Source organism: Heteronotia binoei, chromosome 3 (genome assembly GCF_032191835.1).
Source record: "Heteronotia binoei isolate CCM8104 ecotype False Entrance Well chromosome 3, APGP_CSIRO_Hbin_v1, whole genome shotgun sequence".
NCBI lineage: Eukaryota > Metazoa > Chordata > Lepidosauria > Squamata > Gekkonidae > Heteronotia > Heteronotia binoei.
Window position 1 is genome coordinate 133,192,934 of NC_083225.1, and position 72,089 is coordinate 133,265,022.

General features: G+C 44.4%; 2 protein-coding genes across 3 annotated transcripts in view; both read right to left on the reverse strand.

Moving 5' to 3' along the window:
* Nucleotides 1–18,313: 18,313 nt before the first annotated feature.
* CD2 (CD2 molecule) lies at nt 18,314–39,109 on the reverse strand. Of its 2 annotated transcripts, XM_060235151.1 has the most exons (5): nt 39,049–39,109; nt 35,267–35,572; nt 24,979–25,236; nt 21,682–21,801; nt 18,314–18,560 (listed from the first exon to the last, which is right to left on the reverse strand). In XM_060235151.1, the coding sequence occupies exons 1-5, from the start codon at nt 39,107–39,109 to the stop codon at nt 18,358–18,360; spliced, it is 948 nt and encodes a 315-aa protein (XP_060091134.1). In that variant the 3' UTR covers nt 18,314–18,357. The 2 variants fall into 2 exon arrangements, 1 of the variants encoding a protein (XP_060091134.1); XR_009555231.1 differs by lacking the exons at nt 24,979–25,236; nt 35,267–35,572; nt 39,049–39,109 and having other exon boundaries at nt 18,472–18,554; nt 21,682–21,770.
* A 22,411-nt stretch (nt 39,110–61,520) lies between these two features.
* The window catches only part of LOC132569103 (uncharacterized), a 13,564-nt gene continuing 2,995 nt past the window's right edge, over nt 61,521–72,089 (reverse strand). Inside the window, exons 3-6 of the mRNA XM_060235284.1 lie at nt 68,971–69,216; nt 66,283–66,420; nt 64,955–65,074; nt 61,521–61,696 (exon numbers count right to left, since the gene is read on the reverse strand). Of these exons, the coding sequence (XP_060091267.1) occupies nt 61,521–61,696; nt 64,955–65,074; nt 66,283–66,420; nt 68,971–69,216 (680 nt within the window). The remainder of the gene's footprint in view (nt 61,697–64,954; nt 65,075–66,282; nt 66,421–68,970; nt 69,217–72,089) is intronic.

Sequence of the window (72,089 nt, forward strand, 5' to 3'; positions counted from 1 at the left end):
TGGAGCTGAGGAACTAGAACTGGAACAGACTTGCAGTTGGTGAACCAATTGATCCAACAAGGCAGTTCTCCCAAGCCTGAGTCCACATTCTGTCCATAAGAGGTCTGGTGACTATTTATGGGGCCAGTGGTGAGGTTCAGGCAGGATGACCTCTGGTGCTTCTGGAACATTGTGCTGGGCCTTCCCTGATCCCCCTGGTCCTCCTCAGCCAACAGTCATGATTCTTCAGGCTCATTCCCTGAAGACCCTAAGTCACTGGACCGGTCATAAGAGATCATGGTGGTCTCTCAGTCTCAATCCTAAAATGTAGTCCAGAAAGATGCCATGATTGATGGTATAGAAAGTTGCTCTCCCCCATCCATCTCCTGGAACATAAGAAGAAGAGTAGATTTTCTATACTAGTCATTCGAATGTCTTGAGCTAGCCTTGTTTATATGTCTGCCTACCCACTCCTGTTCAGCAAAGTATGCAGAGGCTCAAAGGACAGCCAGATTGACTCAGTCATTCAACCTGCTATTTGTTCTATACTTTTACTTATTTTGTTTCTGAACTTCTGTGCTAAGTACATTGAAAATTAAACTTCTGTGACCATATATATGCCAAAAAAATTACCACAATATTTTTAGATGGTAGATAATGGAACAGGATGCTCCCTCCCCATTATTGCTACCTAAAAAGGTAACAGCATAAAAACATAAATTGGTCTGAACAGCAGAACAAAGTTCAAGTCCAGTAGTACCTTTTAAGAAGCCTTAAAATACAGTTTAGAACTGCAGGGCCACATTTAATCCACAAGATGGCAGCACTACTATTATCCTGTGTCCAGAAATGAGCATGAAAAGGATTAAAGTTTGAGTCCAGTGGCACCATTAAGACACACGAAAATTTATTCAAGGTATAAGCTTTTGTGTACACGCACATTTCTTCCGATACAATGAAATGTACCAGTCCATACATATAGGTAGAAAATGAACAGCAAATTAAAGTACAGCATAATGAAGATGTTTAACAGATTCAAGGACCGAACAGGGATAACAAGCTTAGTTTATATGGTTACCATTTGTTTGGGTTTAATTCCAGAACAAAACATAGTGAAGGAAATTAGTATGTCAAAATTGGAGATTGATGGACATATGTATCCTGAATTGCAGAATGCTGTCAGTAGTAAACTGACCTTGCCATTACGCTCCATCTCCTCTCAAGGATGGGCTGACCTTACAGCATCATCTTCTTTGGAGTGGGGCGATTGGCTGTGTAGAGTTATCTCCCCCATCCTCAGACCAGAGAAATAGTTGTATATTTAGCAGAGTAATAAGCCATGCAGCATTCATGTGCAATTAGCTTCAAGAAAAGTTTACTAGAAAATAAGAAAGGGTTACATGCAGTTAAAAATAACAAAGTCCTGACTAGCTTCCTAGTTCTACATCTTGCTTTTTTGCTTGCTAAAACGTTTGTGTGTGTGTGGAAACAGAGGAAGGGAGAGTTTTCCTCAAAGCCCCCACCTTTAAGGGTAATATTTATTTGTTTGTTTTAATACATTACTAACCAGCCCTCCTGCACTAGTGGGCTCTGGGTGGCTCACAACAAGATTCACCAGAGTAGATATTTTAAAACAGTCAAACACTAATCCAATTTAAAGTCCCAATAGCATACCCACAATATGGCCCAAATATTACAGAAGCTCCCAGAGTATCCTCAGATGGAACAATGGATTGGGGGAAGAGTTGTAAGGCACCATTATGATGAAATTAAAAGGATGAGTGGAGCCGGGGAGGCCTGTAGAGTTGGATATCCTCCATCTCACCTAAAGGCCTGGTTGAACAACTCCATCTTGCAGACCCTGTGGAACTTTAGTAAATCCTGATCTCATATGGCAGGGAGTTCCACCAGGCCAAGACCAGAGCCGAAAAAGCCCTGGCCCTGGTAGAGGCTAACTAGATGTCTCTGAGGCCAGGGACCACCATAAGATGCTGGGGAATGTAAAAGGAGAGTCAGTTCTGCAGATATGACGATGATCCCAGACTACAGAGGGCTTTGAAGGTTAACACCATAACCTTGAACCTGATCTGGTACTCAACTGGCAACCAATGCAGCTGGCACAGCACCAGCTGCACGTGTGTTTGCATAGACAACCCAGTCAGCAGGTACACTGCTGCATTCTGAATCAGCTGAAGTTTCCAGAGCAGGGACAAGGGCAGTCCTGCACAAAGCACGTTACAGTAATCCAGCCTGGAGGTGACCACTGCAGGGATCACCATGGCTAAATCACAGGGGGAGAGACAAGGAACCAGTTGCCTGACCAGACAAAGATGATAAAAAGTTGATCTGGGAAATGGAAACAAATCTGACATCAAGAATCACAAGACTGAGAAACCTGTTGGAAAACACTTCAGCCTTCTAAAACATTCAATGGGTGACCTCAAAGTAGCTGTTATTTTGCAAAAGAACTTCAGGAATAGACTTGAAAGGGAAGTTGCTAAGATGCAGGCTATTACAGCACTCAGAACAATGGGATCCCCAGGACTTAACAAGGATTTTCATTTCTGATCTCACTACATATGCTAATCTCATTCAGTCCTTATAGCTGTATTCTCAACAATCCCACAGAAGGGCCACACACCCTCTTAGTATATTGTAATAGGAATAGTAGAATGTAATGTAATTTGGAATTTTATTTATTTATTTATTTGATTTATATCCCGCCCTCTCCACCGGAGCAGGCTAGGAGCAGGAATGGTAGACTGGAATATATTTGGAATCTGAGCCTGCTTCGGCGGGGAGGGTGGGATAAAAATCCAATAAAATAAAATAAATAAATAATAAAAAAAATTTTCTTTGGTCTGGGGACAGGGGAGATAACTCTACACAGCCAATCACCCCACTTCAAAGAAGAAGATGCTGCAAAGTCACCTCCATGATTGAGGGGAGATGGAGCATAATGGGTCTAAGTTAACTACTTTCAGCATTCCACAATTCAGGATGCATCTGCTCTTCAATCTCCAATTTTGACATATTTATTTTTTTCACTATATCCCCCTGGAATTAAATCCAAACAAATGGTAACCTTATAAGAACATAAAAACATAAGAGAAACCATGTTGGATCAGGCCAATGGCTTATCCAGTCCAACACTCTGTCACAAAGTGGCAAAAAAAAAGTGCCATGAGGAGGTCCATCAGTGGGGCCAGGACACTAGAAGCCCTCCCACTGTTGCCCCCCCCCCCCAAAAGCACTAACTAAACTTATAAACTGAACTTGTTATTGCAGTTTGGTCCTTCAATCTGTTCGTTTTTATAATTTTTATTGATTTTAACCATAAAAACAAAAAGCATAAGCATAGATACAGAAACATTAAAGAGGGGGAGGGGTGGATACAAAGTGGGAGACCAGAAACAAAATCCAAATATAACAGTTACATTTCTACCTCCAAATGAAATACCCAATTCTTTCTACCTGCAAGTATTAAATTTTCTCCTTATATTTTACCATCTTTAGTAAAAAGTGTATAATGAAAGATAAAGATGGTAAAATATAAGGAAAATGATTTGTATTTTAATTGGCTGTGGGCTTCATGATGTGAAGAGCCCTGTAACTCAGAGTAGTAAGCTGCAGCATTGCAGTCCAAGCTCTGCTCACGGCCTGAGTTTGATCCTGGCAGAAGATGGGTTCAGGTAGCCAACTCAAGGTTGACTCAGCCGTCTATCCTTCCAAGGTTGGTAAAATGAGTACCCATTTTGCTGGAGTAAAGTGTAGATGACTGGAGAAGGCAATGGCAAACCACCCCATAAAAAGTCTGCCATGAAAACATTGTGATGCGATGTCACCCCAGAGTCAGAAACGACTGATGTCTTAGAAGGGACTACCTTTACCTTTTTCATGAAATGAGTGGTGGGGGAGGGGTGTCTAATTCATGATTTTATGCACTGTTGATCTTTTGGAATCATAACACAGAGATTTGTGGATGGAGTTTGGCCAGGATTTTTGTACATCTGAACAAATTGTACAACTGAACAAATTCAGTAAGTAATTGTTTCAATTTCAAAAATGCAGATATGTTGAGGGCAGCAGAAAGCACCAACAAGTATATCTTGTGGTTTAATATTTTTATTGAAACTTTCAAGTATATACATTTTTAAAAAACAGGAAAAATAGAGGGGGAGATTATAAAAACAGTAAAAACAAAAATAGAAAGAAGAAAGAAGGAAAAGTGAAGTGGAGAAACATATCTGTAATGTACTGTGTTCCAAGATGTTTAGAAGGCAACATGCTTTTTTGGCTAGTACATCACAAAGACAATGTGGCAGGGCTTGGGCCCCGATTATATACATCTCCCGAAACAACCCCCTTACCTGGCCAGGTCCCATCCTGGCCAGTTAAACTTTCTGCCACAGATTTTCATAGGTGGATTGCATTTAGTCCTTATGTCTGGGGACCTGCGGTTTCCCACTGGTCACCTCTGTGCGCGCGCACTCATGCTGTGTTGTAAATTCAGGGACCAAACTGCAAGACACAACACTCCTCCCCCCCCCGCCCTAGTTCAAGAAACATAGTCTTTCAAATAAGCCCGTGGCCTTCGTTCCCTGTTCGACCTCCTAGGTTTGATCTGGGGAACCGGAGCGGCTGCTGTTGCTGCAGGGGCCGCTGATTCCTCATAAGAACATAAGAGAAGCCATGTTGGATCAGGCCAACGGCCCATCCAGTCCAACATTCTGTGTCACACAGTGGCCAAAAATTTTATATACACACATACACTGTGGCTAATAGCCATTGATGGACCTCTGCTCCATATTTTTATCTAAACCCCTCTTGAAGGTGGCTATACTTGTGGCCGCCACCACCTCCTGTGGCAGTGAATTCCACATGTTAATCACCCTTTGGATGAAGAAGTACTTCCTTTTATCCGTTTTAACCTGTCTGCTCAGCAATTTCATCGAATGCCCACGAGTTCTTGTATTGTGAGAAAGGGAGAAAAGTACTTCTTTCTCTACTTTCTCCATTCCATGCATTATCTTGTAAACCTCTATCATGTCACCCCGCAGTCGACGTTTCTCCAAGCTAAAGAGTCCCAAGCGTTTCAACCTTTCTTCATAGGGAAAGTGCTCCAGCCCTTTAATCATTCTAGTTGCCCTTCTCTGGACTTTCTCCAATGCTATAATATCCTTTTTGAGGTGTGGCGACCAGAACTGCACACAGTACTCCAAATGAGACCGCACCATCGATTTATACAGGGGCATTATGATACTGGCTGATTTGTTTTCAATTCCCTTCCTAATAATTCCCAGCATGGCGTTGGCCTTTTTTATTGCAAACGCACACTGTCTTGACATTTTCAGTGAGTTATCTACCACGACCCCAAGATCTCTCTCTTGGTCCGTCTCTGCCAGTTCACACCCCATCAACTTGTATTTGTAGCTTGGATTCTTGGCCCCAATGTGCATTACTTTGCACTTGGCCACATTGAACCGCATCTGCCACGTTGACGCCCACTCACCCAGCCTCAACAGATCCCTTTGGAGTTCCTCACAATCCTCTCTGGTTCTCACCACCCTGAACAATTTAGTGTCATCCGCAAACTTGGCCACTTCACTGCTCACTCCCAATTCTAAATAATTCATTCCTCATTGTGGCGGAAAGCCAGAAGAGCGCTGTCTGGTGCCTGCAGCCACTTCGGGGACTCCCCTTGCACCCCCGCTGGAGAGGGGTCACTCCAGCCACTGCGGGGCTCCTCCGCCAGCAGGGCCGACACAGGCTGGATGGCTTCTGGTGGTGTTACTGCCATCACCCCACTCCCCCAGGCCCTGCCAGTTTTTCTGGCAAGGTGCATCGGCACAGCTGATCTATGTGTCTCTGGAGAAGCTGGCCCCCTTCTGACAAAACCTCGTATGAGTGGGACCCGGTGACCCGCAGCACCCAGGCTGGTAACCACTCCGGCCCACTCGCAAAGTTCTTTGAGTAGACCAGGTCCCCTGGAAAGAACGCCCTAGTGGCTTCTCTTGTCTCAGGGGAGCTGCAGAGATCTGGGGCCCAGTCGGGATGCAACCTATCTAGCCAAGTGGTTAACCTCCTTCCCATGAGCAGCTCTGCAGGGTTTAGGCTGGTGACTGGGTTGGGGTGATTCGGTTCCCGAAAAGAAAGGCTGCCAGGTGGTCCCAATCCCCCTGCACTATGCGACCCAGGGCCTCTCTAGTGGTGCGCACCATGCACTCTGTTTGGCCATTAGTGGCTGGATGAAAGGGAGCAGACCGTATGTGTCAGATGAGGTACCTATTCAGGAACTCCTAGAAGTCCTGGGAGGTAAAAGCGGTACCGTTGTCTGTGACTAAGGTCTCGGGGATCCCATGGGTGCAAAAGACCCTCCGTAGGGCTCTGACCGCCGCGGAGGTTAAAGCTACGGGAATCACTTCCAACCACTTCATGTAGGTGTCCACCAGGATAAAGAATATTTGGCCCTGGTATGGCCCCATGAAGTCTGGGTGTAGCCAGGACCACAGCACGCGATTGGACTCCCAGCGGTGGGCAGGGGTGCTGGGTGGCTTTGGCCAGGACTCTTGGCAGGGTTGGCCCCCTTGGCAGGGTTCTAACCCACCCCTCTATCTCTTCGTCCATCCCTGGCCACCATACATAACTACATGCCAGGGCTTTAATACGCACTATCCCTGGGTGCATCTCATGCCAGGCTTCGAGCACTGGCTTCCAAAGTGGGGGGGGGGGAACCACCACCCTGCTACCCCAGAGAATGCACCCCTTGTGTATGAACAGTTCATGCTGGTGGGATGCAAATGGCCTGAAATCAGTGTCCAGTTTGCCTGTAGGCCAACCCCTCCCCACCCAGTCCAAAACACGTGCAAGGATGCAGTCTCTGCCCATGGCCCGAACTACCTCAGCGGCATGAAGTGGAGACTCCAGAAGAGTCTCCAGTAGCATCATGTAGTGGGCAGGGGCTGGGTTGGGGTCCATCGAGGGCAGCGGAAGGCAGCTGAGGGCATCTGCATGTCCCATTGCTTTGCCGGGGTGGTGAACAAGCTTATACGTTTACGAATTGAGGAACTGGTTCCACCACAGGATGTGCTGTGACAGAATTTGCAGCGTCTGGCGGTCCAGGGCGAGGAGTCCCAGCAACGGCTTGTGGTCCGTGGCAATCGTGAAATGCCTGCCGTACAGGTGGTTGTTGAATTTGTACATGCCCGCCACAATTGCCAATGCTTCTTTGTCGATTTGGGCATAGTTACGCTCCGTCAGGGTCCAAGAGTAATAGGCCATGGGGACCTCCCTCCTGTCCAGAAGTTGGTGACCCAGGATGGTGCCCACCCCATACGGGGAAGCGTTGCAGACTAGAATTACTAATAGGGATTCATCAAAATGGTGGAGCACAGCATTGGAAACCAGATGTTCTTGACTGCCTGAAAAGCAGCGGCCTGTTTTTTTCCCCAGGCCCATGGGGTGTGTTTATCAAGGAGCCTATGTAGGGATTCAGCGAGAGCGGCTTTGTGGGGCAAGAAGGAATGATAAAAGTTTAAGAGTTCCAGAAAACTTTGCAATTCCGCCTTGCACGTGGCAGCCAGGGTGTGGACTATCGCCCTGGTCTTGTCGGTCATCAGGTGGATTCTCCCATGGCATCCACTGCAAACCCAAGAACTCCACCCTCAGCACTCCAAGTGAGCACTTCTCCCGCTTCACCTTAAGTCCCGCAGTCTGGAAGAGCCGGAATACCTCTTGCAAACGGCAGCTGACTTCCTCGGCGTCCAGGACGACAATCAAAACGTCATCAAAAAAGAGTTGTACTCCAGGAATCCCTTTGAGGAGAGAGTCCACTACACTAACCCCAAATTGCAACCGCTGCACCTTGAAAGCTCTCCTGTGCGTCACTATTGTCTTGGCCTCGGCAGTCTCAGCATCCACTGGGAGCTGCTGGTATGCTTGGGCCAGGTCCAGCTTCTCAAAAATCTTAAAACCAACCAAGGATGTGAGGACGTGACTGCCCACTGGAACGGGGTACAGGTTGTCCTGGAGTGCTTTATTGATTGTGCATTTATAGTCTGCAAATATGCACACGTCCCCATTTAGCTTCACCGGAGTGACTATGGAGTCTCCCATACAGCATAGGAGACCAGCCCTAGTACTCTCTGGGCCATGAAGCGGTCCAGCTCCGCTTCGATTTTTGGTTTTAAAGCAAACGGAACTCGCCCGGCCTTCAACCTTATGGGCCTCACGTACGGGTCGAGCTGTAAGGTGATGGGTGGCCCCTTGTAGCACCCCAGGGTCCCATCAAATACCTCTGGGAATTCCCGGCACACATTTTCAAAATTGTGCATTTGTATCTGCTGCACCCCGACTATTTGTATGCCCAGTGGTCTGAACCAGGCCAGACCCAGTAATGTGGTGAGCTGGCGCTTGACCACGAGTATGTCCAGCGCACCCTTACAATTTCTGAACTCTGCCCTTACACTGGCCTACCCCAAAATCCATACAGGGTTTTTCTGGAAGTCCTGCAGTATGAAATCAGCAGGCCGCAACAGTGCCCAGTCGTGGCGGCAGAGTTTTCTTAGGAACTCCTCTGAGATTATGGAGATGGAGGATCCCAAGTTCAGCTCCATTATGCAGGGAGCACGCTCGATTTGGACCGACACCTTGACCTTATCATGGGTGTTCAGGAGCAAATTCATTACCTGGATGCTGGTCGATGCGGTCATGTGAGTGTCAGTCAAGTCGTGGTGCATGGATTGGCACCTACGGTTGGCCTTGGCCCGGCAAGCTCACATGATGTGGCCCAATTTTCCACAGTTCCTGCAATCGGCTTTGCTGTGGGGGCAGTCTCTGCACTCGTGTGGGTCTCCGCAGCTGGCGTACTTTGTGCTGGCTTCCTTCTCTGCAGTTCGCGGCCATGTGGATGATTTTGGCCCATTTCATGGCTGACGGTGGAGCTGGTGTGCCTCTTCCTCCTCATATTCGTCCAATGCCATCTCCTCGTGGTGGACGGCCTCCATCCAAGGACTGGAGTGAGCCTTGGCGCTCTCTCAAATGCAGCAGTTTCGTTGAAGGCAAGTTGGAGGGTCAGCTCTTCCTTTGCGAAAAGCTTTTGCTGTAGCCTTTCATCCCGGAGGCCCCAGACAAATCGATCCCGCAGGGCTTCCTCCAGCTTGTCAAAGCTGCAGTTTCCAGAGATTTGGCGGAGAGCAGCCAGGTAGATGGCAGCCATCTCTCCCCCCGCCCCCAATCTCTCTTGTGGAACAGAAGCCGGCGGGCGATGATGGATGGCTGAAGCGAGAAATGCCCAGTCAGGAGTTTGACTACCTCCTCTTAAGTCTTCGCAGTGACTTTCACAGGGGCAGAGACGCCTTTGGCGATCTCGAATGTGGCATCCCCGCAGATACTCAGGAGCATGTCTCGCTTCCTGCTGTCGTCCGTAATCACGTTCGCCCATAGGTAGCAGTTGATGCACTCCGCGTAAATCTCCCACCTTTCAGGTTTGGTGGGGTCGAACTCAGCGATGTGGCCCGTCATCCCACTCGGGGTTGCCATGGTGGCGGAGAGGCACTCTGACAGGGGCAGGCGGTCCAGCAGCGGTGTGTGCTCCTGCCCCTCTGGGCTGCATGCCTTTTTCATCTCCAGCCAGGTCAGCTGTTTCTCAACAGGGGAAACTTGCTGCCCATGGACCTGACTAGAATCCTACCTTGGTCTCCAGTGTAATGTACTGAGTTCCGAGATGTTTAGAAGGCAACATGCTTTATTGGCTAGTACATCACAAAGACAACATGGCGGGTCCAGGTCCCCAATTATATACATCTCCCGGAACAACCCCCTTACCTGGACAGGTCCAATCCTGGCCAGTTAAACTTCCTGCCACAGATCTTCATAGGCGGATTACATTTAGTCCTTAAGTCCGGCAACCTGCGGTTTCCCACTGGTCACCTCTGTGCGCGCGCACTCACACGGTGTTGTAAATTCAGGGACCGGATTGCAAGACACAACAATATCTTTACAGTTTAATTAAATACAAGAAATATTTTGGCAGCAAAGCAAAATACAATCACATTTCCACAGTCTGACTTATTTTTCTTAATCATAATCTTCCACCCAGACTTTTCCCTCTATACTGTATAAACTTAATTACATATTTTTACTCTTCAAATCCACATATCAAGTCAGTTAGGGGCTTCCAACTAACAATAAGGGTAGATAATGTCTTTTCTTTAATTTCTGCTAATTCCAACATATTCAATCACCACTCTTCTACTGTATGTATTTTAGTAGTTTTCCAATTCTGTGCATGGAGTAACATTGCTGCTGTAATCATATATAAAAACAAAGTTCCATGTCTATATTCAAATTGTCTATTCATCAGCCCAATAAAAACCAGACTAGAAATATATCTCAATAAGAAATTAAAAAGCTCCTAAGGACAGGTTATTCTGTTGAAATACAACATAGAGTATTTTGTTCCACTCCACTCATTGTGGTGGCTGAAATTTCTATGGAAGATAAGAGGATAGCAACAGCTATTAAGCATTAGTGTCTTATTTGCCTACTTTGTATTCGATCATGAAGACAGTACAATCATTACACTGTGGTCACAATAAGCCTCATGATGTCACTTTTATTTTACTTCGCTGAAGCACGGGGTGACTTGACAGTCTACAATAAACTAGGTTGAAAAGTAGTCCCTAGGGCTATACTCCTAGGCAAACTTCTAAGTAATGTTTAGGATTACACTGCATGTGAGGATCCGGAAGACAATACGCACCTCCCTGAGAGAGGAAGTGGTCACTTCAACTTGAAGTGGGCAGTGGTGCTTCCCCTCCTGAAGCAACTTACTCTGGACTCCTGAAAGTTGAATTACTACCACCCAGTATCTAATGTACCATAGAGCCTGTTGATTGAACAAGTGGCCCACTGGGCAACGTCAGGAATTCCTGAATAAAAAATGGGATTATCTGGATCAATTCCAGTCTAGTTTCAGACCTGGCCTTGGTCAGTTGGAAATAGACAGGGGGAGTACAACTTTGTTAGTTCCCCTGGGCCTTGTAGCTAGAGTTGCCAGACTCCAAGTAGGAACTGGAGATCTGAAATTACAACTGATCTCCAAAATACAGAGATTGGTTCCCTTGAAGAAAATCACTGCTTTGGAGGGTGGACTGTATGGTATTATACCCTTGCCTAACTCCGCCCTCCCATGGACTCCACCCCCAAATCTCTAGGTAAATTTCTCCAGTAGGCCAACCCTAATCGCAGCCATTATCAATAGCTTTGATCATGGTATCTTTCTGCCTTTTGGGGTTGTGACTCGGAGGAACTGTTTTGTGGTTAATTTGGTCCTATAGAACAGTTGTAATTCCACAAGATTTCCAGGCCCCAGCTGATGACTGGCAACACTAGCTAGACCTGAGCCTCCTGTTGGATAAACAGGTGGAAGGGGTGGCCAGGGCATCATTCACCAGTTTCAGCTGGTGAGCCATTTTTTCCAAGAGAACTGATCTCTGTAGTCTGGAAATCAGTTGTAATCCCTGGAGATCTCCAGGCCCTCCTTAAAGATTGGTAATGCTATGCTGGTGTTGATATTTAAAACTCTATATTACTTGGGGCCAGCATTCCTGTAGGACCACTGCTCTCATATGAACCTTCCTGGCAAATTCAGTCATCTTTAGAAGTCTTGCCTCAGATGCCCCTGCCATCTGAGTTTACACATGCTTGCCTTTTGAAAAAGTGTGGGCTTTCACTCCCACCTTACTTCAAGGCCAGAATTCCAAAAACAATGCAAACAGTGCAAACTAAAGGGCTTGCAGGAGATTTCCTGCTTTTACAACTAATCTCCAGCTGGTAGAGATCAGCTCTCCTGGAGAAAATGGCTGCTTTGAAATGTGGACTCTATGGCATTGTATCATGCTGAGGCCCCTCCCCAAACCTTGCCATCTCCCAGATCCACCCCCAAAGTCTCCAGGTATTTTCTGACACAGACCTGGCAACCCTATCTACTCTTGTTACTTTCATTTCATACTCCTGTCTGATTTTATTCATTAGATTTGTAATTCCCTATTTTCCCAGAAGATACCGGTAACTATGCTTATCTGTTCAAAGTAGAACACTGACAAAGGAGCAAACATTTGTAATTCTGCATTTATGAGTATACACTCATGAGACAAGCTGATTTCTCACAGGCTTCTGCAACTGCTGTTAGTCACGAGGCATAGCTTCTTAGAAATGCTCAGTAATGTGCTTTTGTTAACACAGGAAATGGGTTAAGTCTCTTGAAGGCTGTGGTTCTATATTTCCACCCACCTGCAGTCAAAGCAAGACAAAGGGGGTCTAGGTTGTAGCCTTAATCTTCACTAGACCAAGCAGAACAAAATCTGAGGGAAACCATTGGCTTTCCTTTCGAAGTACCTTTTAAATAGCAACTGGCCAGGAACAAAATTCAGTGTGAGACAACAGCTCAGTGGTAAAGCACTTGGTTTGCAAGCAGAAGGCCCCAGTTTCTCTCTTTTGCTTATATTCTGCCCATTCCTGTGAGCGGGCTCAGGCTGGAGAACAACATGAGTTAAATAAAAGTTAAAATTTACAGACTAAAACCATACATAACAATATAATAAAACCATGAAAGCAATAATCTACACTATGGGTGGCAGTTTCAGTTGGCGACACTCAACATATCAATACAGTTATAGGTCCAAGGGTTACAACAAGGAGATGGTAACAATAAGGATAATATCACAGCAAGGGAGGCCAAAGCAGATAGAATATGGACACCCGCTGCCTTAACCAAAGGCCTGGTGTTTCCAGTTGGTTGGTTTCTTTACTTCATTATAGGCCACTCCCTTATTGAAACTCAAAGTATATTACAAAATTAAAAATCAACGTAATAAAAATAGGGTTGCCAGGTCTCTGCTGGAAAATACCTGGAGACTTTGGGGGTGGATCCAGGAGAGTGTGGGGTTTGGGAAAGGGAGGAGCCTCAGCATGGTACAATGCCATAGAGTCCACCCTTCAAAACTGCCATTTTCTCCAGGGGAACTGATCTCTGCCAGCAGGAGATCAGCTGCAAAAGTGGGCTGAAAACCCTTGTCTAATAACAAAAATAAAGCAAGAACAAAACTACGTAAAATTTTCACAGGCATTAAAATTAGGACCATGTTAACTTATAAAAATGCCCTGCTGAACAGGTCTGTTTTGCACATTCTGTGGAATGATAACAGCACAGGAGCCTATCTGATCTCTTAAGGCAGGCCATTTTACCATATGGGATGCAATTCTCTATATACATGAATCACAAAGGATTTTTTTAAAAAAGTTAAGGGAGGTAAAAAAAGAGTTAAGGTAGGGCTGCCCACAACCAGAGTGTCATTGGATAGCATTAGGAATTGCCAGAAATGTTATGGTTTTATTGTTATGCCCCAATGTCCCCATGCCAACCCTCTAATGGGTTGAAATGGCCTGGTAACTCTAGATAATAGGTTTTATTCTATGATTGCCAGCCTCCAGGTGGCACCTGGAGATCTCCCTCTATTACAGTTGATTTCCAGACAGCAGAAATCAGTTCCCCTGAAGAAAATGTCTGTTTTGGAGGGTGGACTCTAGAACATGGTACCGTTCTGAGGTCTGTCTCCAAACTCTGTCCTCCTCATGCTCCACCCCCCAGATCTCCAGATATTTTCAATCCAGAGCTGACAACCCCTTTTTAATTCATAAAAACACCTGTAATGATTAGCTTAACCATAGATTCAGGTGTGTAGCCATATTGATCTGAAGCAAAATAACCATAACAGCTTTCCATAAATAACGAATGGTCCCTGCATTTTTGTTGTTTTCATTTTACACCATGACATTTTATCCTGTATTTCCTGCAATTCAAGGATCCTTGACCTGCTTTCTTTTTAATGCCCTTTATAAAATGTCTACACAGCGATGATCCACTTATTGCTTCTGAAGAAGCAAGCCCTACTTCCCAAAAGTTTATGCTAGAATAAAACATCTCATTTTAACTGCAACAGACTGCCATGGTTACCTTCTGGAATTATTGCTCCTCAGCTACTGATTTTTTTCTACTCTTTTCTGAGAAAATAGTTTGAAAGCTGATATAAAGTTATTTTGAATGTAGTGCCTTATTGCTGTACTGGATAAACACTAGTTTTCTACTTTCAGCCACCTGTTTCCTCAACAGTACAAATGCAATGACTTACAGAAAGATCAACATCTATATTTCCACACCAGATTCAGGGTGGAGGGCTGCAGATCTATGAAAATATAGTCCAATGAAACATTACCACAAAGTGAACAAATTGCCTTTTTAGTCTCCCAGATTTCATAGCATGTATTGAATTCAAGGTATCAAACTTCCAAGTCCTCTGTTAACTTTTATTTGTTCTAATATATCAAGCATAGTGCAAAATATTAAATTATACAGAAAAAATAGGAATAAAATATAAAACAAACCCATATAGATTCAGTGATATTTCTATATCTGAAGAAAGAACTAAAAATGTGAATTCGAATCACAATGAGAAGTGCCTTATTTTATTGACAAATTTCCGGGTTTTTTATACAACTAGCCTGCCTGCTAAAAGTCAGAGTGCAGGTGGCAGGATCAGGGCTGTCTGAAAACACCAACAGATTCCTCCTTCAAGGGAACCACCTCAGTTTCCAAAGTGCACTCACCGGTCACACATTCCTAGGAAGTCAATTCATAGACAGTAGGGGCAATCCTAGAGATGGTGGTTTGAAACAATCGGGAAAACCAAAACAAAGTCAGATCCAACAGAGAACAGTTACCATTCAAGGTCCAGAAGGTCATGTGGTAGCCAGCCAAAAATAAAGCAAGAAGCAGTGGAAGAGCTCTTATCAGTGCCGGATTAAACCCTGTGGAGGCTCCTAAACACTCTAAATCTCGTGGGGCCCCTCACAAATTCTGGGGAACCCCAAAAGGAGCAGAAAGGTGTTGCAAGTATGCACTCTGATGCAAGCCAGCTGTATCTGGATTTGCCAAAGGGTAGCACATCCCCCTAAGGCTACTACTGTCTTAAAGGAACAACTGTGTTCCCGGTGATTCATAGCAACCCCAGGACCATGAGTTTTTCAAGGCAAGAGATGAGCAGAGGAGGTTTGTTATTATCCACAAGTTTTCCTTGATGGCCTTTTCATCCAAGTACTTCTCATAAGCCATAACAGTTCCCCTGAGAGCCAAAAGACTGCATCATCATGACTGCTAGATTATTATGATTGCTAGGTAAGGCTGACTCCCCATCCCAGTCTGGGTGTCATGTGAGGCATGGCAGCTTTGCCAGCCTCTGAGACCCTTTCTAAGTGGGTGACAATATTACCTGTAAGCTATGGAGCCCTGTAAGCAAAAATTCTACTTTGTGAGCTACTGGCATTAAAGCTGTGAGCTACTACATTAATTAGTTTGCTCTGGGGCCATTTTTCCTGAGCTAAAACAGAAGTGTGAGCTGGAAGTTAAAAAACTGTGAGCTAGCTCACACTAACTCAGCTTGGAGGGAACACTGATCCACAGTATTCCAATGTACTTAGTGCCTTATGACAGTCTCACCATCATACTCCCATTTTGACATGTTACTGTTTTATTGGTTTCCCACACAAATGCTATCCAGACCAAATGATCTTTCAATTTGTTAATTTCACTTTTTGCCATTGGATTCTAACTTTGTTCCTTGTTGCATTCTTAACCACTGCCCACCAGCTATATGTAGCTCTGTTCACTGTACTCCATTCTATTGTCTGATGAAGTATGCATGCATATGAAAACTTTCATTCTGAATAAAACTCTGTTGGTCTTAACAATGCTGCTGGACTCCTACTTTGTTCTATTGCTTCAGACCAACAGAGCTGCCCACCTGGATCTATCTAAATGGAATATTATGACTGCTAGGTAAGGCTGACACAACCCCCCCCCCCAGTCTTTTCCTCTCCTTCTGCTACAGAGGACTGGGTGCATCTGCCTACCTCTCCACCTGTAAAAATGATAATATTCTTCAGGTGAAACTGCAAAGAGGAGGGAGAGGGCCCTGGGCAGGACAGAGAGCAGAGAGACCCTCTCTAAGCTGGGAGGGTACAACTCCCACTGGAACAGATGATAGACAGCAAAGGGGCTATATCCTCATGCCTATATCCAGTGGAATCCCTTCCCTCCATTCCTCACAGCCATCACACCAAAGCAACAAAAGAGCACAGAAAACAGTCCTTTCTTCCCCATGTTTCATAACTCTGCAAGTCAGTAAAGAGGCACTGTGGGATACCCAACTTCATGTGGACACATCCACTGCCAAGGGACCTCAGCAAGCCAATGGACTGGTAGCTGTTCTGGATCTTTCTCCTCCAACCCAAAGCAAGACCTACATCCAGCCAGACCACTGGTTTCCTCACCCCAAACTGTAGGGTTGCCAAGTCCAAGTCAAGAAATATCTGGGGACTTTGGTGATGGAACCAGGAGACTTTGGGGGTGACAAGCACAACTGAACTCCAAAGGGAGTTCTGTCCATCCCATTTAAAGGGACTGCACACCTTAAAAATGCCTTCCCTCCATAGGAAATAATGATGGATAGGGGCACCTCCCCCTTGTCCAATTCTTTTGAAACTTGGAAGGTATTTTGGGGAGATGCACTAGATGCTATGCTGCAAATTTGGTGCCTCTACCTCAAAAAACAGCTTCCCCAGATACCCAAGGATCCGTCCCAGTTTTGACCCACCCAAACACCTCGACCGCAGCTCTACAAGGGAAGGAGGCTGGGAAGTTGCTCTCTCTTGGGGCCTTGGGCTTAAGGAATGCTTTGCCCCCACCCCCTCCCACTGTGCTTGTGGCTCCATTTTCCCACTTGTCCCTGCCCCTCCCGCACCCTAAATAACAGCATTGCTTTTAAAAAGAAAAGATTTATATGTATACACTCACACTTATCAGAGATGGAATGCAAGTGAGAAGAAACACCGTGATCTGTTCCCTTGTGGAAAGAAATGGAACTCAGTCAACAGCAGGACACCACACGAGGCAGCGAGACCTACTGAGAAGACCTGCAGGGTCACATGGTGCTGCTACTGGTCATGTGAAACAGACAGCCTCCCTTTCAGGGCGGGCAGAAGGATGGAATGGGGAGGAGGAAGCTAATGATCAGAGAAAAGAGCTGCCGATAGAGCAGCTGACCCCAACTCAGGGGAGTGGGGGGGGGGGAGGGCTGTGTTCTACTCACAGGCTGGTTTGAGGCCGTTGATGGGTCGTTTTAGGCTCTTGGGAAGGAGGTTAGAAACAACTCAGTACTATCGTAGCTCTGCTGCACATGACCCTTCCCTTCCTTGAGGCAAGGGCATGGCCTGGGGCCCTTTAAAGGTGTTGGGGCCTCTAGGCCAGTGCCTAGTTGGTCTATTTAGTAATCCGGCACTGGCTCTTATTACTGGCACATGCCTCTGAATTGGAAAATAAGGATTAAACCATAGCAGTCTAATACAGTGGGCCCTCAAAACCATTAATTCCAGAAAAAGCAGCAAAATTGGCTAGGAATCTTGTGACACTTCACAGATTAACTAGGATGCTGTGGCAAAAGTTTTTGTGGAGAAGAGCCCATTCATTCTGTTGCATCTGATTAAGTAGCTTGTGATTAAGTTTGCCATAACAGAATTGTGTCTTAACCATTATCAGTATGCTTGACATAATGCACAGTTAAACTGAGAGTTCTGTTTTCCGTAGGGATGTATAAGGGCTGGCATTAAAATGAATACCTATTAGTGCAATAAACCCTTACCATTCATGGGGGATCCATTTCTAGGATCACCACAAATAACAACATCTACAAATACTGGGATGCAAGATTGTTACTACCTCCTAGTAGTAACAAAGTAATGATTGTGATGGGGTGGTGGAAATAAACCACATGACTAGTCTGGGCTGCAAAGTGTGCATAAGGGAAATTCCTAATCCAAATGGTGAGGGTCTACTGTGCCGTTAAGCCCTGCCCAGTTCCCATTAAAATCAAGACTTCTAATGTAATCCTAACTTTGTTTATTCAGTCTCCTTCTCTTCCCTAAAGCTGTCCAGGTGCAGATGTACCCTAATGCTGCATATTCTGTACACAATATGGCAAACACATGACAATGCACACTGAATTGAACAGCCTGGAAACTGCAAAACTGACACATGTCAAATAAAATAAGTCAGTTCAGAGGTGAAGGGAAGCACAGAGAACATACCCCATCAGAGAATGGCAAAAGGAAAACTAAATGAAGTAGGAGAGGAAATCGGATTCGGAATGTTTCTCCTTATGCCTATGGATACGTTCCATCGCACAGCTGATGTATGGGAAAGCTTGTAAATGGACATCAGGTTTTGCCAGTGGAGGCAATGGGACAGTGTCAATCCCTGAGCATTTATAATTTGTCCTTCATGCGTCGTGGTGGCTTCTGATGAGGGCGAGGCCTGGGCAGAGGGGGTCCGGGCTGTTGCTGCACTTCAGAACCAGGGGGTGGCTGCCTTTGTTGCGGTGGCTGACTTGGGGCAGCATGAACTGGAGGCTGGGGAAGCTTCCGATATTTCAGTGCATCATTTGCAGGCCTCAGTTCTCTTTCTTCAGCTGCAATAAAAATTGCTATCAGCAACCAAGTTATAACAGGATTTCATATTGTACAGCTATGCAAACATGGTGAACTTACAAAAAGGAATAAACAATTTCCAGTGTTCATCATGATAATACTTAGGGCGTTTTCGCACTGACCTTAATCAGCAGCGACACCCCTCTTCACCGCGCAGGATCGGCGCGGATTTCGCACTAATTGCCGCGGAGCACCCGGAAGAGCCGGAAAGTCCCGCAGCTTTTGCGGCGCAAATGGAAACTGGTTTTTGGCGGTTTACGTTTGCGCCGCAAAAGCCGCGGGACTTTCCAGCTCTTCCGGGTGCTCCGCGGCAATTAGTGCGAAATCCGCGCCGATCCTGCGCGGTGAAGAGGGGCATCGCTGCTGATTAAGGTCAGTGCGAAAACGCCCTTAGTATTTATATAGCTCTTTGAACACTCCTAGGGATGTTAGCCTGCAGTTGGGGCTAGGGGATCTCCCAGAATTACAGCTCATCTCCAGGCTATAAAAACCAATTTTCCTGGAGAAAATGGCCAACTTGGAAGGTGTATTCTATGGCATTTATACCCCACTGAAGTTGCCAACTGCCCCAGTGGAGGAAGAGGACCCCTTGCTGCCAGACCCTGCCCCCCACTGCCAATAAGCTGGCCAGCAGCAGGGTCTTACCAAGAGAGGGAGGAAAGCTCAACTTCATCGCTGGTGACATGGCAACATAACTTCCGGCATGCACCAGAAGTGATATCATCACATCGGAGATGTCACAGCAACACTCTGATATTTGGGAAAAAATTCTATGGTAGAAGCCATTTTTACCATAGAGTTTTTGCCCAGATATCAGCGCATTACAGTCATGGTATGATGATGTCACTTCCAACACATGCCAGAAGTGACATAGCCACATCACCAAACATGTTGCTTTTCAGACTTGGCACCTACCTTTAACCTTCAGCATGAATTAGAAGCATGTGACAGGAAGCCATGTGTCAGCAGAGTCACTTAACAGGCAGAGAAGAAGACAGGATTATAACCTGTCTTCATTGAGGGGTGGGATCTATATTGGCAATGTGCATGAAACACTGGAGAACCTCCTGATGAGGATAGTGAGGCCAATCCAGAGGAAAAGCAAGCAAGCAGAGGAGAGCTTTTGCACATGCATGGAACACTGAGGGACTAACTGGCAGGCAACGGCCAGGCCAAGCTGTGCTGGAATTAGCAAGAGACAGCAAGAGACAGCAAGGGATAACTTTTGTTAGGCGGGGGGTGGGCTGGGGGGGAAGATGTCTCTCCACTGCTGAGAGATCTCACTTCACTGTTCTGCAGCTCCTTTCAGCATATGTGCAAAAAGAGGCAGGAGGTATGGCAGCCTTACTCTCTAACACACGCAAGGTAGAAGCAGATCCTTCCCAAAAGCAGCAAAGGCTTTTAACTCATGACTTGTGCCAGGGCTTTTATTGTAGAAAACGCCCAGCAGGAACTTATTTGCATATTAGGCCACACACCCCTCACATCACCATTGTTTCACACAGGGCTTTCTGTAGTAAAAGCAAGAACTCATTTGCATATTAGACCACACCACCTGACACCAAGCCAGCTGGAACTGTGTTCCTGTGCGTTCCTGCTAAAAAAGAAAAAAAAAGCCTTGGCTTGTGCATCACTGAATTAAAACTGACTTTGGTTGCCATTATGTAAAAGTTGCTCATGTTTGCGAACCTAACCTTCCTATAGCCATTCCTGGACATCTGGCAGCATAGGCAATTGCTAGAATTGTGCAATTAAAGTCCTAGCCTTTATCAGTATGCTTAACCTGAAACCATGAACCTTGCTTCTTCACAGCCTAGGCATACTACCAATTACTGGACCCCACAGCCTCAGAGACAGCAACAAATATCTTGCTCCAAATTTTCAACACAAGCAGACAGTTGCACCAAATATGCAACAAGGTACCAACTGCAACCATTTGTTAGACCAGGGGTGGCCAAACTTGCTTCATGTAAGAGCCTGCTTCGGCGGGGAGGCGGGATACAAATTAAATATTATTATTAAGAGCCACATAGAATAAATGTCAGATGTTTGAGAGCTGCAAGACACAAATGTCAGGTGTTTGAGAGCTGCAAAACAGGAAAGAAGGCAAATAGATGGGAGGGATGGAGAGGTGGAAAGAAAGCAACTTCAAATGCATTCTCCAAGCTGCTGGCTGGCTTGGCTTAAAGAGAAAAATGTCATTTCCAAGTTAGTCAACAGGGGGTGGGGGGCTTTGAGAGCCACATAATGTGTGAAAGAGCCACATTTGGCTCCTGAGTCACAGTTTGGCCACCTCTGTATTAGACACTGGAACAACAACTACGGAATCAGCAACAAGGATACTGGATAAAGAACTGAGCAATGTTGGTTTAGCTGGAATGTGACATGTTAGAATTATGGTAATTGGAAACACAAGGTTTCTTTCAAGCATAATCTAATGCTGTTCTTTTTTGCTTTTATATTACATAGTTGGTTTCATATGTTGCAATTAGAATATTGGTAATATATCTGTTTTGTACATATTTTGTAATTATTTTGGAAATATCATACAAAAATTATTTCCCTATACATGTGGTCCCAGTCAGTGTTCCCTCTAAACTGAGTTAGTGTGACCTAGCTCACAGTTTTTTTAGCCACTGGCTCACACATTTGTCTTAGCTCAGCCTGCTCAGGAAGGATGGCCCCTGAAGGCACTAATTTATTTAGCAGTTCACAACTTTAATGCCAGTAGCTCACAAAATATAATTTTTTTGCTCACAAGACTCCACAGCTTAGAGGGAGCATTGGCCCCAGTATGATCAATCTAAAAGAGGTCAAGGAGATCTAATAAATGTGATATCAGGTTGGTGGTCTAATAGAACTAGAAGAAAAGACAGAGGCATGACACTGTAAGAGGTGGACAAGTTTAAACCACACAGGTTACATGAAGGAGCTAGACAGAAGAGAAGCTGCCAAAGCTTACTTAATAGTAAGCATATGTAATGACTGAGACACATACCGAAGATACATGGGGGGATGCTTTTGTAAAGTTTGACAGCTTTACTTCGTTGAGATGAAGAGAATGGGATCTAGAGCTGAGGTGCTTGGATAACCAGGTCTTACCTTGCAGTGTACGTCTTTCTGCTTTTTTCTTTCTGATACAACATATAAGTAGGGCCACAAAAATGACAAAAGTAATGATACCTCCTGCAATGTACATGATAAGGAAAATGTCTATTTCACCTGCAAAGACATGGACAAGGAACAATCAGAAATGCCAGTTCAATATTCACTGCTGATAGTCTATACTGATACTGTACGAATGATGGTCTTAAAGTTGACCATGTCTTCTTGCTAGACAGCTACTCTCATGCCAGAATTCAGAAGCTCTGGAAACAGCCAGATATGCCAACAGGTTGGCCACAACTAAAGCAAGTTCTTTTTAAAAAAATCCTTGGACATGAAGAGTAGCCAATCCTGCACTTAAAGTCCTTGTATTCTTGGCATATGTAAAGGTTAATTCACACATTTTCACATATGTTGTCTTGATGAGAGCTCACAGCTGACATGATCAACTTCCATTAGTAGCCTTGGGGTAGTCTTAGAGATAGAACTTTGTGGTGTTTTATGAATTATGAAAGTTGTTTTACTTCCACAAGGCATCATTTGATCTTGTAGTGTTTGATTGATGCAACTCCACAATTCACAAAACTGCATGGATCTAATTGCATTATACACCTGTGCTTATATTTGTCCATGTTTGGCAATGCAGTCAGATGTCCTTCATAAGTATATTTCGGCACTTGAACCAAAAAAGGATGCCTGCCATTGTAATATATCTATTTTTCTCCCTTCCCCAGGTAGGGTTGCCAGGTCTCTCCAGCCACTGGCAAAGGATTGTGTTTTTGCTAGATCCAGGTTGGGAAGCTCCTGAAGATTAGGGGATAGAGCCTGGGGAGGATTGGGACCTCAGTGGGGTACAATCCCATAGAGATCACCCTCCAAAGTAGCCATTTTCTCCAGAGGAATTGACCTCTGTAGTCTAGAGATGAGCTACCATTTCAGGGGAACCCCAGGTCCCATCTGGAGGATGGCATCCCTACTCCCAGGTTGGTAGAGGTGGCCGCAGGGGGGCAGAGAACAACATAATTAGATTTCTTAAGCTGCTCTGCATTTTTGCTGTTTATTCTAGGAGTAGTTCCTGTCTCTATATAGAAGAGATTCAACAGAACAGCACAGAAAACTCCGGAAAAAAGCTGCTCCATGCTATGCCAGCTGGTTTGCCATCTCTCTTTCTTGGAACAACAGATTTCAGGCATTGTGACAGCCATCTTTCCCTCACTCATCAGACCCTTTATGCTGCTTCTTGATTGCTCTTGTTCTGGCCCCTTTCCTTGTGCATTCTCTCACTGAGATTGCTGGAGTTTTCTGGTTGAAATGAAGAAAAGCAAATTAGGTTTTAGAAAAGGTTGGCCACTAAGTCAGTCTATGACTTTCACAATGGTACAGGTTTCCTCTGTGTTGATTAACAGATGCTTTTCAAGAGGTCAGTTAGCATGCAGTTATTATTAGAACTTACCCCAAGTGTACACACCTGTTCTATAGCAATACTCTTAACGGGTATTTCCTACATAGTATATCTGGGAAAAATAGGGACAAATAGTAAAATTAGGGTTGCCAGGTCTGGGTTGGAAAATACTTGGAGACTTTGGGGGTGGATCCAGAAGAGGGCAGGATTTGGCGAGGGGAGTCCATAGAGTCCACTCTCCAAAGCCACCATTTTCTCCAGGGGAGCGGATCTCTGCCAGCTGGAGATCAGTTGTAAGAGCAGGTGATCTCAAGGCTCCACCTGGAAGCTGGCAACCCTAAAAGAAACTGGTTTTCTTTTCATCATAGATGTTGACTGTCAGGCTCAGAGAGAAAAATGAGATAAGGGGGAAAAAACAGAAATGCAAAACAAGCATGAAAACATGTCCTGTACCACAAAAACTGCAGAAGCGTGCTCCCACGAAAAGGCAGACTTTCACCACGGGTGAACTGCTCAGTGCATCTGCCTGCTTATTGCAAAGAGGGAAGGCTTTGGAAAGTGTCCAGTAGCACCATGTATAATGCCCTGCAGGACAGGTTACATTACTGTAATCAGCCTACATGGGGCTGCCTTTGAATACTGTCCAGAAACTTCAGCAGATCCAAAATGTGAAGGCCAGGCTATTGATGAGGACTGGATCTTACTGTTGTAACTGATGGATGATGGAGGGTCTCTTTGCAGCAAGCTCACCTGTACTGGGAGATGTGGGGGTAGTGAGCAATAGAGCTGGAAAGGCAGGCATATTCTGCATGCTTTCATCTTGTCTGTTGTCTCTTTATTGCTTAGACTGCTAATCTCAGGGTCTTCCTTCCAGCTGTGCCTCTTTAAGTTTTCCCTCATACCCCACCCCCAAATCTCCAAGAGTACTTTCTGTCTCTTCTAGTTAGGGCTTAGAACTCCATGCTTTTGTTTCTGTGTCTGGGTTCCCTATTTTGATCAGAGTCCCTGATCAGCTCCAAAAATGTTGTTTTAAAAGACTAAAAAGCTGATTTTGCTCATGGGGTGGCATAGGAAGGGGAAATGCTCCTACTTCCCATCCCAAGCCATTTTCCTGAGCCTGAATAGTCCTGACTAGTCCAAGCATGTCAGAGCATTGCCAGCCTCCAGGTGGAGCCTGGAGATCTCCTAGAAGTACCATTGTTCTCCAGACTAAGAGATCAGTTGTTCTGGAGAAAATGTCAGCTTTGGATCTTGTATAGTATGGCATAATACCTGCTGAGGACCCCCTCCTTCCCCACATCCTGCCTTCCCCAGGCTCCACCCCCTCACACACATCTCCAGGAATTTCTCAACCAGGAGTTGGAAACCCTATTAAATGTCAGAGCTTAGATACCAAGCAGGATCAGCCAGAGTTAGTACTTGGGGCACCAAGGAAGACCAAGGCTGCTATCCAGCAGAAGGTGATAGCATAAATTGCCATAAGTGGGAAGAGGCATAGGTAGAGGGAAACAATGATGGATGAGTAGAACATTGCACTTCTTGGTCTTGATAGTGAACAGCTGACCTTCTCTGGGACAGCCACAACTGCACTAAAAACTGAGAGCCCACAACTTGTTTTTATGGCAAGTATGGGGAACTCAATGGTTGAGGCTCACTTACCAATACTAATCTGTCTGTGCTCCTGTGATTAAAGCAGTCCCTTGGTTCCAAGCTACTTTCCCTGAGTGTTGCACAATGCATAAGATGATAAATTGGCTGAGATCATAAACCATTAAAATGAGAACTGTTAGATTTAACCCACAGTCCACCAACCTCTCATTCATTTTGGTACCCTTGCAACAACCTAGGTTCTGGTACAGTTAAAGAGATACTTCAGCAAGATATGTTGGTACCTAGGCAACTGAGTTGTATCTCAGCTTTTTGCAGGCTGCTGCTAATGGAAGCCTCACAGCTGACTTTCCCACGATTGCTTTTTAGTTGCTGTGTTACTTTCCACGTCTTGTTAAGATATTTCAGTTCTTGATCCCTCTTCTGTTCTTCTTTCTCTTGAAACAATTTAAAGCTAGGCACTGGCTTCTTGTTGTATTCCACCTCACAACTCAGTATTTTCTTGGGACATTCATATGTGAGCTTCAGTGGAGGTAATGGTTCTGAAAGAGAGAATGCAGGAATGAGCTCTGAGAATTACACTGGCTAAAATGGATTTAAGAACTTCACCTGATTGTGTCTTACAATGAGATTCAAATTACTAAAATAGAAGCTACGTAATTAAAATACATAATGTAAAATTAGGGCTTTTTTGTAGCAGGAATTTCTTTGCATATTAGGCCACACACTCCTGATGTTGCCAGTCCTCCTGGAGCTTACAATAGGCCCTCTACTAAGAGTGCTGTAAGTTCTTAGAAGATTGGCTACATCAGGGGTGTGTGGCCTAATATGCAAAGGAGTTCCTGTTACAAAAAAAGCCCTGTGTAAAGTTAATTTTTAAAAATGATGTTCTGTTATAATATGAAGAGACTCAGGGAACAGCAATACAGAAACAGAGAAGTGAGCAAAAATTGAATTTGGCATATGACATAACAATCAACTCAACAAATTCCATATAAGTGAACTAAAGGTAAAAACCACTGGTAATAGCCCAGAGGTGGGCATCTGCCCAGGCTGTGACAACTTTGAGGAGATCTTTCTGAGATGGGAAATGAAAAACAGAGAGAGGAAAAATGCCAGAGGGAAAGCCAGTGTTGGCTCAAGACATTTTGTTGCCTGAGGTAGGACACAAAATGACACCCTATACCCTGTTATCCTTATGGCTGTGCCTTTGGTGAGAAGGACAACTCTAGCCATCTAACCCTTACAGCAACCCTGACCTCTAGTCCACTCTCTTGCCCTGTTTTGCAACTGGGAACTCAAATCACAGGCTTTTGACACAGGGTAGACTGAAGTCTGCAGGCCACTTTGAGATCAAACAACTAAAAAGGTCATCATTCAGAATAGCAGATTGAAACAACATGCTGTGTTTGTGTTTTATTTATTTAAGATAAAATTAAATTAAAATACTGTTCCAAACAAGCACTGCAACTCAAGCATCCTCCCTCATTGGCGGGAACTGGAAGTCTTATTTATTTATTATTTGGATTTATAACCTGCCCTCTCCGCAAGTGGGCTCAAGTGTTATGCCCCCAGAGAGCATGCAGAGTAACTTTGTTTAACCTTACACAACTACAGGCAATGGCAATACCGTTAGGATCAGAGAACAGAGTTTGCTAAACTGATATGATGAGTTTAGAGAGCTTTAAGTCCCAGAACTGCTCTTTTGGAAGGATAAGACAGCACCTTTAGCACAACAGTTTGCAAATAATTAGCTGAAGCAGTGGGAAAACGTTTAGCCCTGACAAAAGAAACACAACAATTCTATCTCTTCCCAGCCAAACATGATCTATCTTGTTCAGTCAGTACAAACCAAAATAGAATTTAGGCATCTACCAGCCTGTCTTACTTCACATGATTTTGCAAAGATAAAACGGGATAGTTTCAAGCCTGTTTCCCTGAACTATAGGAGGTGAGTGGAACTATAGGGCAGTGCATACTTCCTCCTTAAAGGATGCTATAGCTATTTAAAGAACTCTAAAATGGACCACAATATAATTTATTTCTGAAATAAATAATCAAACATAGAATCAGACTGTCCACTGTACCTAGCTGCAAGCAAACATTGTTCAAAGAAATAGGCACTAGTGGCTACTAACTTCCAGGTGGTGCCTGAAGTCTAACTGAAATTACAGTTCATCTCCACACCAAACAAATGTGTTTCCCAAAAGGAAATTGCACTTTTAACCATAGAGTTTCTGGCAATTCCTACAAGCTACCTCCGTTGTTTTCAGATATTCCCTAGAAGATACATCATTGCACAGGCAACACCAGTGAGTTTCAATTTTTAAATTTATTTTAATCCCTCCCTTCCCTCCCCGGTAGGAAATGGGAACTTAGGTCAGAGGATCCCCCACCCCCATCAAGTAAGTAAGTAAGTAAAATTTTATTTATATCCCGCCCTCCCCCGCCGAAGCAGGCTCAACATCTTGGCAGCTTTATCTGGAGGGTAGATCCGGTGGAATCATAGCTCAGCTGAGCTCCTTTTCTTCCTCACATTGTGCCCTCCCCAGACACAGCCCCCAAACACCCAGAAATTTACAAAGACAGAGTTGGCAATCCTATTCAACAACATTAGTAGAATGTCAGAAAATAGTGAGCTAGCTTTTAAATTTCATAAAACTCTTTATCAGACTGGATGTTAAATGAAACGTATCAACATTTCATTGCAAGCTGGGATGCTGGTTTCTGTGGATTAGTCTGTCCTACAGGCTTGGCCTAATGCGGGGAAAGGAACAATAACTACATGGACCTTGTTAGAAAATGGCTCTGTCTGAGCATCCATCAAGGTTTTGTCCAAGCATCAGGGCCTAGAAAAGGTGGTTTCCCCATTGTTGAAGGGAGGCAGCAGATCCATTTCTGAGGGTGAAGAAAGAGAAGCTTGGAGTCTAGAGTAGGGTTGCCAATTGTGAGTTTGGAAATTCCTGGAGGTCTGAGGGTGGAGCCTAGGAAGACAAGGGTTTGGGGAGGGGAGAGACCTCATTGGGGTATAATGCCTAGAGTCCACTCTCTGAAGCAGCCATTTTCTAAAGGAGGACTGATCTCTATAGCCTGGAGAGCCATTGTAATTCCAGGATATCTCCAGACTCCACCTGGAGGCTAAAGTAAAGCAGCCAGAAAGCACCAATTATCTCCCTAACTCAAAGAAAACACCAATTATCCCCTTTGCTCAATGAAAACATCACCCAAAAGTATACAAAACATTTATATAAAGATACTACATCACAAGAAAAGATTTATGCTACAATAGAAATACTAATTCCAATAAATACAAGAGGCAGGCCTCAGATTCAGTGGGAGCTCACAGGAGCACAGCTCCTGAACCTTTCTGAGAGTTCCATTGAATAGTTGGTGAAGCTGCATAACAATCCCTGGATGAGCTCCACCACCTATTTTTCTACAGAATGACCCCTGGAGGTATCTATATACTCAATAACAAAATAGTGTTACAGGTCCAAGCTTACAAGGAAATAATGTTGGCAATGTACAATATACAATGTGTGTGAATATAAATTTTCCAAATGTACATAAAAATAAGTTCTCAATGGAATTTTGATTGTTATTCCTGTTTCAATCAAAAATCTTTATCAAGAGATGCACATGTAAACAAACCTGAGAATGTGAAAATAAATAGCATAGGTAGAAGCTAGTATAAAGAATCATTAAGAGTAAAAAATAAACGCTGCACAACCATACTCACTCAAAAATTTTTACATTAGAATTTTCTTGGCTTTGTAGCCAGTACTAATATGTTTGGTTTTTACTGCTTCTTTTTCATAGAGCCAAGCAACCTCTGTAACATTCATGACACAATGGTTGCTGCACTTTCACCAGGTTAAAGGCTCTCAATGAAGCCTATCTCCACACACTTCAAACAGGATCAATGTAGCACAGGTGCTTGAAAGAGACAGGCAAATCTTGTATGTTGCACATTGCCAACATTACTTCCTTGCAAGCCTGGACCTGATACCGAGTATATAGATAGCTCTTGTATTTACTGGAATTAGTACTTATATGGTAGCATAAAGCTTTTCTTGTGATGCAGTACCCTTATATAAATGTTCTGTATACTCTTGGGTGATGTTTTCATTGAGCAAGGGAGATAATTGGTGTTTTCATTTATTTGTTTATTGGATTTATATCCTGCCCTCCCCGCCGAACCAGGCTCAGTTAGGACATAATTGATGTTTCCCCCTGGAGGCTGGCAACCCTATGAGAGAGACTGATGTGAACTGGCTAAAATGGCCTTGGGTGCAGGATCTCTTGCCTTCTAGGGATCTAATGTGGGTAGAAGATCTCCTCCTCTACAGGAGTACTTCTTTGCCTCTGCCTGTGCTCTACCCAAAGCAAATTCATTTTAAAATGACACACCTCCAGCAATGTTCTCTCAAAGCTGTGGAGTCTTGTGAGCAAAAATTCCACTCTGTGAGCTACTGGCATTAAAAGTTGTGAGCTTGTAGTGTCTTGTGCTCAAACAAAGCACTACGCAGCCCCGCAGTAAAGGGCGACCAGGGGAAGTCCCTTGGTCACCCTGCACAATGCAGGAAAAGACTCCGCCTATCAAGATCAGCGGCGGGAAGTTTGACTGGCAGGATTGCGCTGGCCAGCTAGGGGGCTGTTCCGGGATAAATGTATATAAAGCGGGTCCCGGCCTGCGTGTGCCAGTTCTGTGATGTACCATCCATTAAAGCATGTTGCCATCAGCATGTCTCGTCTCTGAGTACATTACACTGGCGACGAAGGTGGGATCCAGCTAGGAAGGGTTCCCCGTGCGGAAAGCGGCTGGCCTGGCTGAAGACGAGGAAGGCGCAGGACCGCAAGAAACTGAGACGCCCGCCGCCACAATGGCGAACTCTAGCGTAATGACGGGCCATCTTGCTGAGTTCAATCCTGACCACCCCGAACGATGGAGACCTACACCGAATGGGTCGAGTGCTACCTGCGGGCCAACATGATCACGGATGACAACCGCATGAGGGACGTCCTGTTGAGCATCTGCGGAGATGCAACCTTCGAGATCACACGCGGTCTCTCTGCCCCCGCGAAGCTCACTGAGAGGACATACGGGGAGGTTGTCAGACTCCTCACAGGGCATTTCTCGCCCCAACCGTCCATCGTAGCCCGCCGATTCCTCTTCCATAAGAGGGATTAGAAGCCCGGGGGAACGGCGGCAGTTTACCTGGCCACTCTCAGGCAGATCGCAGGAAACTGCAGTTTCGATAAGCGGGAGGAGACCCTGAGAGACCGATTCGTCTGGGGCCTCCGAGACGAAAGGCTGCAGCAGAAGCTCTTCGCCAAGGAAGAGCTCACCCTCCAACAAGCCTTCAACAGGGTGACAGCCTTCGAGAGAGCCACCAAAGCATACAGCCACCCACGTGGAGAGACCGTCCACCAGGAAGAGATGGCACCTGGCGGGCCGGAGGACAAAGAGGCTTTCCAGCTCCGGCGGCCACAAGGGATGGACCCAAGGGCCCCCACGAGACAGCAAGCAGCGGAAAGACCCTCCACCATCAGATGCTCCAGCTGCGGCGACCCCCACGAGAGGAGGGACTGTCCATACCACAACATGGATTGCCGAAGCTGTGGAAAGATGGGCCACATTGCTCGGGCTTGCCGGGTAAGAACAGCCGCCAGAGACCGACAGCGCATCACAACTCCACCGAGGCCCACACGACAGCGTCTACCAGCCTACAGGTATTGAACTTGCCCCTCTCCGCCCCCGACAAGGTCAAAATGTCGGTCCTCATAGAGGGCGCCCCCTGTCTTATGGAAGTAGACTCGGGTTCCTCCATCTCCATTATCCCGGAGGAAACCCTACGGAAATTATGTCCCCGCTGCCGCATCCAACTGAGGCTGGCTGACTTTGTTCTAAGGGACTTCCAAAAAAACCCCGGTATACATCACGGGCTGGGCCCGGGTACGGGTAGAGAGAGGAAACTTCAGGGGACCATTAGATATTCTGGTGGTAAAGCGCTAGCTCACCACCCTATTGGGGCTGGCCTGGTTCCAACCACTCAGGATCCAGTTAGTGGGGGTGGAGCAGGTACAGGCGAGCAGTTTTGAGGATGTCTGCCGAGAGTTCCCAGCCGTATTCGATGGGTCCCTGGGGCCGCCCATCACGCTGCCGCTCGACCCCATGGTCAGACCAATCCGGCTCAAGGCGAGGCGGGTCCCGTTCGCCTTGAAACCAAAAATCGAGGCGGAGCTGGACCGCCTCACAGCCCAGGGAGTTCTAGAACCAGTGTCCTATGCGGCCTGGGAAACCCCCATAGTAACACCGGTAAAGCCCAATGGCGATGTGAGGATCTGCACTGACTATAAGTGCACGATCAACAAAGCGCTCCAGGACAACCCCTACCCTGTCCCGGTGGTCAGCCACATACTGGTGGCGTTAGCGGGGTCAAAAATTTTCGGGAAGTTGGACCTGGCACAAGCAATTGCCGGTCGACGCCAGGTATGGATGAGTAGATAGAGGGGTGGGTGAGAAGGTGCCAACCCTGCCAAGAGTCCAGGCCCGATCCGCCCTCCGCACCAATCCACCGGTGGGAGTCCAACCAGCGGCCGTGGTCCCGTCTCCACTTAGATTTCGCCGGGCCGTACCAGGGGCAAATATTCTTCATACTGGTCGATGCCTACACAAAATGGCTAGAGGTGATCCCGGTAGCATCTACCTCCACGGCAGCAGCAGTCAGAGCCTTGCGGAGGGTCTTTTGCACGCACGGGATCCCCGATACCCTGGTCACGGACAATGGCACCGCATTCACCTCCCGGGAGTTCCGGGAGTTCATCGGAAGTTACCTAATAAAACACATTAGGTCCGCCCCTTTCCATCCGGCCACCAACGGCCAGGCCGAACGCATGGTGCGAACCACCAAAGAGGCTCTGGGTCGCATTGTTCTAGGGGACTGGGACCACCGCCTCGCAGCCTTCCTGTTCCATAACAGGATCACCCCCAACCCAACAACAGGGTCCAGTCCCGCGGAGTTGCTCATGGGGCGGAAATTGACTACCAGGCTAGACAGGCTACACCCGGACCGAGCCACTGACATCCGCGGTTCCCCAGAAGTCAGGGAAGCGGTGCGGGGGTTCTTTCCGGGCGATCCCATCTATGAGAAGAACTTCGCAAGCGGTCCAGAATGGGTAGCCAGCTGGGTACTGAGGGTGACGGGGTCCCGGTCATACGAGGTAGCGACCGAGGGGGGCCAGGTTCTGAGGAGGCACATTGATCAGCTGCGCCGCCGCACCTTGCCGGAGGAACTACACGAGGCGGAGGAAGTGACAAGCGAGGGAGAGCCAGCAACGGAAACCCCAGAAGCGGCCCCGCCAGCGCTGAGCCTGCCTACGTACGATTCCCCGAGGCCAGCCTATCCTGAACTGCAACCAGAGTCGGCCCACCAGCCATCGAGGGAGAATCCCCAAGAGGCGGCCCTCTGCCCGGGGCCCATTTCCACGCCGCAAGCAACCCCACGGCGATCTACCCGGGAACGCAGGGTGCCAGCCTACTTGCAGGACTATGTATCTGAGACTAGGGGGGGGAGGAGTGTAGTGTCTTGTGCTCAAACAAAGCACCACGCGGCCCTGCAGTAAAGGGCGACCAGGGGAAGTCCCTTGGTCACCCTGCACAGCGCGGGAAAAGACTCCGCCTATCAAGATCAGCGGCGGGAAGTTTGACTGGCCAGGATTGGGCTGGCCAGCTAGGGGGCTGTTCCGGGATAAATGTATATAAAGCGGGTCCCGGCCCGCATGTGCCAGTTCTGTGATGTACCATCCATTAAAGCATGTTGCCTTCAGCACGTCTCGTCTCTGAGTACATTACAAAGCTACTGCATAAATTAGTTTGCTCTGGAGCCATTTTTCCTGAGCTAAGACAAAATGTGTGAGCTCGGGGGCTAAAAAACTGTGAGCTAGCTATTTCAGCTTAGAGGGTACACTGATCTCCAGTCTGTCTCTTTCAAAGGGAATCAGCCCATTGCAGCACTGAACTGCAACTATGACAAGAGCTTGTTACCGATTTCTTCACCCAGTAAGAACCACTAGAAAAGAAAGTGCAGGAGTTAAAGCTGGGAAAGGGCAGGGGGTGGGGGGGAGAGAAATAGAGCAGCCAGTGCCTGGAATTCACCTTGAAGAAAAAATGGTTGAAGACTCATTTACACCATGTGCACCCCAGGAAAACCTAAGCAAGCAGGATCAGGTCCCTGCAGCTGAAGTTCCCCAGAAACAAGCTATTCAAGCAGGATCCACCCAGAAACCTATGCCTTAAGGAAGGAGGGAGGCATCAGTTAGCTTCCGTTTAAAATATTGCCATTCATAATAGTCTGGGGTGATGGGTAGCTGAGTAGAATCACCTTGTTGACCTTGCAGAATATCCCCTCCAGCTGGATCACAATCTGCTGAAGGTCTTAGTTCTGAATGATAAGGATTGCCACCTCCAGATTGGGGAGTTCCTGGAGATTTGGGAAGGAACTTCAGTGGGGTATAATGCCATACAGCTTACCCTCCACAGCAGCCATTTTCTCCAGGGGGAATTATCTCTGTTGTTTGGAGATGAGTTGTAATTCCCAGAGATCTCCAAGTCTCACCTGGAGGATGTCAATGCTAAAAGCTAAAAGCAGACCAAATGGTGAGATGGATTGTCCCTAGGGAGCATTTGGATTGTCACCTGGGAGCATTTGGAGGGCAGGAGTATTTGGGAGTGGAGACTGGGAAAATAATGGCACATAACAAAGTATGGAGATTCGAGGTGTGTTACTGGGACTGTAACATCAGTGCCAGCTACTCATCTGGAAGTGAAGTCACGGCATCATACTCCATCATTCCTCCCACCTTCATTGGCTCCCACTGCTTCATTAATCAAGGGCAGGGGCCAGAGCAGGGTGGGAGGAGGTTGCTGACCACAGCAAGCACCAGGTGCAGCAAAAGACAGAGAGAGACTTCCCACAATTTGCCACAGGGAAACATTTCTCCTTCAGTTGTTCTTTATGGAAATATCCTTCTACAAGTAGCAGAACTCACCCCAGAACAAAGCACAGCGTAATTCATCAAAAGAGTATTTGGGTGGGGATGAGTTTTAAGTACCTTAACAACTTCTTTAGAGCAAGGAGCTTTGACAGTCTTTGGGAGTCATGAAATAAGAGATTTTGCAACTAAAGACTTGTGCGTGTGTTTCTGTGTTGTGTGTACTATTTGGACACCTGTGGCATATTTATGCAAAGCAATGCCAATGTAGTTAAACATCTAAATGTTTGTTTGTTTCATTAAATTTTAAACCGCCCTCATTCTGCCGAGGCTGTGCTCAGGACAGTATACAGCATTGTAAATTCATAACATATATAATTAAAAAAAATTAAAACAATAAAAACACACTGATTAACCCAAAAGATGACACTAGAAAATTCCAGTAGTGCCACTCCACACTGGGGATGGGGGTGCCAGAAGGATGAGACCCTCGCTGCCCTCAGCCAAATACCTGGCAAAACATCCCTGCCTTGCATGCTGTGCGGAACTGCATGAAGTCCTGCAGAGCATGGATCTAAATGTTATCCACAATGTATCTTTCTGGACTGCTTCTGTTATAGGTATGTGAAAGAAATTTCTGTCTTCTGACTCTTGACTGTTTAGGGCCTTTGCTGAGTGTGATGACTGGTCAAAGAAACAAAACAAAGCACAGTTTATACTAACTTTAAGCCTTGAACAACAAGAAAGGAGCAGAAGTGGCATATTGGGGGGGGGGGGGAATCAGAACCCATGGCAAAAGGAATAGTAATATTTTTTTAATAGCTGTAGATACATCCTCAGAGTGTCTTAATTGTCAGGTAGTGGCTCTGCCCAAGACCAAGACCAACCCACCCATTTCTTAGCTGGTTTTCTGCAGCAAATATCTCCAGATGTTTCAGGGGGTCTACATGAGGACAGAACATGTGGTAGCCCAGGCAACACTCTAGTGGGTGACTTTCAGCAAGCCTGTGCCGTCATTCCCTCCCTCTGTGTACAGTGTATACCTACTTTTTAAATATATGCATTGAGTCATTCACATGTTACATTCTACACATGTACAGCTAAGCATGTGATACATACCCCACATCTGCTCAAGTTGCAATTGCAAAGTGAAAACGCATTGGCTCTTTCTTGCAAACTGAGATACATGCAGGATGTATGTGAATTCACCATAACATTCAAATAGAGCTATGCTTAAACTGAATTGCTGAGCTCACCATGTAACTGACACCACCCCAATCTCTTTTATCATCACCTCCAAGTTTGACTTCCACTGTGGTATAGTCTCAATTTCTTTTGGAGGTTGGTTGGGCTGGTTAAGTGTTAATCAGAATCGCATGCAGTCAGATTATCATGTGCTAACAGTAACAATTATCATCTGAATAAAGTATTTCCATACTTACCCCTGGATGGGAAGCAACATAGAGCTAAGAGAGAGAATGCATGGGGATTGATCCAGAGACAGGGAAGGGAGGAGAACTAAAGATGCCCCTTAAACTGGCATAGGGGCACCAGGATGGGCATAGCATTGATACTCACCCACAACATGCAAAGTGATCAAGTTGCTATTTGATACCAAAATTCCATCTAGATTGTATATATGTACTGTGTAATTTGCAGCATCACTCTTCAGCAATCTTTCTATTTTAAGGGTTCCATTGGGAAATGTATGGTACTTTTCAGCATCATTCCGTGTCTGATTTTTCTTTTTTGTTCTCAATGAAGCAATAGGTTTTGTGCCCATTTTCCATTCTATTTTATGTAATGTGCCTTGTGAGGAGGAAATGCACAGAATAACCGAATGGTTAAGAATACCATAAACCACGTCCTCACAAGCAGCAGCTCCTGCAAAGAAGGCAAACAAACATTACACAGGCATTCAGGCTATATTAGAAGAAGACAAAGACAAAATTGGATTTATATCCCGCCCTATACTCTGAATACTCTGAATCTCAGAGCAGTCTCAATCTCCTTCACCTCCCCAACCACAACAGACATCTAAGGATTTAAAGTGGTATAACGTGGTGTCCTTGATATTTAAATTCCTTCTTTTGCCTTATATTTCATGCCATTGGGAGCCTTTTCATTGATATGTTGACTTGCGTATATTTATCAAACTGATGCTCATATGTCTGCCCACACAAATACAATAGATACAACTGAAGCATGGTTGATAGTGTGGTTAACCAAGGGTTAAAGAGCCAGTTTATAAAGCTGCAGTCCCCCCTAAAAGAACAAGCTGGCATCTTAAGGTACTTTTAAGTCAATTTCTGCATATGGTCTCATCTGTGGAGGTGTAGTGCCTTTCAGTGACTTTAGGTAGTGTCTCAGCTGCATCTTTTCCCAGCAAAACAAGATCTAGCCACAGTTATCCATATTTTGATCACATCAAGGCTACAACAACCACAGTGACAGCACGCAAGAGTGTGCTGGATTGCAGCTAAGGAGAGTTGCTGGACTAAAGAGGAGATTGCCTGCTTGAATGGTTTAAAAAGAGCACACTGTGCATGCTGGGAAGGCTGTCACTGGAAAGACAATTCTAGAAACTTTATACCAGACTATTCTGTCCTCCACCGCCACTTCCCAGTATCCACAGCCTCACCTTTTTCTTAGCAAAATAAAAGATAATTACTATTCTACAATGAACTTCAAATAGAAAAAAAAATCAAACAGATCATATGATTCACAGTGCAGGCTATAATGAGTTTAACTGGTAAATCAACTAAAGTTGTAGTTGATTCATGTGGCACAGGCAAATTTAACTGGAGTCTGCAAATTTTAGCCTATTTTACAGAGTGCTTAATAGCATGTTCATTTGCCTTTTTTAGTTCTGATATGTTAATAAATAAAGTTAACATGATAGGCCCCACAAAAATGGTAGTCTTTCCTTCAATTAGAGAATGTCGCTTTGTTTATTTGATTCACAGTATAATCCCATGCAGAGTTACTCCAGTCTAAACTCATTGAAATCAATGGCTTTATAATGAAATAACTCAGTATAGGATTGCATGTAAACTATATTTAGATTTACATACATAACTTTTCTTTAGATATATTTGCAAATAATTAATCAATTAAAATGGCAGATGATCAATTAGAAACCTTGCATTAAGCGTTGGCACTAATTTATATCCACAGTTTTAACTAAAAATAAACTGCCATGCTTATTTGAATTTTCAGCACTCAGTTTTTCATCTAAAAGCACTTTTCCCTATCATCTGCACATACATCATTATAGAATAAGATCATTTGTCAAAAGGATTCCTTTGTGGTAGATTATTTCAGAATTGCAGCTGTCACACAAGTTTATCATCTATTTAAAATAAAAATTTTAAAATAAAAGCATTTGCATTACTAGTAAACCTGAGTCTGCTCTGGTGGGGAGGGTGGGATATAAATCTAATAAACAGAAATATTACTACTGACGTTATAAGAGAACTGTGAATTCTGAAATATAGAGATCATGGGTTGAAGAAGAAAATTATAGCTATTTGCCCTGAAATGTTTTTGTTGTGCAGTATACATTTTCTTCCATTCTATTCCACTTGCAACAATACACTGTCTGAGGCTGCTTCTGCACAGTGATGTTTCCTCATGGAGCTCTAAATGCCACTTTGAATGTGGAAGCATTTCCCCACTGCCCTTGCCTCAGCCCTCCATAACCACCGTTCTCTTGATGCTGGCAAAGGGCTTCACAGGCTTTTAAAAATTTTATTTTAAAAGCTGATGATTGCTGGATTGCTATAGAACAATAACATGATAGAAATCTATTATTGTGCTTTGCTATCTCCTCTGAATCCCCAGCATTCATTTCTTTTTTAAAAGTCTCTTGCCCTTGTAGTTCACATTTCTGCATACATCTCTGCAAAAGACTGAGAAGCTAGAAGACCATGACAATAGATTGTTAGGATGTTGTGGTGCGCTGTGGTGATCTAGTAAGGGAAAGCAGCATGTTATAGCCTGATCTCATTAGATCTCAAAAGCTAAGAGGAGTTGGTACTTGGAAGGAAGACCACCGAAGAAGATTCTGCACAGGAAGGCAAACCACATCTGCTTCTTACTTGCCTCAGAAGCCCCTTGCTGAGGTCACCAAAAGTTGGCTACATCTTGATGACACTTTACACATACACAACCTCAGGTGGCAGGGTGAAGAATGGCAGCCAATGGGGAGCCATGGTGAGGAGTTTGGAACCAATATGGAGGAACCTTCAAAAAGGCATACCTTCCCATCCACAAGGTGTGCCAAGGTGCTCTGTCTGAAAACTTTCCAAAAAGATTGTATCAAATCAGCTTTGAGAAAGATTGCATCAACATAGGGGAAAATCTGGAAAGTGGGCAAATTGGGGATGGCTTTGTGTGGAAGCTCCCCCCCTCCCAAAAAAGTTAGTTTGAATGCCAAAACAGAGCAATTTTTTTGTGTGGAAGCAACCTGAATTACACTCGCATTATATTAATGATCCTCATCAGTGTATCTTTGTGAATATTCTGACTTTGTCCATAGCGTTCTCTGTAATAGCTCCCAGTTAACTGATTTATACCAGTGGAGAAGTCCTATTTTATATACTTACAGACCCATCCTATGAAATGCATATTTATTTAGCCCTAACAAATTCAGTCATATGGTTATATCCTACCATGGAACTCAAGGTAAAGTATATGGATGGGGTAATCCCAGTTTTTAAATTACAAAACCTCATTAGGAGTTTTGGCTGAGAGAGGAATAAAGAAATAGTAGCACAAGCTTATCTAATGAATCTCAGACTGAATTCTCATTCTCTAAGCACTACATTGCACAGATAAAGTTGCTAACTAGCCAGGATATAGAATCATAGACAACTTATGGAGACTGCTTAGAGCTTTCAAGGCAAAAGAGGTTCAGAGGTGATTTGCCATTGCCTGCCTCTGCATAGCAACCCTGGATGTCCTTGGTGGTCTCCCATCCAAGTACTAACTGGAGCCGACCAGGAATTACAAGTGATCCCCAGACTACAGAGATCAGTTTCTCTGGTGAAGATGGCTGCTTTGGAGGGTGGGCTCCCTCCAAGTACTAACCAGGGCCAACCCTTCTTAGCTTCCAGGATCTGATAAGATCAGGCTACCCTGGGCTAACCAGGTAAGGGCTGCCATCCCCATAGCAAAGCACAATTTGAATTCTAAACCAACATTCAAATTTTAGTCGCACTAAATTACAGCCTATGTAGAAAGAACTTCAGCTTTCCTGGGAGCAAAAGATCTGACATAATTTTTAAATGTTGGCTATCCATTTATATCAATATGATAGCTAATAAGAGTTGTAAGCGGAGAAGTGGTTATAAACTTACCTTTTAGACAAAAAGAGATGGTCAACAGGAATTTAATTAGCAAAACGTTGCCTGCATTCATTTTAAGGCTGAATTCTTGCACTTCAGGTAAGAGAGATGCTGTGTTCTGAGGATGCAGATCGAGTTGGTTGTCAGTTGCCCTGCTCACCTCCTCCCTTGTTAGCATTCCTCTCAATGCACACACTAAACAGCAGGGTCAGCTGGTTTTGTGGCTCTCATTTTTAGCAGTATACAAGGTTCGCAGAAGCACTTGTCTCACCCTTTCCCCCTTTTTGCTTTAAGTTCTTTAAATTTCCCCACCCCTGATCTGCAAACTCACACAGATAAAAGAGCTACTTTTTAGGTAGTAATTAAAACAATCAAAATTGTACTCTTGACCGTAGAAGGCAGTATCCAAGTCCAAAGAACATGGAGTGTACTAAAAAAACACTCCTAATCTAGATATCTATCAAAAACTAAAGGCTAAAGTACAGGTGACAAGGTGGCCACATGTATTTATTCATATTTCCCATTTAAAGCCAAGGGAGGATCTGTTTTTTACATGAGGGCTTTAGCCCTCTGTGGTCTGCTGAACTTGGAGGGGGAAAATTCTAACAATGGTGTTCAGCAAGGAGACAGGAAACTCACCCACAGTCATCAATTCATACTCTTTTTCACATAAGAATCCATCCCTGCCCAGGCTCTGCATTATAAGTGGATGTGACAAGGTCTAAGTAAACTCTCACGGCTACCTCATTTGATCCTAAGGTCCTGTCCATATTACAGAATGCATCATAGTGGCACAGAAGAATTTTAGTGGCACAGAAGAATCCAAGAGCTGTCCAAGAGCTGTAGCCCAGTGTGGAACTGAAAATGCTCTGTTAAGAGATTCTTTGTCCCCACTTCCCTTTGAGAGAAATAAAATTTTGAAGACCACCCAGGAACGAGGAAGTGATTGTTAGAACATTTTGTTTTCAGTAAGGATATATTATAACTGTAACTATTTTCCAGAAATGTAAATCCTGCCTATGTCGTCCGGCCTGTAATTTAACTAAAGGTAAATCACCAGTCGTTTCTGACTCTGGGGTGACGTTGCTTTCACAACGTTTTCGCAGCAGACTTTTTACGGGGTGGTTTGCCATTGCCTTCCCCAGTCATCTGCACTTCCCCCCCAGCAAGGCTGGGTACTCATTTTACCAACCTCGGAAGGATGGAAGGCTGAGTCAATCTGGAGCCAGCTACCTGAACCAGCTTCCGCTGGGATCAAACTCAGGTCGTGAGCAGAGGGCTCCAACTGCAGTACTGCAGCTTTACTTTACGGGGTTATTTTGATACATTAATTTAATGTATTCTGTCTTTTAACCACCATGGAACTCAAGATACCATGCAGAAAGTTCCTAGGAGGTCTCTAATCCAGGCACTGACCAAACTCGCTCAGCTTCCTCAAGATGGGTACATCACTTGCCTCCCAACCATACCAATGGTTTCAATAGTACCTCAAATGTGACACCATGTCCATTTTAAAACAGAAACTGTTTTAGAATAGTGTCTACCTTCCAATGAATGTATTGTTTTGTTGTTGATTCAAAGTTCTTTCCTGATCTCAGCCCATGAGGATTTGCAATCTGCCCAATAAATAAACCAGTTTTATTGTTTTTATTTCTCTGAGGGCCTGACTGGAACAGCAGAATGAAAACTTATTCCCAGATGCAAACAAGTGAGCACGTTCACACACACATTGCAGCCCATGTTTCTAACATTATCTGCTGACACTCATTCAGTAATTCTCAAGATGAGCTGTACCACAATCTCTGGCTATCTCAAAAATCTTTTCACTTACAAAAACAGGAAATTGCTACACTTTGCTATTCCCTGCTTAACGGAAACAAAGCTTGGCACTTTTTTTTGGTCATAATTTTCTACCAGATGTGCAAGCAACAGAAATTTATAGTGTGCATTCATAAGCAATGCTAGATTCTAAAACAATGAGCTGAATTATCATGCCTTTAGAGATAGTGTGCATTGCATAAGCAGGGGTCTCCTGCCCAGAAGCAAAGGAACATTGCTTGCATGACTTTTTTGCTTATTAATCTAAACAAGGTGCATAGGATGAAGGACATGGGTAAGCACAGACAGCACTCCTCCATTTTGGGGAGGGGAGGGGATTTAAAACTCCTCATCCATTTTTCAAAGATTTCAGATTTTTTTGCTAGCCTGGGGTTCTGCTGTGTTGCAGGAAAATCTTACTGTAAATGGCTCCAATCCATGGATTTAAGAACCTGCAGGTGCAGACACACCTATTCATCAGAATAAATCCGTGAAGGACTACAAGACTCGAGACTCTTCCCCTCCCCACTGAGTGGAATCAGGGTTTCCTGCCTCCCCTGGCTTAGTGCAGCTCCTGGCCTCAGCCACTGGGCCCAGTGTGGTTGCCACTGCCAGGCCCACAGATGACAAATAGATAGGTGAGCTTTCTGCACAAGCACTGTTTTAGGGAGGATTTAATCCCTCCTGTGATACCCTTTTCCCTTTCACAGAGGGTGTCTACCTTTCTCTCAATCTCGGTCAGGTTCAGGGTTAAGTAGGTCAGGCCATCACACATTGTTACCCTTCTTGTCTTCTTTAAGTAGGTGGGGCCATCACACTTCGTTACCCTTCTTGTCTCCTTTAAGCTTTTTAGAGAACCATGACCATTTCACCTCTCAGGTCCTCTCTCTCACAGAGACATCAGCAAACAAAATAGCCCAGCCCCCTTTAACAACAGGCCCTCACTCAAACACTTCACGGATATATTGGGGTTGGGGGCTCAATTACTGTTCTGTTCACAGACTGTCACTGTTTACTCATATCCTATAATACAGAGAGACAGATCTTCACTGGTGTGTGTGTTTTTGTGTGTGTTTCTTTCCCTGAGGCACACAGCCCACAGGGTTAAACAAACAAGGAGGTATTTAAAATACTTTATTTATGGTTTGGATATAACACTGAAGAAGGTAAGACAGAAGTTGCAATGTTTCTTTCCCTTGAACATTTGAACTATTTCCCTATTCCAGCATTTTGGATCTTTTGCTAAAAATTGATTTTTCTTTCCATTTAGCTTAAAGCTGATCTTTGCCTCAGTGTCACTTTGACATACCCTTTTCCCTCTTACTCCCTAGGCGTCAACTCCCCAACTGATAATGGCTTATTTGGGAATTAATATATTTGATAGGAAAGAGGAAAGACAGAGATGTTCCTAACTACATCTCTAGCTGAGAGAGAAGGTAAGACTGAGTGTGGCACTTCTGAAAAGAAGGGCGAAATTGCCCTGAGAATAGCAATCTGGAGACAGACAAGAAATGACACTTAAGAGACACTATCCTGTCAAATTGTCTTCTTGCTTCCCCCTGCAGGTTCTTCTTCTGTTCTTGCCTTTTCCAGACATTGCCTTTTCCAACAATTGGGCTACCATGTTTGGTGGTGTCCCTGTGGATGAGAAAGAGGGGGCCTTCTGTATGAAAGGGTCAGGGCTCCCTACATATTTTAAAAGAGGCAAGGCAAGAGGCAAAATGTGACTGCCTGACATGCCTTTTAACCATAAACCTGTGTGACAGAAGGTGTGGAGAGTGGTCGGAGGTTTTAGTGAAAAAAAAAAATCACACTTGCATATTCTAATTCTGCCATGGCCCTTCAGTTATATATTCCAATAGATATATAAAGCTTCGTATGCTTTTGGTGATGATTGCACATATGTCACAAAAGGCACTGTGCCAGGAAGAACTAGAGCTGCAAGTGTATCTAGGCCAAATTTGGCAAAAGACATTGAGTTAATTGCATGTACTGCCAACGATCAGGGTGGGATGGGGGGATTATTGCTGTTGGTAGCCGTACATATAGCTTATCAATACAGAGTGCTTGAGAACTTGAGTCCCCAGCAGGGAACTTGCGGCTGGTGTCCATGCAGGCTCTTTATTTCTAAAGTGGTGTAGTAGAATTATTCTTGTCAGAAATGCCAAGGAAAGCCTCCATGTTTCTGCAGAATTGAATCATATGTGTGAGTGTTGTAGTGAAAAAGGGAAGTCTCTGAGACAGGATGGACTGATGGATTCTTCTGCTTGGCTTAGTTTGTGATTGGACAGATGAACAGTATTTCTGGAGGGGAATGGTGTCAAGCATGGTGAAATTCCATTGATAATTGATTGTTTTAGGGTCCTGCATAACCTGGTCTGTGAAGTATCATAGAGGATCCAACTTTGCTAGCTTGTTATTCTTTCCCTTCCCCCATCTTGCTTTATGGCTTATAATTAGAAGTAGTGAGAACTGAAACCAAGTAATCAGCACCTTCCCATACATTCCTGTAAGGGAGTATGAGACATCTGGGGAAAGCAGTCCTGATAACACTATGGGAACGTAGACATTTATGATAGTTTATGTGTGAATGCTACCTTGCAACCCCATCCCTTGGAATCCCTTTGAAGTAGGTCTTAAAAGTATTGCATCAACGTATTGTCAGCATTACTCTCAAGAACTTGTTACCAAAGTATCGGTTTATCAATAAACGCAGTCTTTGTATCAACTTCGACTCGTCATTGAACCCGCATGCTTGACAAATGGATGATATCACCAGTGGGGTCTCTTGCAGAGTGAAGGTGTTTTGACAGGGGTGTGTGTGTGTGTGTAGGGATACAAAGTATGTGCTCTGGACAGCTTGCTTTTTCTTTGTCCTGCCAAGAAAGAAAGAAAGAAAGAAAGAAAGAAAGAAAGAAAGAAAGAAAGAAAGAAAGAAAGAAAGAAAGAAAGAAAGAAAGAAAGAAAGAAAGAAAGAAAGAAAGTTGCAGAGGCATGAACAGACATGCAAATGAACTTTTCTTCCCCTTTCCAGGATTCCTTAGAAAAATTAGCATGAGGGCAAGAAGACCTAAACTCTGACCCCTCCTGTGCCTTAACAGGTTTTTTATACTGGAGCCTGACCAGGAGAACATATGCATCAATGGATTGCAACAAGTGGATTGGGGCAGAGTTAGTGTTCCTCAGCCATCTTGTTTTATTTAATTATTCAGCAAATTTATTTTTATTTGCTTGATTATCAAAAGTTCAGCAAACCTCAGGTAAGCCATCTGGGAATGCTGAACTGTTCTGCATTGAGCTATAAATTCTTTCTGATCTGAGCGCTGAGTGCTTGAAGAAAACAGATGTACTTTTTTTTTTACAGTAGAATTCCATAGGTGCTAGATGTGAATCAATAGGATGTGCTTGTTGTACATAGATTACACTTTCCCTACATGCCACTTTCATACTCACTGGTGAGTTACCACCAGTAATATCAGTAATGCAATTATTCCCAGGGTTTGTGAAGTGTTTGGCTCCCAGGCACAGAAGGTATGAATGAACTAAGGCAGGGCGGAGCGTGGTAAAGGAAAGGCAAGAGAGCACAGCTAGATTAGGAATGGACTAACAGGCTGAGAAAGCTGGAACTAAGGAGAAACCTGCTGCTGAATCAGAGCCAACAGAGCATCTAAATGCCAGCATTATTAGCTTTGCCAGAAACAGCTGTTATGCTGCTCCACAGCTGGACTACAAGTGCTGCACTCCAGGCATATTTAAAGAGCACTTAGCTTCACTGGTAGGCATGAAGGGAAACTGAAAGAGAAGGCTGAGGAAGGCACGGCCTTTCGCAAGCATCTGGCAAAAAGGGAACCAGCAAGAATATGCACAATTTTGGTTCATTTTTAAATTTTATTTTAAAAAGATTGTTGTGTGACATGCATTCATTCTTTTTATAATGTTCATATTTTTTATTTCAATGAGAAATGCAATTTTGGCTGGAGTTATCCAACAGGATGAAATTCTTATAGATCATGGTGTTCTCCCAAGGGATCTTCTGGGAAATTTCAGGAAGGGAAGAGCATCCTGTTGAACTGAACTTCTTGGTTGTGCATCAAGACAAGCAGAGGCAGTTTGGCAATCTAAAAAAGTAGCTGGACACAAATAATATATAATTAGGGGATTCTTGTATATAATGCAGAGGGCGGGGATCTATTTTTTAAAATGAAAACTGAGTGTGTGGGTGAGGGAGCTAAACCTTGCTTCTCCACCCACATCTAGCCCATGGTGCTTTGGCGTCTGGACTATTGATGTTGCAATGTGATTGATGCAAACCACATTTTGCCAGGACTAGAGATCTAAAATTTACAAAAATGTTGAAGCCACAGTGGTGGTGGGGACAACACTCCCCCTCTCCATTTCTTTTGGGAAAAATAGAAATTTGGGTAAAAGTGAAATGCGTACTGTCCTATCAAACCTACAATAATTTTACTGCTGCAACAACATAAAATGCATCATTTATAATTCAGGATACAAATTGTTAATATTACCCATTTTTATGGAATATAAAGATTAAAAATATTTTAGTTTTCTACAACCAAAATGGCAAATATACCCAATGCTTGAGAAAAAAACACAAGCAGATCAGCCTATGCTACCTTAGCACACGTCCCTTAGTTCCAACTAGATGTTGTTGCCTTCTTTTTGTGGCTACTGGATAGAGAAAGCTCTGCGGCCAGTAATGTGATAGCACCAGTTGGGAACAATGACCATAATACTATTAAATTTAACATGTATGCTTAAAGGGTACTACCCCAAAAGACCAACACAACCACATTTAACTTTAAAAGGGGTGACTGCTCTCAAAGGAGGGGAATTCTGAAGAAGAAACTGAAAGGTAAGGAGAGTCGGATCCCTTCAGGAAGCTTTGAGACTATTTAAAATTACAGTCCTAGAAGCTCAGATAAAATCAGGGCTTTTATTGAGCAGGAATGCAGTTCCAGCTGTCTTGGTGTCAGGGGTGTGACCTAATATGCAAATGAGTTCCTGCTGGGCTTTTTCTACAAAAAATAGCCCTGGATAAAATGTATACTGCAGGTTAGGAAAGGTACAAATAGGTATTTTAAAAGGCCTGCATAGTTAACAAACAAAGGAATGGAAGCAGAAAAAGGTAAGAAGGATTCCTTCAAGTGGTGGAAGGCTAGTCTGAGCGAGGTAAATAAAAAGGACCACAGGCTTTGGCAAATAAAATGTAAATTGGTGATCAGACAGACAAAAAGGAACTATAAGGAACATATTGCAAAAAAACATAAAGGCCAATAATAAATATTTCTTCAAATACATTAGTAGCAGGAAACCAGCCAGGGAAGCAGTGGGACCCTTAGATGACCAAGGAGTAAAAAGACTACTAAAGGATGACAGGATAATGACAGATAAGTTGAATGCTTTTATTTTACCTCTGTCTTCACTGTCAAAGATTGGAGGTGCTTGCCAACTGCAGAACCCCTGATTTCAGGAGGAGTACTGAAAGACCTGAGTTGGATTGAGGTGAGAGGAGAGAGGGGACCTTCCAACTGATGGACAAATTACAATCTGACAAATCACCAGGCCCATACATCCAGGAGTTCTGAAATAACTCAAATGTGAACTCATGGCTTTCCTGACAAAAATATACAATTTATCACTAAAACCTGCTTCCATTCCGAGGACCTGGAGGCAGCTAATGTAACTCCCATCTTTTAAAAAGGTTCCAGAAGAAATCTGGGAAATTTTACAGGCCAGTCAGTCTAACATCAAAACTGGGTATGTTGGTAGCATCTGTTATTAAAGGTAGAATTAGTAGGCACATTGATAAACAAATGCTATTGAGGAAGAATCAGCATGGATTCTCTAAGGGAAGATGTCTCACTAACTCTTTAGAGTTCTTTGAGGGTTTGTGTGGTGGAATAGGTCTGCTTCACCTGCAGGCCCTATTCCACCCTACCCTCCAAGGTTTTTCCAACACCTGGGGAGGCTTTTCTTTCTCTCTCAGATAACCACATCCACCAACTGATCTTTGTAAGGAATTGCCTGCTGGGAGATTCAGGACTCCCAGCTTCCCCTCCAAGTTCTGAGGTCTTGCCTCTGTGTCTCCCTCTGCCCAGTGCCTGGTCACCACGAGGACCATTACTGCCTTGTGCATTGCTGGAGGAATAGCCACTTGCCAACTGACTGCCTTCCCCTGGCACTCCTTTTAAAAATAGTGTGTATAGAAATGGAGTTCTATGTGGTATAGAGAACCACTACCAGCATCAAAAGTTACAAAGTATTTATTAAAAAGAAAATACTCACAAGCATACTTTTAGCACAGCACCAGACTAAGTTGAGAAGTGGCTAAGTTTGCAGATGACACTAAGTTGTCCAGGGTGGTGGAAACTACAGAGGACTGTGAGGTGCTCCAGAGGGACAAGTGGGCATCAGTATGGCAAATGAGATTTGATGTGGATAGGTGCAAAGTAATGCACACTGGAGCCAAAATCCGAACAATACATACACATTGATGAGGTCCAAACTGGCAATAACTAACCAGGAAAGACATTTTGGAGTCATGGGAGATAATTCACTGAATATGTCAACTCAAGTGCAACTGCAATAAAAAAAAAGGCAAATGCTATGCTGGGGATTATTAGGAAGAGGATTGAAAGCAAAGCAGCCAGTATCATAATGCCCCTGTATAAATATCTGGTGTGGCCTTCTTCTAAATACTGTATACGGTTCTAGTTACTGCACTTCAAAAAAAGATATTATAGCATTGAAAAAGGTGCAAAAAGGGCAACTAAAATTATTAGAGGGGTGGAACACTTTCCCTATGAAGGAAGACTAAAGAGGTGTTTAAAAACATTTTCAGGTTTGTTGAGAATTAGTCAAAAAAAGAAAGATTAAAGAGGTTAGGGCTCTTAAGTTTGGAGAAATGACAACTGAGGGGTGACATGATAGAGGTTTACAAAATTATGCATGAGATAGAGAAACTAGAGAAAAAAGTACTTTCCTCCCTTTCTCACAGTACAAGATCTTGGGGGCTTTCAATTAAATTAATGAGCAGTAGGTTTAGAACAGATAAAGAAGTCCTTCTTCATCCAAAGAGTAATATATGGAGTCCACTGCCACAGAATGTGGTAGCAGCTACAAGCAAAGACAGTTTCAAGAAGGGATTGAAAACACACATGGAGCAGAGACTCATGAGTGGCTATTAGCCCCAACATATAGATAGAATAGAACACTGGGGCAATGATGCTCTGTATTCTTATTATTCTTATTATTTGTTCATTCATATTCTGTCCATTCCCCCATTGAGGGCTCAGAGCGGAGTACAGCAAATAGAAATAAAATCATAATAAAACCAATTACAACATTCATCAAAGTGCAGCAAGTTGATTCAGCAAGATGACATGACAGCAAGGTGGTATAGCACAAAATAGTATCGCAATACAGCATCACAGTACAATAGCGCAGTAGAACAGCAGAACAGTAGGGGGGAGGCCAACCGATCGATAAATATATACCCGCTGCCTCATCCAAAGACCTGGTGGAACGGCTCCATTTTGCAGACCCTACAAAAGGTCAGCAAGCCAGGTAGGGCCCAGATCTCCATAGGGAGCTGATTCCAACAGGTCGGGGCCAGGATCGAGAAAATCCTGGCCCTGGTAGATGCAAGACAGGCATCTCTTGGGCCAGGGACTATCAGAAGATCTTGGGAGGCCGAACGAAGCAACCTCCGGGGTGTATATGGGAGGAGATGGTCCCGTAGGTATGTTGGTCCCAGGCCGCACAAGGCCTTAAAAGTCAAAACTAACACCTTGAAATGGATTCGGTACTTTATAGGCAGCCAGTGCAGGTCACAGAGCACCGGCCGTTTGCTCACTCGTACATGTGATGCAGTCAGCAGGCGAGCTGCCGCATTCTGCACCCGCTGCAGTTTCTGGATCAGTTTAGGAGTAGACCAGCGTAGAGTGAATTACAGTAGTCCAGCCTGGAAGTCACCATTGCATGGGTCACTGTAGCCAGGTCTTGGGGGGATAGGTATGGTGCTAACTGCCTGATCTTCCGTAGATGGAAAAAGGCAGCCCCAGCAGCTGCTGTGATCTGGGCCTCCATGGAGAGGGAGGTGTCCAGAATCACCCCCAGACTCTTCACCTGTTGGGCCAGTACTAGAACAGCACTGCCCAGGGCTGGGAGCTGGATGCACAAACCCACCCTCCCTCAACTCAGATACAGGATCTCCGTCTTAGTTGGATTTAACTTCAGTCGACTCTGCTGTAACCATCCAGCCACCGCTCCTAATGCCTCGGACAGCTGTTCAGGGGCGGAAGACAGTCTGCCATCCATCAACAGATAGAGCTGGGTGTCATCAGCATACTGGTGACAGCCCTGTCCAAAACCTCGGGCAATCTGGGCAAGGGGGCACATATAGATGTTAAATAATATGGGCAAGAGAATAGCTCCCTGCAGCACTCCACATATAAGTTGCTACCACAGGGAGGTCTGCTTACCAAGCATCACCTTTTGTCCCCATCCCCAGAGGAAGGAGGAAAACCATTGCAAGGCTACCCTCCGCACCCCAGCAACGGCAAGGCAGTGAGTCAATAGGTTGTAGTTGACCATGTCAAATGCTGCTGATAGGTCAAGAAGAATCAGCAGAGCTGACCCGCCTTGGTCCAGATGCCTTCTTAGTCTGTGAGGGCGACTAATACCATCTCCATCCCATGGCCTAGGCGGAAACCGGACTGGAATGGGTCTTGGTGCTTAGGAGGCCACAGTGAGAGGACTTCTGGAGTTCTAGTCCCATTGTGGACCTCCTGATGACACCTGGGTTTTGGCTGCTTTGTGACACACAGTGTTGGACTAGATGGCCCATTGGCCTGATCCAGCGCAACCTGTCTTACATTTTTATGTTCTTATGAAACTTTCAGAGTTTTTCTTTTGAGGCTTTGGTACAGTTTCTGGCTCACCTCCTTTTGATCTTTTTTCCCCCTCCAGCAAGGTAGGGCAATGACCTACTTGTTATCCATTCTGTGGGTATATGTGTCATAGTGGTCTGAGGGAGAGATGAAAAGGTCAATCACAAGGGAAGAGTTCTCTCAAAAGAACAACAGAGGGTATGTAGCAGCTGAGAGGCGATGAAAGCCTGCATGCTCCCATCATGTGGATTAGGTATCCTTCTAGGTGCAGAAACATACCTTAGATTTAATAGTTGTATGTATATCTACAGCCCTCTCATGGATTGCTGCCTTGACATGGTGAGAGGGCTTACGTGGTTCAGTGAGGCGGTGGGCTATGTCATGCAGGGCCACCTAAGATGAGCAGGCCACAGCTGAGAACCCAGACTAAATGTGATCCACTGGAGAAGGAAATGACAAACCACTCCAGTATACTTGCCAAGAAAACCCCATAGACAGTAACTAGAGGCTAAAAGATATGGCGCTGGAAGATGAGCCCCTCAGGTCAGAAGGTGCCCAATATGTTACTAAGGAAGAGTGGAGGCCAAGTCCAAGTAACCACAGAAAGAGTGAAGAGTAACCACAGAAAGAGTGAAGAGTAACCACAGAAAGAGCGGCTGGGCCAAAGCTGAAAGGTCACTCAGCTTTGGGTGTGTCTGATGGTGAAAGGAAAGTCCAAAGCTGCAAAGAACAATACTGCATTGGAATGTGGAATATAAGATCTATGAATCAAGGTAAGCTGGATGTAGTCAAACAAGAGATGGCAAGACTGAACATTGACATCTTGGGAATCAGTGAACTAAAATGGACGGGAATGGGTGCATTTAACTCAGTGGATCACTACATCTATTATAGCGGGCAAGAGTCCCATAGAAGAAATGGTGTGACCTTTATAGTTAACAAGAAAGTGAGGATGGCAGTAATGGAATACAATCTCAAAAATGACAGAATGATCTTGGTCCATATCAAAGGCAAACCATTCAATATCACAGTAATCCAAGTCTGATGCAGAAGAGACTGAAGTGGACCATTTCTATGAAGATCTACAACACCTTCTAGAATTAACACCAAAAAAAGATGTCCTCCTCATCATAGGGGACTGGAATGCCAAAGCAGGAAATCTACGGGTAACTGGAACAACTGACAAGTTTGGCCTTGGAGAACAAAATGAAGCCGGGAAAAGACTAATAGAGTTTTGTCAAGAGAACAAACTGGTCATAGCGAACACCCTCTTCCAACAACCTAAAAGGCGACTCTACACATGGACATCACCTGATGGGCAACACAGAAATCAGATTGATGATATACTATGTAGTCAAAGATGGAGAAGCTCCTTACAGTCAGCAAAAACAAGACCTGGAGCTGACTGCAGCTCAGATCATGAGCTACTCATTGCAAAATTCAGGCTTAAACTGAAGAAAACAGAGGAAGCCATTAGGCCATTCGGGTTTGACCTTGATCACATCCCTTATGAATATACAGCGGAGGTGAAGAATAGGTTTAAGGAACTAGAGTTGATAGATAGAGTGCCTGAAGAACTATGGACAGAGGTTCGTGACATTGTACAGAAAGCAGCAGGCAGCACCATCCCAAAGAAAAAGAAACTCAAGAAAGCAAAGTGGCTGTCTGATGAGGCTTTACAAATAGCTGAGGAAAGAAGGAAAGCGAAAGGCAAAGGTGAAAAGGAAAAATTCACCCAACTGAATGTAGATGTTCAGAGAACAACAAAGAGAGATAAGGAGGCCTTCCTCTATGCAAATCAATAGAGGAAAATAACAGAATGGGAAGGACAAGAGATCTCTTCAAGAAAATTGGAGAAATCAAGGGAACGTTTCATGCAAAGATGACCATGATAAAGAACAAAAACGGTAGGGACCTAACAGAAGCAGAAGAGATCAGGAAGAGGTGGCAAGGATACACAGAAGAATTATACAAGAAGGATCTCAATGTCCTTGACAACCATGATGGTGAAATCGCTGACCTTGAGCCAGACATCCTGGAGTGTGAAGTCAAATGGGCCTTAGAAAGCATTACTAACAACAGAGCAAGCGGAGATGATGGTATCCCAGTTGAGCTATTCAAAGTCCTAAAGGATGCTGCTGCTAAAGTGATGCACACATTATGTCAACAAATTTGGAAAATGCAGCAGTGGCCACAGGATTGGAAAAGGTCAGTTTATATTCCAATCCCAAAGAAGGGTAATGACAAAGAATGTTCAAACTATTGCACCATTGCACTCATTTCACATGCCAGCAAGGTCATGTTAAAAATCCTACAAGCTAGGCTTCAGCAATATGTAGATCGGGAACTATTAGGAGTTCAAGCTGGGTTTTGGAGAGGTAGAGGAACTAGAGATCAAATTGCCAACATTTGCTGGATTATCAGATACGGGAGTATCAGAAAAATATCTATTTCTGTTTCATTGACTACGCTAAAGCTGGCTGCCGATCGCGTAACGGGTTCGTTACAAAGTGCTGGTTATTACCTTTAAAGCCCTATATGGTTAAGGACCTGCCTACCTGAGGGACTGTCTCTCCCCATATGAACCCCAGAGAGCACTGAGGTCAGCGGGGAAGAACCAACTAACTATCCCTGGGCCGAAGGAGGCAAAACTACAGAACACCCGTATACGAGGCTTCTCTATTGCAGCACCACACCTATGGAACCAGCTCCTGGAAGAAGTGAGCAGTTCCGCAGGGCCTGCAAGACCATCCTTTTTAGGAAGGCCTTTGCCTGACTAATCACTTGATGGATTCGCCTTAAGTGAGATCCGCCATCATATCATATCTGCTGATGGAATAGCACCAGAAATATTTAATGTGTAATTTTAAACTGGAATGTTTTTTAAGGTTAAATGTTGTTTTTAATACCTATTGTATAATTTATTCTATTAATATGTTGTTAGCCGCCCTGAGCCTGCCTCGGCGGGGAGGGCGGGATATAAATAAAACATTATTATTATTATTATTATTATTATTATTATTATTATTATTATTATTATTATTATTATTATTATTATTATTATTATTATGCCTTTGATTGTGTGGATCACAACAAACTGTGGCAAGTCCTTAAAGAGATGGGAGTACCAGACCACCTCACATGTCTCCTGAGAAACCTGTATAAGGGTCAAGAAGCAACTGTCAGAACGGGATATGGAACAACTGATTGGATTAGAATAGGAAAAGGAGTTCGACAAGGATGTATATTGTCACCCTGCTTATTTAATTTATATACACAGTACATCATGAGGAATGCTGGCCTGGATGAAGCACAAGGTGGAATTAAGATTGCCAGGAAAAACATCAACAACCTCACATATGCAGATGATACCACTCTAATGGCAGAAAGTGAAGAGGACCTAAAGAACCCCTTGTTGAGGGTGAAAGAGGAGAGCACAAGAGTAGGCTTGGAACTCAACATCAGAAAAACTACGTTCATGGCATCTGGCCCCATCACACCTTGGTAAATAGAAGGGGAAGACATGGAAGTAGTGACATACTTCACATTTCTGGGATCCAAGATCACTACAGGTGGAGACTGTAGCCATAAAATTAAAAGATGTTTTCTCCTTGGGAGGACAGCTATGGAAAACCTGGGCAGTATAATAAAAAGTAGAGACATCACCCTGCCAACAAAAGTCTGTATAGTCAAAGCAATGATATTCCCAGTAGTAATGTATGGCTGTGAGACCTGGACCCTAAGGAAGGCCGAGTGCAGAAGAATAGATGCTTTTGAACTGTGGTGCTGGAGAAGAGAGTCCCCTGGACTGCAAGAAGATCAAATCAGTCAGTTCTAAGGGAAATCAACCCAGACTGTTCCCTGTAAGGTCAGATGCTGAAGCTGAAGCTCAAATACTTTGGCCACCAAATGAGAAGGGAGCACTCACTGGAGAAGATCCTGATGCTGGGAAAGACAGAAGGCAAAAGAAGAAGGGGACAGCAATAGACGAGATGACTGGATAGTGCTACTGATGTAACAAACATGAATTTAAGCAGACTTTAGAGGATGGTGGAAGACAGGAGAGCCTGGCGTGACTTTGTTGATGGGGTCACAAAGAGTCGGACTCAACTGTGCGACTGAACAACAAAAATATCTACAGCATACTCATCTTGTCTTTAGAAGCATCTCACTCATTTTTTCCAGTAGCCTCTTAGGAATCTCCCCACACTTCAGTTTCAGTTGCTCACTTTCTGTAATGCTGCTTTAAATGTCAGCACATACCCTCCAGCTAGTACCAGAGAAGACACTGCCACAACTGCCAATCACTGGAGCTAGCCCTTACTCTACCACAATGCAACTTCTCTTTTATTTCCTCCTCTTTTCCCCACCTCTGTGGACCAGTGAAACTGATGGGGGGAGGATCATGTCAGTGTCACAGAATGGGTGTCTAGGAAGGAAACTGATGGGAGGGAAAGTTCCCCTCGTTTTGTCAGTTTCACTAGGGAAAGGGGAATAGTGAGGGAAACTGGAATAAGTCAATACAGCAATGTTTTCTCATTTCACTTAAGTCCAGGGAGGAGAGGTAAAAAGAATAAATAAAAAGGGATTTTCAAATATGGGAGAAATGGTGGGCAGAGAAGACTGAAATTTTGCTTTGGATGAAAAGTATCTGTTCACAGGTGACATTAAAATATGCTTGAAGATTGCACCTTCCTGCATGAACATCAGTGGATTGAAAAACATGATACAAGTGGAAGGTCTGCACTCCTCCCAGGGAAAGCTGATGCTGCCCAGCCTGGAAGAGCTACAGGAAGCACCCAGTCAAGCTGTGCAAGGAGTGGGGTTGGCTGGATGACTCTTCCGCTGTAATACAAGACAAATGCAGGACTTATTCACCTGTAAGCTTTAACAGCCTGACTTGTACCTTTGGTTGAGAGAACATTACCTTTTGGACCCAGAGGTGGTTTGGGACAGGAACAGGGTAGGGCTTTTTTTTGCCAAAAGTATAAAGCAACCAGAGTAACTTGCAGACTTCGGTGCTGCTGCTGCTATATATTGGCATGGGTGATTTGCTGCCACCTAGTGGGTATTCTGTAAAATGAAGCTTCCGAAATAGATCCCCAGGTGGGCACTGGGCAGCCATGTTGGTCTGAAGCAGTATAACAGATTTTGAATCCAGTGGCACCTTTAAGACCAACAATAGTTTATTCAAGGTGTGAGCTTTCATGTACATACACACTTCTTCAGATACATCCTGTGCTGGTAGTTATTCAGGGAGAGGAAAAATACAAGCAATGAAAGGGTGCCTTCTTTTTTTTCCTTTCCATGGCCTGGGGTTGCTAGCAGTTTCAATCAGTGATAGGGTTGCCAAGTCCAATTCAAGAAATATCTGGGGACTTTGGGGGTGGAGCCAGGAGACTTTGGGGGTGGAGCCAGGAGACATTGGGGGTGGAGCCAGGAGATATTGGGGTGGAGCCAAGAGCAAGGCTGTGACAAGCATAATTGAACTCCAAAGGGAGTTCTGGCCATCACATTTAAAGGGACGGCACACCTTTTCAATGCCTTCCTTCCATAGGAAATAATGAAGGATAGGGGCACCTTCTTTTGAGGTTCATAGAATTGGACCCCCTGGTCCAATCCTTTTGAAACTTGGGGGGGGGGTATTTTGGGGAGAGGCACTAGATGCTATACTGAAAATTTGGTGCCTCTATCCCAAAAAACAGCCCCCCCCCAGAACCCCAGATACCTGAGGATCAATTCTCCATGATTTTCTATGGGAATATATCTCCATCGGGATCAATAGAGTTCCCAGCAGATATTTCCCTCTCCTCCCCCTGCGTTCTTCTGACAACCCTGAAGCGGGGGAGGGCCTTCAAACCGGGGGATCCCCTGCCCCCACCTGGGGATTGGCAACCCTAATCAGTGATGCAGCACAGGAGGAAAGGTTACATTCCTTCTCCCCATACACCAAACTCTGTCTGAATCAGGGATCTGTTTAGCTTCTATTTCTATTTTTTTAAATGCTGGGAATGATCATTCATCAGTCTTTTGTGTCTGTATTTGTGTTTGTCCTCTCAAGCCATGATGAAGGCCAATTGAATTCTCCCGTAGGTTGTGGTTTTCTGATATTAGTAGGTAGGCTACCTTTGACCATGGAAGTTCTGTAGTTCATAAGCCTAATAGGAGGGACTTCCAAGGGTGAAGCAAGGAGGAGAAGCATAGGAAGAGAAGAGCCAAGAGAAGGTGTGGAAGGAATGACCTTGTAGGGTGGGTGCAACTTACAGCAATTTCATTTACATGCAACAGCTGCTCTTCTGCACAGAACTGCCAACTGCCAACTATCCTATTCCTTTCATGGAGGTGTTGTGTATGTGTGACTTTGTTTGGTGAGGGGTGTTAGTTCCTGCCCGGCTCATTGGAGCTGTTAGGACAGGCTTCCCAATCCCCAGTTTTACAGGCTTCCCCTGCCCCCAGCCAGCTGGTCGGCGGGGGAAGCTCCTCCCCCTCAGCCACCCTGTACCTCTAGATCTTGGTCAGGACCTGCAAACAGGTCCAGTTTTAAAATGTGTGTGTGCCTTTAAATTGGAGCAGGAAGTACTTCATGGGGAAGGGTTAGCAACAGCAGACCTCGTGAGAGTGCAGCCCCTCTGTTTGTTTTGCTTTCCTTTCGGACGAGTGAGTGTGTGTGTAAAAGAGCAGCGTAGACCCTGTACTTTCCAGACCTGGTTGTGGAGGCACCAGAGACTCCTGCTTTGTTCTACTGCTTCAGACCAACAGGCTGCCCACTTGCATCAGAAACAGTTAAGCGTGTGTGAGTGAGAGAGAGAAAATGGGGGGAGCGGAGGGAACTCTATTATTCCCTATGGAGACTTATTCTTATAGGAAATAATGGAGAATTGATCCGCGGGTATCTAGAGCTCTGGGGGGAGCTGTTGTTTGAGGTTGAGGCACCAGATTTGCAGCATAGCATCCAGTACCTCTCCCCAAAATACTCCGCAAGTTTCAAAAAGATTGGACCAGGGGGTCCAATTCTATGAGACACAAAAGAAGGTGCCCCTATCCTTCATTATTTCCTATGGAGGGAAGGGATTTAAAAGATGTGTGGTCCCTTAAAATGTGACGGCCAGAACTCCCTTGAAGTTCAATTATGCTTGTCACACCCTTGCTCCTGGCTCCGCCCCCAATGTCTCCTGGCTCCACCCCCAAAGTCCCCAGATATTTCTTGAATTGGACTTGGCAACCCTATGTTAGGACTGAGCTTGGGGACTGGGAACAATGGGAAGCAGGATCCAAATCTCTGCTTCCCAGGACCAATCACCAGCCCCCTGCTGGTTCAGATGACCCAATGACACTATAGCGCGGGAACTTTGCAGGGTATATAGTTGGCCCCATTGGCCCAGTACAGCAGTCTTAGTCTTCCTATTACCATGCTGTAATCACTAATAAAGAGCTGTGATCAACTACAACTAAGTCTCCTCATGCATCAAGCCCACTATTTAACAGAAGGCTTAGGGGAATGTTATTTACTAGGCAATGTTATTGGGCTCCATGCTTTATATTCAGCTTCCTGTATCTACACATTAAGTCTCTATTAAGTGGACAAGGCATTTTTTTTCTCCAGGTATGTTGGCAAAGAGCAGTTTTGGCAATTTAAGGCAGACAGAGAAAATTTCCTAGAGAACACAGTAATTCCAGTTTTCTACATGAGGTTTACAAACCAATCAATCTCTTCTGCCCCCGGCCGGCCAAATTGCCCGTGCGGCCAGTGGCAGCCCCCAGAACTATGGCAGAGGCCTTGGGGACTGGTTGAAGTTGGGGGGGCTGTGTCCCCACAGGCCCCCTCGTAGCTACAGGCCTGAGTCTAGGCTAAATAAGGTTGGCTCCTGAAGAGTACACATCGTGTCAGCACTAGCTAGTCCCAGTCAGTCCCAGGAGAGCCAGTTTGGTGTAGTGGTTAAGTGCGCGGACTCTTATCTGGGAGAACTGGGTTTGATTCCCCACTCCTCCACTTGCACCTGCTAGCATGGCCTTGGGTCAGCCATAGCCCTGGCAGAGGTTGTCCTTGAAAGGGCAGCTGCTGTGAGAGCCCTCTCCAGCCCCTCCCACCTCACAGGGTGTCTGTTGTGGGGGAGGAAGGTAAAGGAGATTGTGAGCCGCTCTGAGACTCTTCGAAGTGGAGGGCGGGATATAAATCCAATATAATCTTCTTCTTCTTCTTCTTCTTCTTCTTCTTCTTCTTCTTCTTCTTCTTCTTCTTCTTCTTCTTCTTCTTCTTGTCTCTTGCTTAGAATCTTAGACTCTTTCAGGGCCTCATTCTGCCAGCCCTAGACTTTGATTGATATCCAATAATTGCTAAGCAGAAAACACTTCCATTTTGCACTGGATGCAACTGGACCCTGTAAATGTTGCCATATTCACAGCATGCTAAGCAGAATGAATTCCCATATGGATGATACCAGCAGCTTCAAGAGATAGGATTGGGACGTATGAGCTTTTTCATTGTAAAAAGATGGGAGGACCCCTCCTTTTTGACTGCCTAAGGGACTATGCCTCAACAGCTATACAGGCCTGAGCCTGCAGAGAGGAGGGAAATCAGGTGAGATGGAATAAAAACACTGGTAGATTCCAATCTATCATTCCAAATATCACACTGTGAACTGGCCATGATGGCTAAATGTCATGGGAGCTTGAATAGTCTGCAGCCTGTTGTCTGGAATGGAATCCAAGTTGAGGGGCATTTGACATGTGAAATTCCAAGCAGCTTCTACTTCAGTGGCATTTCTAATGTGACTGTAAAACCTCCACTGAGCAGAATGTTCACATTAAAATGTTTCTCTTCAGTATAATTATAAATAGAAATAGAAATCAGAGGCAGTTTCTCACCTGTAAAACACATAAAAGTGCAAAGTGATGGGCATACAGTGGAAAGTTCCATTGAACTTAGTGTGACTTATTTCTGAGGGCTATGCTCTTCATCAGGATGTGGAATGGTATAGCATAGCCCAATCTTGTCTCAGAAGCTAAGCAGGGCATGGATGGGAGATCACCAAGGAAGATTCTGCAGAGGAAGGCAATAGCAAACTATCTTTGCTTCTTACTTGCCTTGAAACCCTTTGCTGGGGTCACCATGTTGGTTGCAGTTTGATGGCACATATACATATGCAGTACGTCTGGTTTATGGGGTCTATATGAACAAAACAGTTTAGCAGTTAGCTCAAGCATATGATCAAAGATTTCTTCCCTGAAATTGGTCTTGTCAGATTTGACTTGCAAAACTGATTTAAAAAAATCAGAATCTCTAAAACATTTCCTTTAAAATTCAGCTATCCTTGATAGCCCAGGCAAGCCCAATCTTAGAAGTTATGCAGGGTTCTCCCTAGTTAGTACTTGGATATGGGACTATCAAGGAAGGCTATGGCTACTATGGAGGCAGGCAATGGCAAACTACCTATGAATGTCTCTTGCCTTGAAAACCCTATGGGGTTGCCATAACTTGGCAATGACTTGAAAGCAGAAAAGTGGTTTACATTTTTCCAGTTCTATAGTGACAGTACATCTTGTGAGTCCACATTCATAGACAATGGCAGTAACTGGTCAGAGGAATGTTTTCAGACAGTGAGTTGGCACTGTGGACAGAGTTCTAACAAAATATCACCCTAGGTCCATAAAATAGGACTGGTTAGTCATCACTCACTCACTACTGTATTTACAAAAGCACCTGCATTGTACTAAAAGCTGTATAATAGGGGTAGCCAAACTTGCTTAACATAAGAGCCACATAAAATAAACATCAGATGTTTGAGAGCCACAAGACATGAGCATCAGATGTCTGAAAGCCACAAGGAAGGAAGGAAGGAAGGAAGGAAGGAAGGAAGGAAGGAAGGAAGGAAGGAAGGAAGGAAGGAAGGAAGGAAGGAAGGAAGGAAGGAAGGAAGGAAGGAAGGAAGGAAGGAAGGAAGGAAGGAAGGAAATAGCTGGGGGAGAGAGAGGTGGAAAAAAACAACTTTAACTTGAAATGCATTTTCCAAGCTGCCAGCTGGCAGTTTTAAGAGAGAAATGCCTTCTCCAAGCTTGCTGATGGGGCAGTGGGAGTTTGGAGAACCACACAATATATGTGAAAGAACCACATGTGGCTCTTAGGCCACAGTTTGGCCACCCCTGCTGCATAAGTACAATGAGATAAAATAAGAAAGTGTAGGTAGAGCAACAAAAGGGAGTCAGAAAATGGAGGACAGGAAAGGCACACAGAAGGAAAAAATGTTTTTAAAAGTAAATAGAGAGAGAGAGAAAACAGAGGACTGTGAGCATATTTTCACTATAATGAAAAGTACGGTAACTGAAAGTTATCACAAAGTGACCCTAAGTGCCCTGTAAAGAGGTTTATGAAAGATCAAGAGACTTATGAAAGACCACACAAGGGGAAATAATATTACCATTTCTTCTGAACTTTCTTTAAAAACAAATATATTTTAATATTATTTATCTGTACATGCACCATGTCCTGGGAAGGCCAAAGAAATATTTGATGGGAATGTTCATTCATATATTACAAAGTACAACTATTACTTGACCACATGAAATGATGATCCTGGACCTGATGGTTCTTATATTATTATACCTGTCAAGTACAGGTAGGCTAGAAAGTGGTACACCTTATAATCAGTGGTTATAACTAAAACTAATTGTGTTCATTTAATTCTATTGCAGAGCACATGTAGAATAAAATATCCAACTCAAGAGAGCAGACGTAATTGCAATTTTCCAGGCAGTAGCCAGGCCATTATATCTAAGCAGGGACCAAGGCATTCATATCACAAAAAGAACAGTTGCACTTGAAAGATGGCTGCAGGAAGGAGATCCACAATAGAGAAGCAAAGCAATAAAACACCTACAGCAAATCGCCAAGATGATGTATGTGAAGTGCATGAAGCCCTCAAAAAGCACTACATGACTGTTAAGAGCTTGGCCCAGCATTCTACTTATGATGCAAATTCTGTTCCCCAAAGGGAAAAAAATATTCCCTGTTCTAAACTGCTTGTGAGTCCCACATTGAGCTAGCACATGCATAGTGAAATACTTGGTGATTTTCTGCAAAATGATATGCCAGATCTGAGTTTAAGGGAACCTTCTGATGTAAAGTGAGGCCTTCTGATTGCTCACCTGAGACTTCATGCTGATGGGAAGAGGCTCAGTCAGGAAGTGAGAACTAAGTAAAGGATTTGGAGCTGGGAATCTGGGTCATGGCATAACAGGCTCCAGAAAGGTTAGGCATATATGCCCAGTATCCAAGGCTCAGTCATTCCATCATTCAAATCCAGGTCAGCAACAGGTTGGCAACATTCTCCATGTGCACGTCCCACCTTTTCTAGGTTATGGGAGGCCACTAAGGGTGCTCCACCCAATAGTTTCTAAAATTTGGGTTCTGATCTCAGAATGAAATACTGGGGTACCCACATGGGATTGTAGCCATTCTGCTTAAGCAGAACAAAAAATTGAGGGGTTTAAAAAACCTGGAAAAATACACATGGAATCAAAGGAGGAAACTGTCAAGAGCAGAAGATGGGGCATTCTTAAATTAGGGTTCCTCATGTTTAAATCTGCATCTCATTGCTATTAGAAGCAGCATCTGTGAGAACCATATTTAAGTAAGTTACAGGCTTGGCTATATGTATGCAGGTGCTTTAAAAAGGGCAGTATTATTATGAAATGACTGCTGGAATGAAGAAGCACCACTTCTCTGGCTTCAAGAAGGGGCAAAGGGAGTGCATCTGATCACGCATCAACTGGATCAGGGAAACAGTCACCCACGGCTTCCAGGGGTTCAGTGTCAACCAAGACTTCTTGAAACTCTGTTTCTGTCATAGCCTGTGACTCTGTTTGAGGTCCTGGTTCAGGCTCCACTTTAGGATTCAGATCCATTCCAGCCTCCAGTTTGGAACTCACAGGACCTTAAAGGAAACAAATTGGAGATGGAAATATGAGCCTTGCTGTTCCCCAGCTGAGCACAGGGCCTCCCCCACTGCCAGCAAGTGCTTCCACACCACTGCTCAACTGGCCAGTGGGAGGAAAGTGGAGGCAAATGAGGTGGGGGGAGGGGCTCTATCTTTGTCATAGCCTGGACTCTGTCCTGACACACTGCCCTGGCACAGTGTGTCCTGACACACTGACATCACTCCCCATGTGCCCAGAAGTGACACATCACCAGGGAATGCTAGGGACATTCTTGCATTTGGGCAAAACTCTATGATCCCCAGAGACATGCTGACAACACTTTCAGGTGCACAGGAAGTGATGTCAGTGCAACACTGCTTATATCATTATGTTGCCAGTGAGATCCCCACCACTGGTAATTTCTCCGCAATCAAAATGGATATATACATATACACACAATATAATTGTATATTTTTAAATATTCTCTTCAAGTATTGTAAATAAACGTAGCATTAACATGACCCACAGCCAACCTCAGCTCTTTGGGCTTCAGCATGTTTACTTCTTGTGTGGCTGCTTACAGACTGATAACACAGAAACTCTCCTTTGGATGGCAGGCAGTAACAAAGCAGCCCTTATGCTTCAGTAAGACGGGGAACAGGTAGAAACCAGAAACAGGGCACCTCTCCTCTGGAATGCCCTCTCCCTTGAAGATTGCTAGGTATCTGTCTTAATGTACTTTCACATTGTTTTTATGGCTTGTTTTATTATGGATAATTCTTACCTTGTGTTTTTATGATTCTTCTAGGAATAAGGTCCATTGGGAAGAAAAATACAATGGGCTCTGGAAAGAGGCTCTGGGCGAGTGCCCCCTCACCCTTACTGTCTTCCCACTCACCCAAGTGAAAGCATTCACTACTCACTCCCCCCACCATTGGTGTCTTCTCACCCCCCTCCAACTTCCCACCACCACTCCCCCTCCAACCCACACCCTCAACCACCTCTTCCTCTCAACTATCCCTTCACCCTTGGCACTCCACTACTCCCCCCCCCATGACATTCAGTCATCCCCACCCTTTCTGTCTTCCCACCCAATCCACAGCTGAAACAGATGCTGGCTCCCCCCCCCCACCTCCCACTTATGTGTGTGTGTCCCCATGTCTGTGATGGCTCAAAGCTCTGAAAGAGGCCCAAAATGGAGATAAGGAAGAATAATTATGGTCAGTGCAGGGGGGGCATGATGACAGTCACACAAACACTGAAACTCAGAAATTCCTTTTCTTTGCACGCGTTGTTGCATTTTCCTGTCATAATCAGCCTTGAGGCATTTAGCATCAGCGTGAGCTTGTAGTGTGATCTGGGTTTTTTGGTCAGCATGACTGTGTAAAGTATACCATAGAATATGCACCTCAAAGTGGTCATTTTCTGACTTCAGCTTTCTTCCCCTCTCCCTGCAGCTTCTCTATAGGAAAAGTACAGTCTTTCTCCACAGTGGGCACCAAAGCAGGAGAGAAGTGACCTCAGCAGGGTATAATGGCACAGAGTCCACCCTGCAAAGCAGCCATTTTCTCCAGGGGAGCTGATCTCTGCCATCTGGAGAGCAGTTGTAATTCTGGGTGATCTCCAGCCCTCACCTGGAGATTTGCAACAGTGGTTCCCTAGCAGGAAATGGCTGGTTTTGAGGGTAGAGTCTATGATATTGTACTTGTCTGAGATCCCACCCCTCCTTCAACCTCAACCCCTCCAGGCTCACCAGGAATTTCCCAACCAGGAGTTGGCAACCCTATCTTCTTCTCAACCAACCATCAACCTACCTTTATCTCCCTCTCTGACTTCACCTTTCCATCTCCTCCCCCTCCCTGCAGCCCCTACCTGGGAAAAATAGTATTTCTCTGCAGTGAGGACCAAAGCATCTTATAACATTATCTCTTCCCCTTTTAATCTGCACAGCAACCCTGTGAGGTGTGTTAGGTTTTAAATTACCCAGTCAGCTTCCACAGCAAGAACCTGGGTCTGGCAGACCCTGCTCTGAAGTGCTAACTCCTATGCCACACTGGCTGTCTTGGGGGGGGGGGTGCTGCTGCTGCTGAACAGTAGCAAGCAGCCAAGCCTAGTGTAGCCAACCTCCAGGTGGAGCCTGAAGATCTCCTGGTATCACAACTAAACTCCAGACAATAGAACCTTCTCCCCCTGGGGAAAATAACTGCTTTGGAGGGTGGACTTTATGACATTATATTCAGCTGAGGAAGAACCAAGCTTGGTTGCCTAGCAACAGCTCCTGCCTATCAGCTTCTCCAGTGGCTGAATAATCCTTGTCTGTCCTGGGGTGAGGCTGAGGGGAGAAAGAAGGGAGCGAGTGACAGGAAAGAGGCAGCCACCATGGCCTCTGAGGAAATGCCCCCAGCAGGGCCAGGCCTTGCCACCTAGCTGTATTACCACCTTTATTCCCTGTCTCTTCACTATTTCTCTGCTGCTACTGCCTACTCTCTCTTCCAAATGCCTCAGAAAGTGGGTAGGCAACAGCGGGCGGGAGACAGGAGTAGACTCAACCAATGGAATGCAACAGAACTTGAGTGGTGGTTAATGGCCAATGGGTGATCAGGTGAGTCATCCCTAGTACTTTAGGGCTTTTTTAATAGGAGAGATTGTATTGGTCTTACTTTGTAAGCCACCTTCAGTCTGTGTATTTATTTATTATACTCTACCTTTCTCCTTACTGGAGACCCAAAGTGGCTTACATTGTTCTCCTCTCCTCCATTTTATCCTCATAAGTCTGTGAGGTACGTTAGGCTGAGAATGTGTGACTGACTCAAAGTCACCCTGAAAGCTTCCATGGCAGACTAGGTACTTGAACCTGAGTCTCCCTGAACCTAGTCTGACTACACCACATCAACTCTGTCTTCTATGTCTGCAGCATATACATTTTCTAGATAAAGAATAATGTACAGAACAGCTTTCCATGCCAAATACCCATATTGTATCCTTTAGGAACCATCAGAGAAGTTCTCTACTCAATGCAAACAGCCTGTGTGGTAAGCTGCCACCATATAGCACCTGTTTCAAGCAGCATCATTGCATCATGGGTTACATCTGAATTGAGCCTACTCAAAAGATACTAGGAAGGGGAGGGCACTTCCATGGTTGCTACCCACTGTTTCTAGTCCTGTTTCCAATAGTGCCCAGAGATAGCAGGTTCTACAAGTTCATCTTACCCAACTATTCTTTGCTACATATCTTCGCTAGTGAATAATAGTTTCCCAAACCAATGTAGTCACCTGGATTGGTGGTACTGTCAGCAGTGGCATCTGTAGCTTCACAGTGGTCTCCATTAGGGGAATTCTTTGGTCCTTCAGTGGAAATGGCAGCCAGGGTGATACCCTCATCCTTCTCATCTTCTGTAGGAGAACATAGTAAGAGGCTGAAAGGAGCAACTAGTCTGACCTATCAGAGTTTAACATCACCAAATCCATTAAATTTATACTCCCATTTATCTATAAAATCTCCAAGACAGACAACAGAATCCATATGCAATTGCATAAATAGCCTCTTCCAATGTGCAAATTCCTGTGGTGGCCATGTTAGATTGATGCAACAAAACTGAAAAGAGATCTCTTGATACCTCGATTATTACAATGGCATAATAAACCTGGTAGTCTTTAAGGTGCCATAAGAATCCTTTTAAAATGTTTCCCCCTTCCAAATACATGGTGCCTTACAAAGCTAAAGGGGAGGAGGCTATTCTGAAAAGTTTACACCCTCGAGTTAGATGAGGAAGAAAGGGGAAAGGAAAGGGGAATATATAATAAAGTAATGGCTTAAGGCAAATATAAAACCAACTTGTGTTATTAACTTCACTTAGACAAGATTTCCGGATTCCAGATCTCCTCATCTGCATTCCGCTGAACTTCTGGAATGTACCAGAGTGTGGTTTGGGTTCTGAATGCCTTGGATCTGGTGACAAACTTAACAAAACTGTGGGTGTTCCAGAGCTTTCATCCTACATAGAGGTCTCCTGCAGAAATATCATGGTGGCATATACATTTCCCAAACCAGGGCACATAGTTGCTCCCCAGGGCCATTTAGGAAAATGGCATGTAGGAGAAAGCTCAAACCTGCTCTCCTTATGCACCACAGTTCTAATCTGAATCAGAATTGTGCACACCTGGAAATGAAATTCTGAACATGGAACTCCAGGGAGTGTCTGATTGACAGGACTCATACTGGCTACTGAGAAGACATGAGGACAATGTGTGAATTAGCCTTGATCAGAGGCAAGTAGAGGAAAAGGAGGGACACATGGGGACTCTACATCATGGATGGTGCTGAAATCAAACCCTAAGAGCAAAGCGCTGTTGCAGACATGTAATAAGATAAAGGATCTAAAAAGTAGAAAAGGATAAGGACAAGAATATTTTTGCAAGTGATCCAAAGAACTGTATTGTGACTGACTGCAAACTCTGGGTTATCTGGCTACAGAACTTGCATTCTTGCCACAGTGGGTATGCAACTGGGAACACTGGTAAGAGGTCAGATTCTTCTATGAGAATCATCTCAAAATGAAGATGATGGATGCACCATGCAAAACAGAGGAAGCTGTACTCACCTGCAGGCACCGGAATGAAGTTATGCTTGCTTTTCAGGCAGCAGCATGTGATCAGAGAGGCAATAATGGCCAAAAGGACTGCAGCCCCTCCAGATGCTGCCAGAATGATAAGGAACAGAGGGTGCTTCAGAAGATCCCCTGGTTGAAAAAAACAGTTGGTGCTTATGCAGTAAAAACCCAGGAAACCAATGCCTGCTCTCCCGATAATCAAGCTCAAACCAATGGGAGGAAATGGAACTCATAAGGAAAACATACATTGCAGAGGAGTGTATAGGAGTGCTTCAACTGAATGAGAATTGATACAGCATAAAGAGTAAAGGAATGGGCTTTGATCCAGAGGGTCCTTGCCTGATTCAAATCTCGCCTCTGCTCAGAGCTCTCTAAAGAGTCTTGGGTAAGCCTTCCCATCTGCAATACAGAGATAACAGTACTGGCCTACTGTACAAAACAATTGTAAGGATTACAGTGAGATAACATGCATGAAGAACGTTGCACAGAAAGTGTTATATTAATGCCAGGTATTGATATTTTTCATGCAGCTAGATTATTTTGAAAGGTAACTACTGGTTTGCTTATCTAGTAAGGCAAGAGTTGGAAATTGATGTCTAACTAGATAATACATGATTTACACATCCCAGATATTTAAATGTAAGTCTCTAAATGCTTCATACCTGCCTGTGTAGTTTAGATGTAGCTTAAATAGCTTTAAAAGCTTCCCTGTGCTCTTTTCTTCTATGTATCTCATTCTTCCATATGGCAAGAATAGCCCCCCACTAGGTGACCCTAGGTGACTGCTGAGGGCACCACTGGTGGAGAGATACCCTCACTAGCCCTTTTCCCACCCTGCCACCCACCAGTCTGTCCCACAAGGGGCTTCCTTCCCCATGGGGAGCCCCCCCCCACACACAAACAATGCTTAGAGCAAATAAAGCTCAGTTCCCTGTTCTAATGATATTTTAAGTGTGCAGACAGGGTGTGCACAAAGGGAAGTTGCAGGAATAGTGCAGTATATTTGGTGGCCCAGATCAATTGTGCAGAAACATTTAGACAGATTGGCACATTATAAGCCCCTGTGATGCTATTTGCTAAGACTTGCAGCTGTTGCTACAGCTCCTCAGATTGCAAGCTGAAATGAAAGAGCAGAAATAGCTTTCTGTGACGGGGGAGAGGGCACAGCACAGTTATTGAACTGTAAATATCAAAACCATGCACGACTGCCTGCAGTGAGCAGTCTGTGAGCAATCCATTGACTGAAATCCATTCAAAACACTCACCAAGTAATGAATAGCAAAGAAACTACTCTGGACTTTTATTGCTGTTGTTTAGTCTTACTGGTCCATGGCAAAAACATTAATAAGCAGAATAGATTGCCCATATTGTGAATGATTTCCCCCCTTTTTCATCTATGATTGAGGCCAGTTGGAGGAGATTTAATTATAAACTGCTAGTAATTTGTGATTATGTTGAAAAGAATAAACAACGATTAGGAAAATGTTAGGGGCAGTGTCATACAGATGGATGTTCTGACTATTGTGGTTCTGGAAAAATGTTCAAACTAATGGTATCTGTGTTGAGAGAAAAGGGTGAATGGGGATTTCAAGGTAGAGGGTATCCTCTAGGTGAGGAAAATAAATTTAACACATTCAGGTATGTTTCAATGCTAGAGAATTTTGATGTCACAAGAGCAGAACTATAATAGCCTAAGGCCCATCTGTATGGGACAATTCATAGGTCTGATCAAGTGATCTTTGCATCTAACCTGCCTCTCCCACTGAACCTAGGACTGATGGAGTCAATAGCAGAAACAGTCAGGAACCCATGTTAGTGTTGGAGTGAACAACTGGACACCTGGGGGGAGAGCACTACATCTTTCTAAAAGTGTGTCGGTGTTATCTCCTTCGATAGAGATAACACCTCTCTTTGTCTTAACCTGGGAGCTGCCCTCTGACTCCTCTTTTCTTTCTCAACATGGCTTTCCATGGAGACACATGACTCTGCAGGTCTCTCCTATAGATACTCTACAAGGGGGGAAATCATACTCCCATACACATGATGCTAGACGAGCTGGCTATTTGTGGTAGGGAAAGTATTCTTTCCCTTCTCTCTCTTCTTTTGACTGCAACCTAAATGTGAACTGGATCTACTTGAATAAATGTAAGTTGACCTCTCTCTCTCTCTTTTTTTTTAAACTTCTTGTAAGATTTATCTACTGCAGTCAGTATCAAGCTTCTATGACTGGGCAGAACTTTGCTATATTAACCAAATATCCCAATAGTCCATTTATGTAGAAAGGAAGGGAATTACCATACAGCGTGCTATAAACTGAATGAGTTCTTAATGCACATAGAGGAATGAGTCCACAGACTGCAGCTTGGGTCCTATGCCCTGCAAGTGGAGCTGCTCTGCATCAGTGGTGGCTTTCCTATTTCTCCCTCCTGTTGCAGTCTCTCATCCTGGCCAAGTTGTGCTCCCAAGAAGGGTACTTGGGATCCAAGGCCATACTTCTGCCAACTAGTGTAGGAATGTCCCCTCATTAATACTGTATGTGAAATACTGTACATAGATCTTGGCTTATCAGCTTGGCTATTTTGCAGTGTCTGAAAATGCTAAATAGTCACAGAGAAAATTCTAAAGAAAATATTTCCAATAAATCTACAGAGAGAGACAAGGAGAGAGTGTATAGCTTACCATCATCACACAACAGCTCAGTGGAGAATTTAATAGGAGAATTTCTTCTGTGGCAGATCAGCTTTCCACTTACTTTTTTTTCCAAAACAATCCTCCTACCACCATCCTTCACGCAAATGTCTGAATCATTCAGTTCACTCCCATTCAGGGTCCAATAAACATCACTAGAGAGATCACCCACTTCACAAAACAGCTCTGCTTTTCCACCAGGAAGGCAATGAATATGGACAGTTGTAGGTGGCTCTAGGCAATTGTATGATGACAATCAAACAGGAAGAGAAAAGTTAATTTGACAGGACATTGGCATAAGTGAATTCAGCCCAGTGGAAACAGTGGCCTCCAAACCAAAGAATGCTATCCACACTTAAGTCTTACTGAAGTCAATGGGAACTTGTTTAAGTTAATTGCAACATGTACAATTGATTTCAGTGGAATTGAAACATTATTGATTTCCTCTAAATGTGGATGAATAGGCCCCAGGGTGGCTCAGTGACAGAGCATGTGCTTTGCAAGCGGAAGGTCCCAGGTTCAATCCCTGGCATCTCCAGTTAAAGGATCTGGCAGTAGGTGATGTGAAGTAGATCTCTGAGATCCTGGAGAGCTGCTATCGGTCTGATTAGACCAAAGATGTCAAACTCATTTGTTAGGAGGGATGGACCTGACACAAATGGGACTTTGTGGGGCCAGGCCATGCATGTCATAAAAATGTAATGTGAGGTAGCGGAGGTATAAACTTTATAAAGGACACAGACAACACAATTAAAGATATTATTTTCAATTTGAAATACAAACATGCTTAAAACTCTTGCAATATTTTGTTTAAAATGGAAAGGTGAGGGAATAGTGGGATTTGGCAATGCAATTTTAAAAATAAAACATCAAGAAAAAGCACAAGGATCACAGCAGAGACTAAAAATCTAAAATGGTCTGAGCTTGGGAAAACAATGAAATGGCATTGCAAGCTTCTCCACCCCACCCCACCCCCGCGCTCTACTCAGATTAGCAATGGCTCTCCAGTGTAATATCCCCCTTTGGCTGTGGGTTCCCAGGTTACAGTACTCACTAGGTTAGGTCCATTCAGCAGAGACAAGCTGGCTTAAAGCATCAACCCTTTATTTGCAAGGACACAACTCCAAGAAGCATGTGCTTCAGCTGGCTATAGAAACGCTGTAAGTGAAACTGATCTCCACTCCATTGAAACACATTGCAGAACAAAGTTGCAAGGAAAACATGGAATGGATTTTCCATTAAGGTCTCTGGGCCCTATCTATCTGGGCATGTTAAAGCCCTGGGCAGGCCAAACATTTGACACTCCTAGATTAGACAATATTGACTTTGATGGATCAAGGGTCTGATTCAGTGTAAGGCAGCTTCATGATATAGCTGGTCTAAATCTGAGTTGGTCTTTGCCTGGTTGAGAGATTTCCTGGGAACCTTAAGTATGCTACTCTGATTTCCATTTGGAAAAAACAACAAACTCTCTCCATTTACAAATCAATTTCAGTAGGTTTAGTAGACTTGAAGTGCCACAATTCTTATTCTGGCTCAAGGTGGGGGATGAGCCTCGTGTGTGCAATGATGTCAATCAGTCATTGGAACTCTCAGCTTTTAAATATTGTGATCCTGAGGTGTAAATCAGTATCATTTTACTAGCAGACCCATGGTTCAGAAACTTTCTTGTTAACACTTCAAGTCTACTGAACCCAGGGCTTTTTGTAGAAAAAGCCCAGCAGGAACTCACTTGCATATAAGGTTACACCCCCTGATGTCACCATTGTTTCACACAGGGCTTTCTTGTAGAAAAGCCCAGCCAGAAACTCATGTGTATATTAGGCCACACCCTCTGATGCCAAGCCAGTTAGAACTGCGTTTCTGTGCGTTCCTGCTCAAAAAAATTCAGAAAGCATTATGATTTTTGGACAGTAGCCATGTTGTGCACTGGATAGTTTTATAACTGCATTATTGTATTGTAATTCTACTACGAAGTGTTGAGAACTATTTATATTACACAGATAAATTGTTTTGTAAATGGAGAGAGTTTGTTGTTTCTCCCAGTTGTTGCACCTCCATGGTCCCGCTATCTGCTGACCCTGATTTCCATGGCAGAAGAAAAGTAAGATATAAATGCAAGAAAGAAATATAATAAATAATGGCAGTCTATGGGCTCATGACTGCCATTCCTTGATTATTCTGGATCATTTTAAAATGCTCTGCATATTTGTAATTATGTTTCAAAGCTTGCAATGGGAATATTCATGGGATGGGGTCAAATTCCATACAGTATGTGATCACAATTTAAACATGAATTAGAGGGAAGACACAAAAATTCATATAGAGTATTAAACTCACTTGTTAAAATTATAACTTAAATCCCTAATGGAGCTCTACTCATTCGGGCACCAATGTGTTTGTGGTGTCAACTGCAGTTCTCCCTTTCTTCCTTTGGGTGGCAGGAGGGAACACAAATATAGACAGCCTTCCTCTGAACACCACTACTTGGAAACCCTGTTTGTCGGCAACTAGCTGGCCCTTGTGTAAAAATAGGATGCTGGACCAGACTAAAGGGATTATGGGTCTGATCCAGCAATGTTTTTTTTTAATATTTCTAAAATTTCCCATTCTAAAAAATAGCTCTCTCTTTTTTAAAGTCACAAATTAAAACATGGGGTTTTTTGTTAAACACCAGATGGTATGAAACAGTGTTCCACAAGGGGCAGTGCAATCACTGGCCTCATCCTGGATATGGCCTGCTTGAGAGTCATATTTAAATGAGACTGACTCCCATACACACTTGAAGTGTTTCATTCCTTCTAAATCCAGTCCCTCTTGCAGTATTTAAGGGGCTTTCATAAGTGTATGTAGGGCCAGCCTATCATGCTTTGTTTTACTCTCAGAATTATCATCCTATTATTTAAAGAACACCCTTTTCTCCCTACAGTTCATGCAATTCCTATCAAAACTGAACGTGGTAATAAAAAGAGTGATGGTTCTTCTATACAGTGTTTCTAGCAACCAACTTGGTCAACACCAAGGGTTCCCATTAACTTTTGTCATTTCTGAAGCATGATGCTATGTTGATGATGAGCTCAAGCTGTGGTTAATGACGGAGGAATGCTCTG

Bases quoted from the DNA above. Each gene is read 5' to 3' on its own strand.
- CD2 (XM_060235151.1), bottom strand. From the start codon at position 39,109: ATGAATGCAGGCAACGTTTTGCTAATTAAATTCCTGTTGACCATCTCT. The intron at 35,573-39,048 runs GTAAGTTTATAA...CCTTCTTTGCAG, and splicing joins CATCTCTTTTTGTCTAAAAG to GAGCTGCTGCTTGTGAGGAC. The intron at 25,237-35,266 runs GTGAGTATCAAT...TCTCTCTTTCAG, and splicing joins GATCACTTTGCATGTTGTGG to AACCATTACCTCCACTGAAG.